This window comes from Elaeis guineensis, chromosome 11, assembly GCF_000442705.2.
Source record: "Elaeis guineensis isolate ETL-2024a chromosome 11, EG11, whole genome shotgun sequence".
In the NCBI taxonomy this organism is placed as follows: domain Eukaryota; kingdom Viridiplantae; phylum Streptophyta; class Magnoliopsida; order Arecales; family Arecaceae; genus Elaeis; species Elaeis guineensis.
In genome coordinates, this window is record NC_026003.2 from 83,625,502 (window position 1) to 83,696,848 (window position 71,347).

At 38.5% G+C, this 71,347-nt stretch overlaps 1 protein-coding gene across 1 annotated transcript; it reads left to right on the forward strand.

The window, feature by feature from the left end:
• The first annotated feature begins 31,278 nt into the window (after positions 1-31,278).
• LOC105035415 (beta-amylase 2, chloroplastic) lies at positions 31,279-52,991 on the forward strand. Its single transcript, XM_073245792.1, has 11 exons — positions 31,279-31,517; positions 31,617-32,175; positions 32,645-32,890; positions 34,360-34,443; positions 34,642-34,845; positions 35,485-35,679; positions 36,736-36,900; positions 37,517-37,777; positions 38,409-38,627; positions 39,278-39,497; positions 52,669-52,991. Exons 2-11 carry the CDS (start codon positions 31,699-31,701, stop codon positions 52,695-52,697), a joined length of 2,100 nt encoding a protein of 699 aa, XP_073101893.1. The 5' UTR covers positions 31,279-31,517; positions 31,617-31,698; the 3' UTR covers positions 52,698-52,991.
• The last annotated feature ends 18,356 nt before the right edge of the window (positions 52,992-71,347 follow it).

Consider the following 71,347-nt stretch of genomic DNA (forward strand, 5'->3'; position numbering starts at 1 on the left):
TCTTCCTCCCCATTTCTCTTCTCTCTTAGGCGTTCTACATGCCCCTTCTCTTAGGATGCGCATCCCAAGGTGTTCCACGCCCAAGATTGTTGGGTGCATCTTCCTTGCTAGTTTTTAGTATCTTATAGCAACACATAGCAAGAAGAAACTCTAGAGAAGAAGAGAAGAAGAAGATCAAGAAAAGAGATCAAGTGTTGATTGCAATCCAGACTTTGTTTAGATTCAGCAGACTGAATTTTTGAAGAAAAAAATTCGGATTAAAAAGGGCTATTCCAGACTGATCCTGAGTGGATACTCATAGAGATCGAATACTTGTGTGGCTAAGAGAGAACCTTTTCTCTTCTAGCTTCAGATTTGAAGAAAAAGATTGCGAAACAGATATGTGATTTGATGACAATCTGAATTTCAGCATATATCAATTTCAGTATATGAGATAGATCCATATGATTTCATATTTTTATGCATGCATAATTCATATTAAAATATTTTAATCTTGTTCTCCGCTGGGGTGTTTAAAAAATAAAATTTTTGAAATACATATGCATGCACCAAACCTCGAATTCCAATAATGAAATCCAATCTAATTAGGTTCATAAATCTTGAATCAAATCTTAATCAAATTAAGAATTGATTGAACTAAAGTTCTAATCAAATCAAAGATAATTTTTTCTTAGTGATTAAGTCATCTTATAACCTAATCAGGTCAAATCTAATTGAATCTAATTCAATTAGATTTTATTTAATCCTCTTTGCTCAATCAAATTAAGCTAATCAGTAATCTAATTGCTAATTAATCTTTCATTAATTCACTAACACTTACTGAATAAATTTATTACAATTTTTGCATAAAGTTAACTATCAATCGAATTGACGATTAAGCCCTTGAACGATTTTCAATCATTGATCAGCCACATGATCAGTTAGAAACTTCTTTTGAGTGTGACCCCATATGTTTGAACGTAAATCGGTAGTACAAAAATAACTTTCTAAATCAATCAATATAACCATCTAGCAATGGTGACCCAACATCCGGATATGTCGAATGAAGGCAAAGCAACATTCAAAAATCTATTGGTGTATAGTTACCGTATAATTCATCTCTTTGATCCTAATATTCGAGGACGACCTAGGATTTAACTATTAATCCTAGATAAATTATCCACATTGTATTTCAATCTTTTTCAAATCTATCACATAGATTATCCAGGCCTAGATTTTGCTAAATTAAAATACATTGATACATTAACTCCTACTAATTCGAAGAGATCAATCCCCTCTTGACTTATGCACCAACTTGACAAGTACTTGACTGCACCCAAAAATCTTCCATCACTGAATTAAAAACTCAGTTAGTCTGACTCTAAAGTACAGTGAGTTGCTTGCAAGTCATCATGGTGATCTCAGATCAGAGGGACACTTACACCCATACCCTTCACGAGCTATCCTTGACAGCAGAGTGCTCCACAGTTGGTCATATTCAGTGACAATGTACTCCTACATCTCACCTGCATGCCATACCTATATCTTCACACCATTTGGTTACAAGAACAACCAACGCATATAGCACACAACGACCTACACTTGATATCACTATCGTCCTAATAATAACGTATTGTTTGGTCGCGAATCAATTTAAGGACTATTCGATAATTTCTTCTTTATCGATCAAAGTAGTCCTAAAGACTTCATCACAATATAGGAGTTCATTAGAAGATATAATCTTATGATAAAAAAAATTAAATAATTTTTATTATTGATTAATTCATATATATTTATAATTAGCACAATCATCAAACTATTAACTTTAGGACATATTTCTCAATAACTCCCACTTAGACTAAAGCCAATCAGTATAGTATCATATACCCATCTTCGATTTATCATCTCAGAACTCTTAGATATTGAGGCTTTAGTAAATAGGTTAGTCAAGTTCTCCTTTCCATCAATCTTCTAAAGATTGATGTCATCTTAACAGATTTTACGAATAAGATGATAGCGATGCAAAATGCCTAGTAAGCTAATGAGACTTCGGCTCTTTGGTATAAGCTATGGTTTCGGTGCTGTACAATACAGTAGGACCATCATCGAAGGATGCCACTCCTAGCTTGCCAATGAACCTGTACAATCACATAGCTTCCTTGTAAGCTTCGAATGCTATAATACATTCTGCCTCGTAATTTGAATTTGGCTATAATACATTCTTTCCAGTAGATTACTCTATTATTTAGGGTAAATATGTATTCCGACATGTTCTTGCTATTATTATATCCAACTAAAAATTGAAGTCATACTCTATAAGTTTTTAAGTTAGATTCTTCATAATTGAGTCATCGATCCTTAGTATTTCTCAAATACTTAAAGATGACCTTCCAGTGATTCTCATCCGAATCTTACAGGTATCCACTCACTATCCTAGTGAGTATACTATATCTGATCTTATACATGGTGTACATGATAGAATAAATTCTACTCATAAACATCCTATGTATGTTGGACTGAAAAAACTCAAGCAGTCTCTTAGATCTATCTCTATAGATCTTCATCCCTAAAATGAAAGATGCTTTTCTAAAGTCCTTTATGGAGAACTATGATAATAGCAAAACCTTTATTCTGTGTAATATAAGAAATTCATTCCTGACTAAGAGAATTTCATTCTCATACAAAACAAGAAATACACTCAGAGAACTATTAACCCATTTGTATTTGCAGGGTTCTTCTTCATTCTCAATGAAGTCATGTATTTTGATCATTTATCAAAATACATATTTCAACTCTAAAATATTTAGCATTGCCACAGGAGAAAATGTCTTGTTATGGTCAATACCAAAATATTGACAATATCCTTAGGCAACCAGACGAGCTTTGTAGGTCTGCACCTTCTCGTCTGTGCACTCTGATCCCATTGGAGATCCACTTATACCTTATGGGTTTTATCCCTTCGAATGGATCAATAAGTATCCATACACCGTTGACTTTCATGGACTCAATTTCAGACATTATAGCTCCAAGCCACTAATTGTTGGAAATTATGTCCTAAAATCAATCGTGTGACGATTGAGTTCATTCTTGTATATAAATTATTGATTATTAAATAATAGTTATTCTGATATTTTTTATCACAAAGTGACATCTTTCTTAAACTCTTGTACTGTGATGAAGTCCCTAGAACTATGCTAGTGTACGATAAAGGTTACATATAAAAGTAGGTTCCTACAGTCTTAGCATGAATGGACTATCTATCAGTGCCAAAAAGTATATAGTCATCTAACTTCAGCTTACAGGTCCAGCAATATTTTGCATAAGTAAGACCTATATGAGGTATCACATACTCAAAATTTTAAAGCTAAAACACTCAATGATTAACTAGTTTGTATCATAAACAAACCATTAGCAGATGTAACTTTTGCATCCTGCTACTGCTTCACACTTGCAAGACAACTCTTACAATTTATTTCTAATGCTCATCATTGCTGTAATGATAATAGACACCCATAGTGAAGACAATCTTCACCTTTCTTCTCTTAGAAGATACTAAAGAAGGAATCCAGGAGAGTTAGTAGGATCAAATCCTAGATTAACTCACCATCCATGATAAAGACTTAATCACATGATTAAGTTAATTAGGATAAACTTGATAGTCATACTATCATCCCCGCCATATCGCATATGTGGCTTTTCCTTCTTTATAGTATCAACTCTGAACAAATCAGAATCAGGAGAATAGGAGACTATCTCCTATATGAGAACTATTCTCAGGTTCATCAACCATTTTATAAAATTTGGTCAATTTAAAAAATATCAAAAATATCATGTAGTGATAGTGAAGATGTAGATATATAAGAATATAAAAGGACTACTCATGATGACATACACAATTTAGATGAGATTTTTATCTAAATATGTCTCCCATTATTTTAGCAAATTTCATGCCCTCAAGTATGAAAAAAATGATGAACCTCTCATTAAGTTCCTTGGTGGGGTTGAGATCTCAATTTCTCATAAAAAATCTTGTAGATAGTATAACAAACTCCTATGAGTTCAAGGGTAGGTAACTCTTTACCAATTGCATCTCATGCAACTCTCAACAAAATTTTTATCTCTAAAATACTTATAGCCTTGTGGATAGCACAACAAACTATAATATTTTAGTTAAGTCGTATCCTTCAATCTTATATGGTCATATTTGACTAATACTATCCTTGTGGATAGCACAATAAGGCAGCATTATCAAAATATGCCATAAACATCACTAAGTCAATATCATATCAATCTCTATAGCAAGTCTTGTGGATAGCACAATAAGCTCACTACATTTTTGACATACTTTATTGACTTAGTATGAGCTAAGTACCATTAGCTTCATTATACACCAAGACAGTATCAAATCAGTCACCACAGCAAGTCTTGTGGATAGCACAACAAGTCTACTATGGTTCTTGACATAATACTGACTTAGCATGAAGAAAAGCATGGGTAGTGTTCTTAATACTTCGCCATTATGACTTAATATAATTTAAACAAGGAACTTAGGTCTCATGCACATCCAAAACATATATATATAAATGTATCATATACAATTTTAATTCTAATAATAACTACAAGCATGTAAGAGTATATAAAAAAAATCTAATGGTTATGGACTTTTAAAAATCATCTGAGCCACAGGATGATTTATGGGTCGAACCCTAGGTGCATCACAGATCAAACCATCTCATGATTAATCTAAATATGCCTCTGCTCTTCAAATATTTGGTAGTCCAGTCTTCATCTCCATAAAGACTTTCATGAATGCTCAATCTTTATCTGATAATAGAAAGAAATAATTTCTATCTATTCTCAAATAATTTTTTTTATAATTTTATATTAATATATAAAAATCTCATTCAATATTTGAGAACATAGAAAAAAAAATTCAGCTGATAATACAATGCATCAGGGGCACTCAGCTCCTGTTGGAACTCTTGCATATGCATTTATATAATCAGCTCACATAGAAGCATTCATGCATACGTCTATCACATAGATGTACCATAGTCCATAACCACTCAACATGCATTTTATAACAATTATAAAACATGATAATTAACATCTCTTGTTATCTTAATTATGATATCATTCATGTCAATGGAGATGTTTAAATATTCGGGCATAAGGCCCATCTAGGGTCTTTGATTCAGGTTCAATACTTGATCCAATTTATAATTTTAAGTCAATCATTTGTCATCCTATTTGAGTTGAGTTGATCAATTTTTAAGTTAACCTAAATTAATTAGGTTAGCATAGATTCGATCAATCATGATTCAAACCCAAATCAAATTAGGTCAATAACAATTTAATCAACCTAAATTAAACAAAACTTCTAATCAAATTAGAACAATGAATTTGATTTAATCTATAATCATTAATTTTAATCATATTAAATTAATAAATTATAGTTAAACAAATCTATCGATAAAAATTCTAATCCATGTCTGATGCATCCTTTTAATTATCAAATTTTTTCGGCTCTACACATACCTAGAACAACAACCAAGATAGAAGACCCATAATGGTGAGTGCCCAATAACATGGTGGTCGGCCCTTGGATCTTAGGTAAATGCATCAAATGCACGAATCCTAAGTCTTGGTAACATACATCCAATGTATCATTCCAAGGTTACACGCATCACATGCACTAGATTTATAATTCCATCGATAATTAGATCATAGAATCTAACTTAAACTTATCTCACAAGTCTATAGATCATAGAATTTTATATCTAAGGTTTGATCATGGATTGATAATATTTTATCATTAATAAAAATACATCAAGAACATCAACTAAATATCTATCAAAAAATTGATTTTGACATAATATGAACTGGATCTAATCCGTATCATAATAATAACATGATATTTGATTGAATCAATCAAGGATAGCTCTAATACCACTATTAGATTCTGATAATACAGCAAAATATAAATTTTAAAAATTTTTACATGTATTCAACAATTGAAAATAAGTTTAACAATTAAACATAACTACCGAAACACAAAATCCTAGAAACTCTTTGATGATTACAACCAAATAACATAAGCATGTATAACAAGAAGAGATCAAAAGCCATATACCAATATGAAGATGATGATCTGGTAATCATGAGATCTCCATAAGACTTCAAAGTAGAAGCCCTCCAATGGTGATCCACACAGGAATAATCAGGGCCCTTCCCATTTCGACGTAGTGCTACAGCCTTCTTCGTAAGTACGCTGCTGATCGTCCTTCGCAAGAATGGATTACACCATCACTTGTATGCCTTCAAGATCTCTATTAGGATCACTCTAAAAATTATTTCTGAAAATGATCTCACCATGTAAAAATCAAATTTGATATTCAATACTTGAACAATCTGATTTTAGGACAAGCATCACATGCTTTTCTTTTTTCTTTCTCCCTTCCTTTTTATTTTTCTTTCTCCCTTTTTCTTATTTTTTTAGACTTTTCCTCTCTTTTTCCTCTCATTCTCACACCTATTCTCAACCCAAATTGGGATGTGAAACCTGGGTTAGCGCCTCCTAATTTATAGGATAAGAAGAGGCACTATCTTACTTCCAATGGATGCCAACCTTTGGCATCCCAAATACCTCATGCGGTGATCAATAAATTACCACAAATAATGAGTGTGTGGGGAAGTTAAGGAGCAGAAGGACTCTTCCTTCTCCTGATCCCATAATCCTAGGTGTGTAAGAATTAAGAGGTTGGGAGAAAAAATAATGTTTGGCACAAAAAACATCCTACGCAATGTCCCATAATTTTCTCCAAAGAATTAATTCTTCATATGAAAGTTATTGGGTGTAGAAGAGCCTTCAAGCAGAAGGACTCCTCTACTTCCATGCCAACACATCCCCAAGAGCCATCAGATGGTGCATGGAGTAAAGAAAATGCATGAAAAAATAAAAAGGAGTTAAGAGTTTTCGTTAAGGACTCTTCCTTCTTAATGCTAAAAATGTGGTGCCATTTATTTCTTTGGCGTGGTGAATGGCATGGAGGAGGTTGATCTCATATGAAATTCTTTCATAAAAATAGATAAGCCACCTATTTAATTATAGGTTCAAATTCAATCACATTAGGTCAAGACAACAAGTCAAGGGTTAGTACAAACACTTTTGCACTGAACCTAATTGTGAACTTGGGTTAATTCATGTGCTAGCAATTCAATTAACCCATTGGATTTATAATAAATCTAAATAGATTAGATCAAGATCAAATTCTTATTGTGTGTAACCTATTAGGTTCCAAATCTAGCCAGTAGTGGATCCAAACTCTCGACGTAATCCTAATCCGATTAGATTAGATCAGCTTAAGAATCCCAATCAACTAGGACTCTTCCTAATTGCTTCTCGAATTAAATTCTTTTAATTTGATGAGTCCACAAGTCAAGATTGATATCTAGCAATATGTCATGACTATTCAAAAGATTTAAAATTTGATGAAAATACTAAAATTATCCTTCAATGGTGAGTTACCGTGCAATTCAATCCTTCGATCAACAATATCCCAAACAGTCATGAGCATGGAATCATATCAAGTCCAAATACCTATCCATATGTATCTCAATCTGATGATGATGACTCGATTGATGAGCCAGTAAAAATATTTTTTACTATTCATCCCTGCTCTGATCAGAAACTCTCAGAGTTATCATCCTATGAGATCACATAGGATGTTCTCTCCTCCTACAAAGAGTGATGATTCCTTATTGACTACTCACAACCTCCATGCACACTTCACCATGCCCAGAATATCCCATATACATCTCAAAGTGGCATGCTAGGGAATAAACCAAAGTAAAGATCCATATACATAAGGTACCATGGTGATCTTAGGTCAAAGGATCACGTGCACCACTCCCACTAGAGAACCATCTGTCGATATGCTGTAAAACTCTATCAGATGTTCTTCCTGCAGGTTAGTTCAGTGAACTCATTCTCTAATGAGCACTTACATCTTTATATTAGTATCACCACATAAGTGATTGTGAGATCAATCATCCTCTCTATCGAGCGTACATAGGATGTACCATTTTACTGGTATCATCGATCCCCGACTCGATGATCCAATGACTGAGAATATTTTAGATTGGAGCTATCAAGATTTTAGATCTCACTGCATGATCTCATCATGATCCTAAAATCATTGGCCTAATCTATGGGGTTTATCATAGACATAAAAATATGATGTAGTAAATGATAAAACACAATACCTCATGAATAAAATAACTAATGTCATCCAAATAAGTAGAAGAAAATATAGAAAAATCTCTTCGTATTACCCATGCGATTGACTTGCAGAGTACTATTCTTTCAAATTTGAGTTAATTATCTACTAATAACCTAAATGAATTAGATTCATTAAGCTCTAATTGTTGGGTGCCTAAGATTTTAGACCATAAGCATTAAGGGTTCAAACCCTTAATCAAATTTCTTGATTGTTTGCATTGGGGTGCCACTTGATTTAATCAAGTTGGGCATGCCCACATGATAGAGGGCATGTGGGACCAGTATGGGGCATCTCCTAAGACCTATGTGGCATATGAAAAAGTAGATGAAAAGGATCCAATAGTTGGCGCCTCATAGATCTCCTAAAGGGGGTCAAATATCTAATGCTACAAGGATTCCTAATGCAAGTTGGACATGTATTAAGGGGCTATTTGGTTTTGAATATGATTCAAACCTTTTATGTATTTAAAAGGACCTTCTCTAAGGCTCTAATCATTAGATTTCTAGCAACCCCATACCTCCCACAAAGTCCCCACCCCTCTCCCTCTCTTCTCCCTTCTAGTCCCAATGCCCAAGGTGTTAGGCATCCTCCATCTCCATGCCTAAAAAGAGTTTGGGCATCCTCCTTACTTGCTGATTTTCAGACCTTGATTGCTTCATAATCAAGAGAAGGAGAGCAAGAAAAAGAAAAGAAAAAAAGATCAATAAAAAGATCAAAAAATTGATCATAATCAAGGCTTCATTCAGATTCACAGGATGATTATTCTTAAAGAAGAAAGATCAATATCAAAGAGGATTGTTCTAGACTGATCCTGAGTGGATACCTATATAGGTCGACTACTTACACAGTTAAGAAAGAACATACTCTCTTTCAGATCTGGATATGAAGAAAAAAATTATAAAACAGGTATGTAATTAGATCACATATTTAATTTCAGCATAAAATTTAGTATGTATTTAATTTTAGCATATGAAGTAGATCCTTGTGTTCTATATTTTATGCATGCATGATTTAGATTAAAAAATATTTTAATCTTCTATTCTACTATATTATTTAGAAAAAAAAATTTAAAACACACATGCATGCCCCTATACAAAATTCCAACAGTGGTATTAGAGCCACGTATTTCATATGCATGAAATTGACATACATATTTTTAAAAAAAAAATTCAAAATCTAATTTTTTTTGATATATGAGATGTATAGATAATTACTTTAAATTTAAAATTTATTTTAAATTTAATTTTTAATTCATATATTCAATATGAGAAAGCATGCATAGATCTGAAATTTATTCTAGATAGGATTCTAGTTTATGTATATGTGATATATAGATGCATGCATAAATCTAAAAATTATTTTAACCTAATTTATGATTCATATATAAGATGTATGATTACATATTTAGTCTAAAAATTAGTTTAATATGATTCATGATTTGTATATGAGATATATGAAATTATATTTTGACCTAAATTTTTATTTAGATCTGAATTTTATATACATATATAAGATATATGCTTGTATGTTAAATCTAAAAATTAGTTTCATGATTTAAAACTTATCTTTCATGCAAAGATTTAGATTTAAAATTTAGTTTAAAAATCTAAAATTTATATTTATGCATAAGAATTTTGATCATGGGTAAATCAAAATTAATTCATGTAATTAGATTGCATCTAAGATTTTTGATTTGAACATAATGGATCTAATTCGATTAAGTAATTGATCAAACTGAGTCAAGTATTGATTAAAATTAGATTAATTAAGTTTAAAATCATATAATTATTGTTGATCAAATCGATTAAATCTCATATATAGAATCGATTAACTTAAGGACCTAATTCGGCTCGATGGCTTGAGCCTGATTTGCTTAAGCTACCTATTTGGACCGATTAACCTATTGGTGTCTAAGGTAAGTAATTGAGAGATGGTTATTTAATTGGTTCTATTTGCTTACCTGACCAATTTATTGATGTTTAAGAAAAGCAACGGAGAGACTATTGAAGTTTCATGATTTCATGCATGTAAAATTTTTCAAAACAAGTATGCAGCGGAATTTAAAATTTTTCAGATTAAATATAATTTAATCTAAGCATGCATAAGATCATATCTTCAAATCATAAATAGGATCATCATATATGAGATAAGATTTAAATATAAAAATTAAATAAAAATAAATAAATAAAAATATACCTGACATGGATCAATCTTCAACATGAACTGATGATCATGGATGTCTTCCAAAGGTCCTTTGTAGCTGCACAAGCGTCTGACCTCTATGGGTATCCACACGAGATTCTGATCTGATCAAAAGCCTTTTGATCTCATCGGGGTGCTAGCTCTCTTGCAGAGATCGCATCTTGACGGTTGAAAATCTTCTTTTCTCTCAAGACACTCTTAGAGAAGAAGATGATAGAAGGATCTTGATCTCTATGCTAGAAATCATGAGAAGAATACTTTCTTCTCTTTTCTTCCTAAAATCCATGCACCAAATCTCTATAATAGAAATGTAAAATTTTTTTCAACTTTTGGATAAAGAGAAGAAAAGACATCCATGTCTAAACAAGGACAAAACGGAGAGAGGAGATTATCCTAACAACCAACTATTGGTTGTGTAAGAAAAAAGAGATCAAGCAACCATACCTCACGCCCTCCATCTTCACACCGTCCCTATCTTTCTCCCTTGATTTTTTATGCACAAAGCTCTCCTTTAGGCATCCAAAACTTATCCACATCTTGTCTTACACATCCCATATGATGGTGTTTAAATAGGGAAGAGAGAGAGTTCGAGATTGGATAGGAAACAAGAGTCCAATTCAAGTAGGACTCTCACTTATTTTGTGCCACCCATACCAATCCTTTTTCATCCAAATTTCTCATGGTGAATAAGAAGTTTAAGAAGGTTTATTATATGCTAAAGAAAGGAGATGAGATGTGGGAAAAATTGGCATGCAATCTGGTTTAAATTTGGCGCATGAAAAAGAGGTCTTTCAATCTCATGGGACTCTTAGATTAGGTGGTTGTTTTAAATCAAATAAAACTCTAATCAATCCTAACCATATTAGAACCAGATTAGATCTAAATAGATGGAGAACTAAATCTGATTTGGAGTCCAAACTATTTAGATTAGATGTCACCTAATTGGAGGAGTCCTAGTCCTTTTGGACTCTTGCTTGGTACTTAAGTCCAACTCAATTTAATCATAATCCAATTAGGATTTGATGCACCTATAAAAATGAGAATTTTTAGTCTAAATAGAAACTCATACATCCTAGTCTAATTAGAAATTGAGACAAATCCAAATCTTAATTCAAATAGGAATCAATCTTTCATGCAATTTAGGTTATCTTATAACCCAATCAGGTTTGATCAAATCAAACTCATATCAAGTCAAATTAAATTCATTTTAATTAGACTTGATGCAAGTCTCATAGCTCAATCAAATTGAGCCACTTAGCAATCTAATTGCTAATTAATCCTCTTTTAACTCACTAACTCTTTAGCGAGTTACAAATGCAACTTTTGCATTCGATCAATCATCAATCAAATTGATAATTAAATCCTATTACGATTCATAATCATAATTCAACTATCTGATCAGTCAAAAGCCACTTTTATGTATGACCCTATAGTTCTATTCTGTCTAGTAGTAAGATATATTGTGATCTCTATCACAATATCATTGAAACTCTTTTCAATAGATTGGAATAATTTCAACTCTACCCATCAGGGATCATCAATCATTGAGATGATGCTCGTGGATCTCACAATCCATCAGTGACACCTAGCAGTATATAGTGGCAACCCAATAGAATAAAAGATGATAAATCTCTGGATGCAGTTAACGTTTGATACAGTCCCTCTATCGTGAGTCCCGACTGGATGGCAGGTCATGGATAAATCGTCAAACTTCATCATCGTCATATGATAAATTCATTAAGTTTGAGTCCATATGTGATTCTACGAAAACTCTTTTCTATCAATCACACTACTATGGCCATAGACTTAAGGACTCAATATCTTAAATCTTATAGGACTACTCTTTTTTGCTAGGATCGATAGATCCCATCTTGATGCACATCCTACTCTACAATGGACCAACTGTCACCAACATCCACTACAAGGACTCATTGAGACCCATGTTGATGTGTCAGTCAAACTTCAATAGCCTCACTATGAGTAGTAGTACCATCTCAGATCAAAAGATCAGTCATACAACTGCAGCATCGAGAAAATCACTAACAAGTGAGCAGATATCCATGTGACTTCTCGTGTTGGTCACACTCTCGCTCCAATGTCACTACACTGCAGACTCGAGATCCATCTATCTGAAAAAGTGATCTGTGCACTGGTTTATCTAGATCAATCACCATCTCTATGATGATTCTATGATCAGAAGCAATTTAGGAATCAACCATCAATGACCCATATCTCAAATTCTCAACTTTTTAAGAATATATGTCATCATCTTGCTAATCCCTTAGATGATTCATGGATATATAAATATAAATGATAACATAAATGCCCAATAAGTACAAAACTATATCCCAGAGATATAATATGTGTCAGTCAAGATTAGCTTCTAGGACATACATCCAATAATCTCTTACTTGCACTAAAACCAATCTGCCATATACCAAGCTCTATCTTCACAAGACAGGCTTTAGTCTTAGGCTAGCTAAGTGACTTATTAGTAGGTCATCCATATCACATGTGAAGTTTGCTCTCTGTACCTCTGTATATTTTTACTTGAGGTAGTCGCGTGTTCTGCTGTTCTATGTGCTTGGATATCTGGTGAGACCTAGACTCCTTAGCAAAGGCTACAGTGCTATTGTCTTTGCAGTATAGTGTCATGACATCTGATGGTATGACAATTAATTCTATAATTAATATTAGAACCAGAATGTATCCTACACATCTACAATGTACTCAACTTCCATCGATCGATTATTTGAAATTTTTTCAAAATATCGACACAGGAACACACCTTATGATGTAGACATTCTACCATCAATATCAGATATAAAATTTAAATTGGTGTATTCTCCCACTTCTAGCTTTGATTTTTCTCCAAATTAATAACATGTCCTTAATTCTTTTTAAGAGCTTAAGGATGTTTTCATGGCAATCCAGCGCTCTCAGTCTGAAAATAACTGATATCTACTCGTGACATTCATAGTATTATCTATATCAGTTCAAGTACATTATATAGTATATATCTATGCCTGAGAGGATAGTAGGTCCCTCTCCAAGATTTTTATGCTAAACCCTTTCAGTATCTATACTCTATACTTTATCTGTGAAAATACAAGTATCCAATTGCATCTATCTCTATAGATCTTTAGGACGCTAGCTTTATGTCTTTTATGAAAAAATTTATATTCATCCATATTTTAACCGATGTCAGTATAGGACACTCCCACTGATTCTTTTGAAAACACATAATTTCTCCTTTCCTAATCAAACAATTTGATAATATCATCGAGATAATTGTTCCAACTCCAAGATTATTATAGACTTTGTGATCTCCTATCACGAGAAGTAAAATCCATAGGCTATTCTATATAGAAATCTTCAAAAGATCTCTACTCAGGAAAGCTATTTCACATTCCTTTCTTGAAGTCGATGTCTTATATCGTCTCGTTGTAGGTCTGAGGTCATCTCTATGCTCTCCATCTTTCATGAAAAATAACTTTCTCTACATCCTCTGTTAAGCATGCCCAAGTATCTTTCGAGAAGATTGAAGATTCTACTATATGTATGAGGTGAAAGAGGAATATATGTCTACTGGCTCATGATGAATAGGTTCTTAAGGTCCCAAAGCTCGCTGCTCTTCTGAGACACTCTCTTCGAGCTTAACTTTCCTCCTACTACTTTATTTTGGTTAAATAATTTTTCAAAAAAGTAGCATGTCGGGTCACAATCATATTGTAATTCTTTCAGAAGAAAAGTAGTATCCCAAACTCTTTTAGGATGAGCTTTACAGACCTATCTTCTGACATCTTTGAATCTCAAAATAATTAAGATTCAGTTCTCATCATGTCGTAACTCATATGGTGTGGTAGGAATAGGTTTAAAGTGAACCCAATTCTATAGAATTAAAGCATATCCCTAAAGAAACATAAATAAAAAATCAATGATGTTTATTATAGATCAGACCATATCTCATATAGTCCCTTGACTCTTCTTATCTCATTGAGCTTAAATGTACTAAGAGTCGTCCAATATGAAATTATGCTATTTTATGAGATAATCAAGAAATTTCTTTTATTGATATTGCATCCTTGATCCAATTGAAATACTTTTAGAAATTTATCGATTTGCTTCTCTACTTTATATCTGAATTCTTTGAAACCTTCAATAATTTTAGATTTATATCTCATACACTTACCCATACCATGACGATCATCGGTAAAGATAACAAAGTAGAGATAACTCCTTGGTTAGCACATCATATGGACTACACACATTGAATGTGTATAAGGATAAGTATTACAGTGATCTTTTTTCTCTTATCCCATAAAGTAGCTGATCATATTTTCTTAAAGAGATGATGCACAAACTAGATATGACTCAACAGTTAATGAGCTTAAAGACCCATATTTCTTCAGTTTGTTAATTATTTCTTCTCCAATATGAGTTAGCCATAGGTTCCACATATACTTTAAATTTTATCTCAATTCTGGATCTCTCAGATTCAATAGCATTCACTACTTACTCAATTAAGTTCACAGATGCATCATTATGCAAATGATAGAGACTGTCTCTAAGAACTAAATCCAAATAATAATCACAAAAGACAGATATCCAAGGCCATAGCAACAACTGTTGCCCTATAGTTAATTTAAAGGTTACTTCCTCAGCCCTCCACCTTTCTATCGACTCTACACTAGAGTTCATAGCTTAACTGAGAGAAGAGAAATCGTAAGGATTGTATTAAATAATTTTGACATACCTATTCTAGGTGTGTCTTTATTTCTTTGAGCTCTCCAGATATATTTACCTCTAAACTCTTTCAAGATTTTTTTGTTAGTAATATTTTGACCAATTCAGTTAAGGTGCCAAGATGATCTTTCATATGGTAGTTTACCATAAACTATCTATATAAACTAATCAGGGATCGCAGGATCAAATTCATAAGTAATTTCTTGTGCATGATCATGTCGAGCCTTTTAAGCTCCTTAATGTCTTTGATCATTATCAAATAACGATCATAGACTGACTGCCCATCATGCATCAGATACTCTGTGTACTCTGATCATCTCACAATATTTGTAGATGAATCAATGTGTCGTTGGTAGTGAACATGTACTCATGCATGTGTTGGAGTTCACCTAATATGGACTTCAACATTTAGCACATATCTTTATTGACATTGTCTATCTACTCATCAAGTATAGCTCATTGACTATGGATTGGACGGATTGTTAATATTAAAATAATCTGATAGAGAATATTGTTTAATTTTTTAAAATTAAGAATAATTCTTTAGTTTGTGGGCCAGTCTATGTAATCAATTTCAGTTAATCGATTGATATCTAAGATTTGAGCTAGAGGATTGAAAGTTGACATAATGAACAGCAGAGAGCAAAGATTCTAATTGAATATTTGTACTTATTTTATAATTTATTCTAAAAAATTTTAGATGCAAAATGAGACTCCCATTATTTTATCAAATCTCCCACACTCTTTGGATGGAGAAACAAAAATCCTAACGTGATAATTGGAGTTCTAGTAGGTGCTGCGGTCCCACCGATGCTATGCACCTCACCTAACAGTTATTGGTAATATGAATAAAAACACTGATGCATGGATAACTCTTTGCCTAGATGCTTCTCTAAGCATATTGCAGCCACTTGATCTCTAAGTCATGTGGGCTCACCTAACAGTTATTGTCCGCACTCTTTAGTTAAGTCAGACCCACCGTTCACAAACAGATGCAAAGCCATCATTGGATCCCTCACCTAACAATTATTGGGTCTAACCCCATCTTTATCCCAGAGCAACTCTTTACTAATGGAGTGGTTGCGTATTTTCGATGCAACTGAACCACTGTGACCAACCGAGAACAATCAATGCTGGTAGCACGCCCGCATATCTATAATGGTGAAAAATCTTGGACTTAATATTTTATGAAAAGATTTGGATTTAGGTGTCATCTAATCAGTCATCACATGACTGATGTAATTGACATGGGCTAAATCAAACCACCAAGCAATCATATTTGAGGCTCAATCTTCCAAATCGGCCAGATAACTGGAGATTGGTAGGGATCCCCCCATTATTTTTCTTAGACACCAATAAATTGATCAGGTAAGTGAACAAAGCTAATTTAATAACCATCTTTCAATTACTTGCCTTAGACACCAATTGGATAATTGATCCAAATAGGTTAACATAAGTGAATCAGATTCGGTCCATAAAGTCGAATTAGGTCCTTAGGTTAATCGATTCTACATATGGATATCAATCGATTTGATCAACAATAATTGTATAATTTTAAGCTCTATTGACCTTATCCTAATTAATACTTCATTCGATTTGATCAACAACTAAATCGATTTAGACCCAATATGATCAAATCAAAAATTCTTTGATGTAATCCAATTACGTAACCTAATTTGATCTACCCATGACCAATCCCTCATGTACAAACACTAATTTCAGATCTTAAATCAAAATTTTTAGATCTAAATTTTTTATATAAAATAAATTTTGATCTCAAAATAATTTTAAATCACACATATAAATATATATCATATACATAAACAAGTTCAGATCATAGAAACAAATTTCAGCCCTAAACATACTTTCATTTATTATATATATGAATCAAAATAGATCTCAAAACTCTTTTCAGATCTAAATAATAAAACATATATCACACATATGATAAAAAAATTAGATCTAAAATTCTAATTTAATTAAAAATTTTAATATTATTCTAGGATAACCATACAGCATAATAAGTTATGCTAGGACAACCTTATGTCAGAATGATATCAAAACCTTTCAGATTTAAAATTTTTCTCTATAGATTTTAGATCTAAATCCTAATCTCATGCATATGACGTGGCTCTGATACCACTGTTAAAATTTTATGATTTTATGCATGTAAAATTTTTCAAAACAAGTATATAGTAAAATTTAAAATTTTTCAGATTAAATCTAATTTAATCTAAGCATACACAAGATCATATCTTCAAACCATAAACAGAATCATCATATGTGAGATAAGATTTAGATATAAAAATTAAATAAAAATAAATAAATAAAAATATACCTTAGCATAGATCAATCTTCAATGCGAACTGATGATTATGGATATCTTCCAAAGATCTCTTGTAGCCGCACAAGCGTCTGGCCTCTACGAGTATCTACACGAGACTCTGATCTGATAAGAAGTTTTTTGATCTCATCGGAATACTAGCTCCCTTACAGAGATTGCATCTTGATGGTTGAAAATTTTTTTTTCTCTCAAGACACTCTTAGAGAAGAAGAAGATGATAGAAGCATCTTGATATCTATACTAGAGATCATGAGAAAAATCTTTTCTTCTCTTTTCTTCCTAAAATCCATACACCAAATCTCTATAATAGAGATGTAAGAATTTTGTCCAACTTTTGAACAAAGAGAAGAAGAGATATCCATATCCAAACATGGACAAAAGGGAGAGAGGAGATTGTCCTAACAACCAACTATTGATTGTGTAAGAAAGAAGAGATCAAGCAACTATACCTCACACCCGCCATCTTCATGCCGTCCCTATCTTTCTCCTTTGATTTTTCATGCACAAAGCTCTCCTTTAGACATCCAAAACTTATCCACATCTTATCTTACACATCCCATATGGTGGTGTTTAAATAGGGAAGAGATAGAGTTCGAGATTGGATAGGAAACAAGAGTCCAATTCAAGTAGGACTCTCACTTATTTTGTGCCGCCCATACCAATCCTTTTCCGCCCAGATTTCTCATGGTGAATAAAAAGTTTAAGATGGTTTATTATATGCTAAAGAAAGAAGATGGGATGTGGGAAAAATTGGCATGCAATCTAGTTTAAATTTGGTGCATGAAAAGGAGGTCTTTCAATCTCATGGGACTCTTAGATTAGGGGGCTGTTTTAAATCAAATAAAATTTTAATCAATCCTAATTATATTAGGATTAGATTAGATCCAAATAGATGGAGAACTAATCTAATTTGGAGCCTAAATTATTTAGATTAGATGTCACCTAATTGGAGAAGGAGTCCTAGTCCTTTTGGACTCTTGTTTGGTGCTTGAGTCAAACTCAATTTAATCCTAATCCAATTAAGATTTGATGCACCCATGAAAATAAGAATTTCTAATCCAAATAGAAACTCATACATCCTAATCTAATTAGGAATTGAGATAAACCCAAATCTTAATTCAAATAGGAATCAATCTCCCATAAAATTTAGGTTATCTTATAACCCAATCAGGTTTGATCAAATCAAATCCATATCAATCAAATTAAATCCAATTTAATTAGACTTTATGTAAGTTCCATAGCTCAATCAAATTGAGCTACTTAGCAATTTAATTGCTAATTAATCTTCTTTTAACTCACTAACTCTTTAGCAAGTTACTTAATGCAACTTTTGCATTAGATCAATCATCAATCAAAGTGATAATCAAATCCTGTTACAATTCATAATCGTAATTCAACCATTTGATCAGTCAAAAATTTTTTTTGTGTGTGATCTTATAGGTTCTATTCTGTCTGATAGTAAGATATATTGTGATCTCTATCATAATACATTAAAACTCTTTACAGTGGATTGAAACAGTTCCAACTCTGCCCATCAAAGATCATCGATCATCAAGATGATGCTCGTGAGTCTCACAATCCACCAGTAACATCTAGCAGTATGTAGTGACAATCTAGCAGAATAAAAGATGATGAACCTCTAGGTGCAGTTAACGTATGATACAGTCCCTCTATCGTGAGTCCCGATCGGATGGCAGGTCATGGATGAATTGTCAAACCTCATCATTGGTCATATGATAGATTTAATCAGCTTGAGTCCATATATGATTCTATGAAAATTCTTTTTCATCAATCACATTGCTATGGCCATAGACTTAAGGACTCAATCTCTTAAATCCTATAGGACTACTTGAAGCGAAAATTTAGTGCAGGGGCAAAATGGTAATTTTAAAATTTTTTCAAAATTACTATTTTACAGTGGAATTATTAATTAATATTATTAATTAATACTAATTAACCCTACACTAGGATCTAAATATGATACAACAACATGCATTTAAATTTGAAATTCAAAATTTGAATCAGTAAACGTTTTACAGTACTGTGTTCAGAACACATCACCTTTTGCAGGTAGTCGATCACCGTAATCTGATCACCATCGGGGGACTCTGATCATCACGTCACAGCCACACAAATATCTGACCTCTGCAGATCGTCCACACGAAGCTCCCGTCTGATCAGCTCCTCACGAATGCTAGTTCGTGATTTCACTTTTTTGATGGCAAATGTTGATCGAACTCCTTCGATCGATGTGTGCCGACTTCTCGGATACTCTGGATCATCTGCATAGTTGCTTGAGAGGCTGATGGATCTCTTCCTGAAATTTGGTGGACTCACGACACTCGTGGCACACCAATCTCACTTCCCGAACCCTAGGTAGAAACCCTAGGGTACACACCAAAAACCCTGCGCCCAATTTTCTCTCTTTCTTTTCTTTTTCTCTCGAAAGGTTTTGGACCTTCACCTTGCGCAGAAGCCTTTCTCACGCCCCAAAGTTTCTCTCCTAAAATTTTTATGCACGTCCCACCTTTCTCCTCTTTTTAAAACAACGTCGAACGTGTCTTATCCGCATGAGAGGATAAAGACAAGAGGTTACACATTTGAATTCAAATCAAATTTGAATTCAAACAAAAACCAACTTATCCCTATCCTTTTGGGCGTGAGAAGAGAAGGGGCGTGGCTCTTTGTGCATAGAAAATATTTTACGAGAAACCTTTTCTCGTGTAAGTAATGTGGCGCACAAAATGGATAAGGATGAAAGGGCAAGTGATAAGTTATCCATTCAAATTCAAACATGCTTTGAATTTGAATGGCTAACTAATTATTTTATCCATCCATATGGTGCACAAATGAGGGTGTGGGGAAGGATTTTGCATGAGAAAAATTTCATGAGAAGTTTCTTCTTGTGAATACAAATGGGTGCAAGGAAGTTGGGTGTCGCAGGGAATTTAAAACAAGGTGGTTTGATTCAAATTGAGCCAACCTAGTTTAAAATAGGTTAAGCACAATTAGACCAGATTAAACCCAATATAATTAGGCTTAATTAGGCTCAATAAAAACTTAATCAAATCAGGAATTAACTAAACCTAACCCCTGATCAAATCAGGGACTAAACCACCTTAGCGATTAGGTCAACATTTAACCTAATCGGATCAATCCAAACTGAATCCAATTCAATTTGGACTTGATCCAAAAATAATTACTCAATCAAATTGAGTTAATTAATGATTAAATCACTAATAAACCTCTCATAAATATTGAGTCCAAATTCGATGGGCAATCAGGCATCAGAGACCATCGATATGAAACTCTGATCAAAGAGTTCAAATTTCAAATTCAAAATTTGAAATTCAAAATTTTGACCCCGGTACTCAAAATGTGTGGAACTCATGATTAGAGAATCCTAATTCTCAATCATAGAGTCTCAGATAGATAAGACTCATAATCAGCCATCAGATCAAAAAGGAACCTCTAATGTGTGTGACCCCGCAGGTTCGAACCTAAACTGGTAGCACAGGAACCAATTCCTGTACTAATCGAAGTGACCATCTAGCAATGGTACCCGACGATCGGATAGATCGAATAATCGCAATCGCAACATTCAGAACCTACGTGAATATGGTTACCGTATAATTCATCCCTTTTGACCCCTGTGTTTAGGATGACTCAGGGTTAAACTGTCAATCCTGATGATATCATCCGAATCGTGCTCAACTCAATTAGTCCTGTGACTCCTCACTAAGACTACCCTGGCCAAGATTTTGCTAAATTGAAACACGACTGTACACAGCTCCTAAACTGGAGTGGTCAATCCCATCTTGACACATGCACCGACAAGTCAAGTACTTGACTACACCCAGCAACCTTCCGTCACTGAATTAAAATTCAGGTAGTCCAGTACCTAAGTGCAGTGAGTTGCTTGCAAGTCACCATGGCGGTCTCAGGTCGGAGGGACATTTATACCCATATCCCATCGGAGCAAATCTTGACAGCAGAAATAGCTCCGGAGTTGGTCACGTTCAGTGCAGATGTACCATACATCTCACCTGTATGCCATACCAGTGTCTCCACACTCTTTGGTTATGAGGACAACCAACCCATATGGCACACAATGACCTATGCTCGATAAACGTTGTCGTCTTTGGTAACAACGTATCATTTGGTCGCGAACATGTTTAAGGACTAAGCGACAAATCCTCCTTTGTCGAGTCTAAATAGTCCTAAGGACTTCACCACAACACAGGAGTTCATTAGAAGATGAAACATTTGTGATGAAAAAATATCAAAATAACTTTTATTTATTTATAATTCATGTACTAATACAAAAAAGAGCACAACCATCAACAGGCTGACGATTGGCTTTGGGACACTATTCCCAACACTACTTTCTTTTGCTAGGATCGATAGATCCCATCTTGATACACCTTACTCCTATAGTGGACCAACTGTCGTCAACATCTACTACAAAAGCTCATTAAGTTTCATGTTGATGTGTCAGTCAAACTCCAGTAATCTCACTATGAGTAGTAGTGCCATCTCAGATCAAAGGATCAGTCATACAACTACAGCATTAAGAAAGTCACTAACGAGTGAGCAGATATCCATATGACTTCTCGTATTAGTCACGCTCAGTGCTAGTTATTCTCTAACAACCACCTATACTCTCGCTCCAGTGTCACTACACTGCAGACTCGAGACCTATCTGTCTGAAGAAAGTGATCCGTACACTGATCTATCTGGATCAATCACCATATCCATAATGATCCTATGATCAAGAGCAATTTAAGAATCAACCATCAATGACACATATCTCAAATTTTCAATTTTTTGAGAATATGTATTATCATTTTATTAATCCCTTGAATGATTCATAGACACATAAACATGAATGGTAACATAAATACCCAATAAGTATAAAACTATATCCCAGAGATATGATATGCATCAGCCAAAATTGGCTTCTAGGACATACATCCAACAGGGATCTCCATTGAACTTCACTTGGTCAATTTGAAAGATTGAGTCTTGAATAAGATTATCTGGTGGTTTGGTTTAGCCCATGTCAATTACATCGATCATATGATGACTAATTAGATGAGACCTAAACCTAAATCTTTCCATAAATATTAAGTCTTCTACCATTGTAGGTGTACGGATGTGGTACTGGTGTTGATTATTCTTGGCTGGTCACAGTGATTTAATTACATCAAGAACACACAACCACTCTATTAGCAAAGAGTTGCTCCAAGATAAGAATGGGGTTGGGCCCAATAACTGTTAGGTGAGGGACTCAATGATGACTTTGTACTTGCTTATGAATGGTGGGTCGAATTTAACTAAGAAGTATGGTCAATAACTGTTAGGTGAGCGCACATAACTTAGAGACCAAATCACTACAATATGCTTAGAAAAGTATCTGGGCAAAGAGTTATCCACGTATCGGTGTGCATGTTACCAATAACTGTTAGGTAAGGTACATGGCATCGGTGGAACTATAATACCCTTTAGAAACTTAGTTGTCGTTTTAGGATTTTCGCTTCCCACCCAAAGAGTGGAGGGATCTGAAAAAATAGTAGGTGTCATTGTTTGCTTCTTAAAGCTCCTAGAGCATATATAAATTTAAGATATAAAAGTCTAACTTAAATCTCTACTCTCACAGTTAAACAATGTCAGCTTCAAATCCTTTAGCCTACATCTTTGAATCCAACCGTTTGATTGAAATTAATTTTAAAGACTGACTTAGAAACCTCAGAATTATCCTAACTTCTAAAAAATTAGACCATGTACTTGATAGGAACCCCTAGTGTTATCAAACCATCCTACTACTGAGCAAAGAATAGCATATGAAAGATGGATGGATGAAGATAGTCAGATTAAGTGCTATGTGCTGGCTTTCATGTCAAACGAGTTATAGAGCCAGTATGAGCATATGTCCACTGCTAGGGCTATGATCACTCATCTACAAGAGTTATATGATAAGCAGAGCTGTACAGCATACTTTAAAGTATCCAGGAGACTCTTCCATCTGACGATGCATGAAGAGCAGAAAGTCTATGAGCACTATATGACAGTGATCAAGAATATTGAGGAGCTTGAGAAGCTTAGGCTTGATATGCAAAAGAAACTGCTGATGGATTTGATCATTCAATCCTTACGAGTTCATATAGTCATTTATTATAAATTCTCATATGAACAAACTAGGTTGCATTATATCCAAACTGGTCAACATGTTGGTCACTGTTGAGAAAACTTTGAAGAGTTTAAGGGGCATTGTTCTTACTGTGGAGTGGACTTCTTTATCCAAGAGAAAGTCTAATTGAAAGAAAAAGAATAAATCCGTAAAGAAGCAGAAGAAATAGAGCAAACCAAAGAAGGATGTTTCAAAGAAGGCTAAAACAAAAAGAAAGTGTTTCCACTATGATGCCGAAGGCTATTGGAGAAGAAATTATCCACTCTATCTGGAGAGCCTAAAGATCAAAAAGGATGATAAATCTTCAGAAGATATGCTCGTAATTGAATCTAACCTTACATTTTTTTTACTTCTAATTAGATATTGGACTCTAGTTCGAGTGCTCATATATGTACTTCAATATATGGTCTAAGAGAAAGTAGAAGATTGAGAAAATGTGACATGATCTTTTAGATCGATAATAGAATAAAAATTACTACAAAAGTCATTGGCACTTATCCTCTTCGATTACCTTCAGAATTTAGATTAGATTTTAAAGACTGTTATTTTATTCCTGTAGCTAGTCAGAATTTGATTTTCATATCTGTGCTAACATAGGATGGTTTTGATTTTAATTTCAATAAAGATTTTTATTTTATTTATTTATAAAATAAATTGATTATATGTGGTCTTTTAATTGACAGTTTTTATCACTTACATATTGATACGAATGTGAATTTAAATGAGCAAGTAGTGAGTACCGTAGGTTAAAAGAGATCTAAAAATAAAATTAACCAAAAGTACTTGTGATATCATAGACTAGGCCTATTGGAGAGGACAGGATAAACAAACCAAAAAAAGATGGGATCCTTGGCTCTTTTGATTCAGAGTCATATCCGACTTGTGAATCTTACTTTCAAAGAAAAATAATCAAGTTATCCTTTGTAGGATATAGAAAAAGAGCCATCGAGTTATTTGCTCTAGTACATACTGATGTGTGTGGGCATTTGATATGCAGACTAGAGATGGTTATAGCTACTTCATCACCTTTATCGATGATTTGTCATGATACAGATATGTGTATCTAATGAAACATAAGTCTGAAGTTTTTAAAAAATTCAAAAAATTTAAGAATAAAGAAGAAAAATAAAAAAAAAATCTATTAAGGTTTTTCAATCTGATCGAGGAGGTAAATATCTTAGTTAAAAATTTTTGAGATATCTTAAGGACAATGGTATAGTCTCTTAATAGACTCCTGCTGGAACACCTCAGCTTTATGGGATATTTGAAAGAAAAAATAAGATCCTATTAGATATGGTCAGATCTATGATGAGCTTCACTGATTTATTCTTATATCTTTGGAGATATATCTTATAAACTATAATTTATTTATTGAATAGAGTTCCATCAAAATTCATTCCTATCACATCATATGAGATATGGCACAGTAAGAAATCGAGTCTAGGTTATCTTAAGACTTGAAGATGTTCGGCCTATATCAAGAGACAGGTGGCTGATAAATTAGAGGATAGATCTATAATAGCTTTTTTATTAGATATCCAAAAGAATCAATGGGATACTACTACTTTCATAAGATCATAATGTGATTGTGAGTTTGAATGCTATATTCTTAGAAAAATAGTTTATCTAGAATGGTGGCAGTGGGAGGTAAGTTGAGCTTGAAGAGAAGATCTCTATAAAGTAAAAAGCTATGGATCCTCAAGAACCCATTATTCATGATCTAGTAGTTGATGTTCCTCCACCATCTCGTCGATCTAGTAGAGTCTCCCATCCTCCTAAAAGATACATGGGTTTGCTTACGAAGGAAGTAAAAAAAATATTTCTTATGGGAGATAAAGGTCATGGTGAAGATCCTAATACCTTTGATGAGGTGATGTCTAACATCGATTCTAAGAAATGATTAGATGTAATGAAGTCAGAAATTAACTCAATACACTTGACCAAGTATGGATCTTAATGGATCCTCCCGAGGGTATATAAACCCATTGAGTGAAATAGATCTACAAAAAAAAAATAGATGCAGATGGTAAGGTGGAGACCTATAAAATTAGACTCGTGACAAAAGGTTATAGTTAACGTAAAGGCATTAATTATCAGAAAATCTTTTCGTCCATAGTCATATTGAAATCCATCCATACTCTGCTTAATGTTGCAGCTTATTATGATTATGAAATCTGATAGATGGATGTGAAAATTGCCTTCCTGCATAGATATCTTGAGGAAGATATCTATATAGAGGAGCATTTAGGTTTCACATCCAGTGATAATGATCATCGAGTCTCCAAGCTATAAAGGTCCATATGCGGATTAAAGAAAGCTTCTTGGAGTTGAAATCTTTATTTTGATAATGCGATCAAATCATTTGGTTTCATTAAGAATAAAGAGAATCTTATATATACAAAAGGATCAGTAGGAGTGTAATAACATTCTTTATATTGTATGTGGATGATATTCTTCTCATAGGGAATGATATTTCCATACTGACCTCAGTTAAAAGATGGTTGTCCAAAGAATTCTTCATGAAAGATCTAGAGGAAGCATCCTACATTCTTGAAATTAAGATTTATAGAGATAGATCCAAATGGATGCTTGTCTTTTCACAAAAAAATACAAAGAGAAGATACTGAAAGACAGAAAATCCTGAAAGGAAACCTCTATCTTTTGGGCATAGGAGGATGCCATGCTATGTACTCAATCTGATATAGCCATTGTTGTGAATGTCATGAGCAGATATCAGTCAAATCCGTGCTGGGAGTGCTGGATTGCGGTAAAAATATTCTTAAGTATTTGAGAAGAACTAAGGAGTTATTCCTGATCTTTGGAGAAAAGTCATAGCTAAGAGTGAGAGGTTACACAGATGCTGATGATAGATATCTACATCAGAGTGTATTCTTATGCAATGCTGGTTCGGTTTATTGAAAAGATGCCAAACAATCGATCAATCGAAGTTGAGTACGCTATAGATGTGTAGGATAAAATATAGTTTTAATGTTAGTTGCATAACTAGATGTCATACCATGAGATATTATGACAATATACTATAAAGATAACAGCACCATAGTCCTTACTAAGAAGCCAAGATCTCATCAGAAATTCAAGCACATAGAGCAGCGGTAAATGAGACTACTTCGAAAAAAATATGTTGAGGTATGAAAAATAGACTCTGCGGACAACATGACAGACCCGCTGACAAAATGATTAAGCCAACCAAAGATGGAAGTCCACCTTGAGAAGATGAGACTTAGATTAGTAGCCAATTGACTTTAGTCCAAGTGGGGATTGTTAGATATATGTCGTAGAAGTTAATACGGTTGACACATTATAATAAATCTAGAACATAATTTTATACTTAAAATGTTGATTTAATCAATGAAAGAATAAGTTTAATTTTCATTCAAGAGTGATGTGTCCTTGAATCGTCCACAGAATTAATATTTTGATGCATATTCTTAAAATATTGAGAAGTAGAGGCATGTATATAATTTCTAAATGCTCTCGATCATAGTATCATCATGAGGATGGTGATCGATTCGAATAGACCGACACATAGATTATTTCTTTCAGGATAGATGAGTCTCTGATCTACAGTATAGAGATACTGAGTGATGAGTGTGGGTAGTTGTTAGAGAACAACTAGTACTGAGCGTGACCATATGAGAAATCACTTGAATTTTTACTCGATCATCAGTGATCATCTCGATGCTGTAGTTGTGTAAATAATTCTTTAATCTGTGATGGTATAATTACTCATAATGTGGCTATTGGAGTTTGACTGATACATAAACATGATCTCGATGAGTCTTTGTAGTAAATATTGGTGACAGTTGGTTTACTGTAGGAGTAGGTTATACATCTAGATGGAATCTATCGACCTTGATAGAGAGGAATAGTCCTATGAAATTTGAGAGGCTTAGTCCGAGAGTCTATGACCATAGCAGTGTGATTGATGAAATTTTTTTTTTTATGAGGATCACAATTGGATTTGAGCTAATCGAATCTATCATATGACTGATGATGAGGTTTGATGATTTATCCACGACCTACCATCTAGTCGGGACTAACGATAGAGGAACTGAATCACATGTGAACTATAATTTGAGATTTTTTTAGTTCTACTAGGTTGCTGTTATATATTGATAGATATCACTTATGGATTGTGAGAGCTCACTAGGATTACTTATGATCGACAATTCTTGATGAGTTAGAGTAGAATCATTTCGATCTATTAAAAAAAGTTTCAATGATACTATGATAGAGATTATTGTATATCTCACTATCAAATAGAATTGAACCTATGGGATCAAATAATAAAGGGATAAGATCTGGAATAAGTAATTGGACTTATGAAGTCTCAATTAGGTTTAGAAAAATCCTATTAGATTAGGATAACCTTGTTAGCATATGGTTGAACCCAATTTTCTCTTTATACTTGAATTACTTATTTAATAAAATTAATTTGAGTTAATTATCTATCAATAATCTAAATGAATTAGATTCATTGGGCTTCAATTGTTAGGTGTCTAGGATTTTGGATCATAAGCATTAAAGGTTCAAACCCTTAATCAAATTCTTTAATTGTTTGCATTGGGGCGTCACTTGATTTGATTAAGTTGGATGTGCCCACATGATAAAGGACGTGTGGGACCAACATGGGGAGGCCCTTAAGCCGCATGTGGCATGTGAAAAAGTGGATGAAAAGGCTCCAATAGTTAGCACCTCATGGATCTTCTAAAGGGGGTCAAATATCTAAAGCTATAAGGATTTCTAATGCAAATAGGACATATATTAAGGGGTTATTTGATTTTGAATATGATTTAAACCTTTTGCCTATTTAAAGGGGCCTTCTCCAAGGCTCTAATTATCAAATTTTCAGTAGCCCCATGCTTCTCACAAAGTCCCCATGCCTCTCCCTCTCTTCTCCCTTCTAGTTCCAATGCCCTAGGTGTTGGGCGTCGTCCATCTCCATGCCCAAAAGGAGTTTGGGCATCCTCCTTGCTCGTTGGTTACCAGACCTTAGTTGCTTCATAATAAGAAAAAAGAGAGTAAGAAAAGAAAATAAGAAAAAAATCAAAGAAAGGATCAAAGAGTTGATCGTGATCCAGGTTTCGTTCAGATTCGCAGGGTGATTGTTCTTGGAGAAGAAAGATCAACACCAAAAAGGGCTATTCCAGGCTGATCTTGAGTGGATACCCATAGAGACCGGATATTTGTATAGTTAAAAAAGAATCTACTCTCTTTCAGATCTAGATTCGAAGAAATAAATTATGAAACAGATATATGATTCGATCAGCATGTATTCAATTTCAGCATAAAATTCGTCATGTATTCAATTTCAACATATGAAGTAGATCTTTGTATTCTATATTTTATGTATGTATGATTTAGATTAAAAAATATTTTAATCTTTTATTCTATTATATTATTTAGAAAAAAAAATTTAAAACACACATACATGCCCCTAAATGAAATTCCAATAGGATAGCCTGCAAGGAACACTTTGGAACTTCTCACAACCTACCACATGGCAAATTGCGATGGGCCCAAGGGCATTCCCCTAGGATTAACTCCCTCAGGAGCGACACAAAGTGACACAAGGCATTTAATTATCTCTGAGTAATTGAATGGCAACCGTTAACTCTTAGCCTTTTAAGGCTAAAATAATAATCTACCTCGAGTCACCCATCCTTCATAAATGCTTCAGGATTCGCAAAGCGCCAAATCTCTTCGAAGTAATTAAAGCATGATGCACGAAGCAACCTGTCAAATCAGGAGCAAGTTCCATGAAATGACATGATGATTTGTTTAGAGGCCTAACACTATCGATTCACTAACTCAGACGAGCTCTGAGACTGCTTTCTTCATTCGAAGTGATCACTACGAACTTGAAAGTAGGAGGCAAGTGTTATGAGTCATACCATCTAAAGATATCCTCGTGACTTATCTACAGAAATCCCAAATTGGCATAAATACCAAGGTGACCCATGACAACGTGCACCATCAAAGCTGTCGTGGACCACCATGATGAAGTGACCTCATCGACTTCCGTCTGACCGCCAGATCGGGTACCACTGACCTTCGGATCGACATCTCATAGATGACAAGAATGAAATCCACCGACCAGTGCTAATTTGGACTCCCACCAACCTATGGGTCAAAATTTTGCCAACTATAGGGAACAAGGTCCCATGATCTGCCTTGAGGTAGATACGATTGGGACGGCACTTCGACTATGGGCCGACCTCAGCCAACCGATCTGTTGGGCCATATAAGCAAGCAGTTGGATCTCCCAACAAACTCTCTGAATATGGCCACATCGGCAGTCTATGACTAACAACCTAGTTAGTAGATGGATCTCCTATCCTAATAACCTACGGATCTAGACGTAACAAACTCTGGTATCTCCTCTATATAAAGATAATAAGGAGAGCCGAACAAAGTAACAAAATCTAAATGCCTCACTAAATTGGCATTTTTTCTTTTTCAAGTGTGCTCAAAGCTCTAACTGACTTAAATATCAGAAGATCTTTTATCGGAACACTCTCTTCCGATGTAAATGGACTTCTTTTACAGATCTCTCACACGATCTCGATTTACGCACCTCCACCGCCACATCAACTCATCCCAAAGCCATAACGCAACAATGCTAATTATAATATTTAATAAGATATATACACAAAAAATCTTTAATTTTATGTAATTTTGTGATCCTCAGCTTTACAACAAAAAAATTTAAACTTTTAACTCCAATCTCCCGACCGTCTGATGCACACCAAGCTTAAGTTTTTATATGATCAAACTATATACTGAATCAAAAATAGATAATTATAATAATACGTAAAATCTGAGGATCGATCTACTACTATTTTAATAATATATATATATATATATATATATATTATATATATATATATATATATATATATATATAAAACAATACTCTGTGAAGGAGTATTGGAGTGTTGCCAATCAACTTCTCAAATAAATTTTGTTATACCATCTGAAAAAAATATCTCTTCACATTAAATTATGTTATTAATGTATGATATTATTATATTTTTATAATTAAAATCTACTTATATAAATAATTAAAAATATATAATGATCATAAAAATTTAAATAAATATTATTTTATTATTTATATATAATTTTTTTAATCCGATCATATATAAAAAAAAATTATTTTTGTATTTTCTTACATCCAATTCTATGCATCGTGGATCTTTGACTAATAAAATACTAAAATCATAATCTCGATAAATATTAGATTTTTATAAAGACATTTTTTATGATATATTAAATAAATAAATTTATTAACCCCTGTGCGAGCCACGCCTTCCACCCCTACCGTGGTTAGTGCGGAGGCCGAAAGGCATGAACTCGAATCACGGAAGCGTGACCCACCCTCACGAAAGCCCATGACTCCCCCACGCGATCGATCCATGCCGTCCGCACGTGCTGAACGTGTCCCAGGCCGGGCCGTCCGATCCCCACCCTCCCTCCCTCGCCCCAGGCGTGCTAAACATAAACGCCAACACGCGGCCGCACACGAGCGAAACCCTAGCGCATCCCAAACCCCACACACGACCCGGCCGGACCGCTGCCGGAGGAACCCACCGGCGCCACCTCCGGCCAGCAGTTACTCAGATCCGGCCTCCCTCTCGCCGGCCGCCCGGATCGCCGGAGGAGACCGGAGCGCCGCCTCGAATCGCCGCCGGAGGTACCAATTCCGTTGGAGAGGAGGTGCCTTTCGAGGAAAGGAGCGAGATCTCAACTAGTACCCTTTGTTCTCTATTTAAAATTTTAATTTTTAGTCTTCGGCATCGATCTAGGCAAAGGGAATTGAAGCTTTTTGATCTGAATTGTATCTGGAAAGGCCAGACGCACCTAGAAATGGAAAAGGCGTGGGAGCAAGAGTTGGGCTTGTAGCACCGGAGAAAAGAGGTCACGCGAGGGGTATGGCTCAGGAAATGGAGAAGCTTGGAGGGACCAGCGAGGAGGAGGACGATGAGGAGATGGAAATGGAGGTGAAGGAGGAGGAGGACGAGGAGGAGGAGGAGGAGGAGAGGGGGAGCGGCAGCCGCGAAGCGGCGGTGATGGGGATGGTGGCGCAGCCGGCGGGGGAGGACATGGGAGGCCGGTACTTCCAGCAACCAGGGAGGATCGATGGCGGAGGGGGGGAGGGGCTGATGCAGGGGGTGGTGATGAGGCGGCCACGGGCAAAGGAGGAGAAGGAGCGGACGAAGATGAGGGAGCGGCACCGGCGGGCGATCACGGCGAGGATCCTGTCAGGACTCCGGCGGCACGGGAACTACAACCTCCGGGCGCGGGCAGACATCAACGAGGTCATCTCCGCCCTCGCCAGGGAGGCCGGTTGGGCGGTGCTCCCTGACGGCACTACCTTCCCCTCCCGCTCCGCCTCCTCTTCTCCCCAGGTTTCCCTCCCTCCCCTCGGTTCTCCCTCCATTCCTTCGGTCGTGTCGGTTTTCTCTCGGTATTTTATTTTTGTTTCATTAATTTTTCTGGGCCAATGCAAAAAATTGGTGAGTGGAAGGTAACAGAAAACACGTATCAAGGACCTCTTCCCGTTGGAGTCGCTTAGAAACTCTTCCGAAATTATTGTCTCGATTCCCGTTCCGTTCCGTTCCGTTCCGTTCCGTTCCGTTGACCCCTTCCTAGACGTCCAATAGGTAGAACGGGAAACTAATTACTTAACGTGTATTTTAGCTACTCCTGTAGCCTGTAGGTCCTCATTTCGCGATTTCCTGATAACGACTCTCTCCGATTTTTTTTATTTTTTTTGTCATTGGGCGCGACCAAATTCTCTGTTGTCTCTGTGACTTGAGCTAGCTGGGCTAACGAGAGGCCCAAATGGGCTTCTTCGTCTCCACGCGTGTTTTCCAGGGCCCACCGGCGACATCCTCCGTGGCGCCAGCTCAGATCCAGCCGCTTCGTGGGGTCTCCCCCGGAGGGCTCCGCTCCGCGGAGTTCCGCCCCCTGAAGGGAGTATTCACGCCCACCGCCGCTTCCGCTTCCGCTTCCTACGATGGCCGGTGCCGGACGTCAGTCATGATGGGAGGCCACAGGGAGAGGATGGTCGACAGCTTGCCCCTTGCTGCCAGCTGCACCGATGGAGTTCACGGCAAGCAGGTGTATAAACTCTCACACCCATTTCTACTCGATTTGAGCCATCTGATCATGCCTATCCATCTTTATTCAATAGATTTTGGTGTTTTTGTGGCTTGCAATATTCAATGTCATATTGGATCAAGGTCTGCTTATAGCGATGGTAAAATGCGATACCATAGTACTTAATCTAATGCTAGAAATTTACAAATTATTATTGTTGCCTTGCCTGTTTTAGCTGATTTAATAACTTTTCATGGCAGCAAAATTACAAGCGTTATTTTCTCTTTTTAGTATTTTTAACATACATATAATTGCTCGAATGTGACTGATACTTATATTTAGAAATCACAGATACTAGTAAGGATGTTGACACAAGATGCTGATTACTTAATACTTCTGTCAATGGTCATAATTGATTAATAGTGGTAGACGCCTGTAACACTGATATGCATGACAATGTCAAACTAAAGTCTGATGCTAAATAGTTTGAATTTATTCCTTTTGACCTTCTAGAGTTGGTGCCGTATCATTACCCCATTATTTTTACTCATAACTGTTGATATTGTACATTTAGTGCATTTCAGTTTTCTTAACAATGTCTGGGTTTAATTCCATGACCTCCAAATCAGAAGTAGTTATGTCAAAAGAATCATTAAGTTGTAGGTCTGAAAGGAACAGATGTAATGACTTGTGGCATTGGGTCACTTTTTGTCTTTTATTAGTGCTGATTTGAATTTTGATACTGTTACAGTGTGGCCTTTTATTACATATTATTAACAGTACTACAATTACTATCAGTAAACAAATATCTTTAATAACATTGTCTATACTATTCTTTCATGCTGCTGCAAAATATTCTTAACTCTTCCATTGGTAACTTAATTTCCACAGCTTATACAAATGCTACATCATACATGAGTTCTACTTCTAGCATAGAAATAGAAAAAGAAAAAATGCATTTACTATTCTATACTGTAATTCCAAGTAATGAAAATGCCTGCTGCCCTGCATGGATAGGTTGGGATTTTGGTCTAATCGATAACCATTAACCAATACCTAGATGGATCACACTAAAGTCTTGAGTTTACACACTTTCTGGCAAAGTTAGGAAACACAGTAATTCTATGGGAAAAAAAGGATTGGGCATATGTATCTAGAGCCTATGGTTCTGCATGGGCCTTCAAGAAACTAGGTGCTGCTTGGTTTCTTGGCATCAAACCTACACTTCGACTATGATCATGGCAAACATGCAGTATACAATATCAGGCCTTTCAATTTCATATATCGTGGTCTTCCTCCTGCATTGGGATTATGGTGCTGAGCATAATACCGTTTTCATTTTATGAGGTTTTGCTATTTTTCTTATGATAACTGCTTCAGTTACCTGAACAGTTCTTTACCTCAACAGTCTGTTGCTTTGTATTTTTGGCTTCAGTTTTGCTGCAGCTGACATCATTGGTTGATTACATTGTTTGGTACTTGGATTTCAGGTGGCTGATATACTTCCAACTCATAGAATGCCAGAGCATGATTTTGCTGGCACCCCCTATGTTCCAGTATATGTGATGCTCCCTGTGAGTTGTTTTAATAAAGCTTTTATAGAGTGACTTTTACGATTTTATGTTGCAGATTCCATCATTCTTTTTTGCTACCTTCTGACATCAGGATTAAGATTCTACTTATTAATCTTTTATTGTCAGGATTAGATTTAAATATTGGAAAATAAATATTTATTCATAAAATATTTGCACTCTGATTTTTTGTGATGGTAGCTTGGTGTCATCAACATGAAGTGTGAGTTGGCTGACCCAGAGAGTCTAATAAAGCAGTTGAGAATATTAAGATCTGTCAATGTTGATGGTGTCATGGTTGATTGCTGGTGGGGAATAGTGGAAGCACATGCACCACAAGAATACAATTGGAATGGTTACAAGAGGCTTTTTCAGATTGTACGAGAACTGAAGCTCAAACTGCAGGTGAGAGTCCTACACATGCACTGCAATGCCGGGTCTAATGATCTTTCATGCAGGAACATGTGAATCCCTTTGCTGAGTACTTATTGTCAGTGTGTTGCGGAGGTGCCAGATATATTATCTAGGGCTTCTTATCTCCTTTGCCTGCATATTGGTTGGTTGTACCTCATCTTTGACAACTAAATTAACATCTACCCCAAAAGCTAAGCGGTGCTAAAACTCTAATATCGATCCTAATGCAGAATATTGTAGTTATAATCATGTTTCAGTGCATGCAATACTTCTGTGGGAGTCTCTATTAACCAAATAGTTACTATATATGCTACTGGGCAGTGGGCAAATTGCATCCTCAATCGGGTCGATAGGATCGACAGTGAACTAGTATATGCATGGCTTAGATTAGACAAAATTTGAAGCCTTTGGTTCTTGTGATTTCCCCCATTTCCTGAAGGAAAGAGAAGTAGTCTTTTGGAGTTACATGTAAAGCACAATCTCTAAGAACCATTAATTTTTATTTTCCCTTTTTTTGCTAGTAGCAATGCAAATTGCTTTCTGTTTTCTGGTTGGATTCTTATTTCAGTTATACCTATGTATCTGGAAGTTCTGATAAATTGCTGGTGTATCCATGCTTGCAATTGTAAGGTGGTCATGTCATTTCATGAATGTGGAGGCAATATTGGTGATGATGTATGTATTCCTTTGCCACATTGGGTAGCAGAAATTGGTAGAAGCAATCCGGAGATATTTTTCACAGATAGAGAGGGAAGACGAAATCCTGAATGCCTTTCATGGGGGATCGACAAGGAAAGAGTATTAAGAGGCCGAACAGCACTTGAGGTATAGCTGCTTGTTTTTTCTTGATTCATGAAAGAACAAGTGTCGGGTAACCTTATTCTGGTGATTGAAATTTATGTATGTAATGACAATTTATAAAGCCTGTTATTCGGATATACTTGGTATGCTATACCTGTTCTCGGAATGCCTTATTGAGAAGAAGTTTTTTTTTTTTTTTGGTTTGGTGATTGAAATTTATGTATGTAATGACAATTTATAAAGCCTGTTATTCAGATATACTTGGTATGCTATACCTGTTCTTCGAATGCCTTACTGAGATGGAGTTCTTTTTTTGTTTGTTTTAGTGTGGATGCCAGTCAAAAATCTACCAGCTACTATAAATTGAAAATCCAGTGTAACAAAGGCATATGCATGACAACATAGTGTAAGGAAGAAAAGTTTTTCTCATGGATTTATAATAATGTTATTGAAGAAATTCTAATCTTAGTTTGTCTTAGTGGATTTGAAGGCCTTAAATACAGTGCTCTTTCCAAAAAAGTCCAATGAAAATATTTTAAGATCTGATTTGTTTTTCATGAAACTTGTTCGGAAAGCAGCTCCAACTGATGAACTTTCTGATTGCCTGTACAGCTGATTTTGTCTTCTACTAGCAAACCAGGGTCATGAAATTCATGTTAAGAATAATTGGATGTGCAAATTAAGTAACAAAATAGAATTTAAAACTTATGCTATATTGCTTTGTTCCATTCTCTCTTGATATGTTTTGGCTTTGTTTCAGTTGGCCTCATTATGGATTCCTTTTATGCTTGTGGTTTTGGTGAAACATTTTTTTTTTCATGGTTTGTAATCCAAGCTATACTGGAAACAAATACTCACAGAACATACTTGTATATGTATTTCTCTTATGGCTGAAAGGAGGGTATCCTGGGAAGGAAAACTGAGAAGGAATTGTTTTGAAATATTTAGAGATAGTGATAATTGAGTTGTGGGAAGCTTTTCTGCATGCGTAATTTCTCATTTTTATATGAAAAATGTATTTTTAAGTTGTTTTAGGTAAATTTATTACCCTTGCCTTATGTTTACACGGATTTATTATAGGTCTACTTTGACTACATGAGAAGCTTTCGAGTAGAGTTTGATGAATTTTTTGAAGATGGTATTATCTCTGAGATTGAAGTTGGATTAGGTCCGTGTGGGGAGCTACGTTATCCATCATACCCAGTAAAGCATGGTTGGAGATATCCTGGCATCGGAGAATTCCAGGTAATCAGGTTTTCACCTGTCTCTTACATATCTCACAAATGATTGCAATTCTAGAAAGTTGAGTATTCTGTGATGCAGCTATGCAAAACACTAGTACTTTCAATATAGAAGGCATGTGATTCATTTGATGTACTTGAATTGTCTTCTTTATGGTCGCATAACATTGATGCATTGGTTTATAGCTGGGATGAGTTGATTGCAGTCAAAATCCAGACCAATCCCTTAGTAAGCATTATAAGCAGTTGATTGGAAGGACTATGGTGGTTGCTATCATTGTGCCATTATAGGCAAAATATATACCTTCCTGTCTTCTTCGAGCAGAAGATGAAAATGACAGGTCACTCGTGTGATATTCTGGACCCAAGTAACTGTTGTATGATAGAATTTGTATATATCCTAATGTGCCAGGGTAGAATATGCATCCACAATTGAAGTTCAGATTCTATTGTCAGACTGATATCTGTGCTTTGCAACAGCGATTTTGTAGGCAAAATCTAATTCGACATTGTTTGCCTCCTTAGCACATAGGCATTTTTTCGTGTATTTACTAGTCACTTATTTTATCTTCTGTTATATATTTTTCAACATGGCCACTGATAGAATTATAAATTTGTAGTGTTATGATCAGTATCTCATGAAGAGTCTGAGAAAGGCAGCAGAAGCAAGGGGGCACTCTTTTTGGGCAAGGGGGCCGGATAATGCAGGCTTTTATAATTCACAACCACATGAAACTGGATTCTTTTGTGATGGAGGAGATTATGATAGCTATTATGGTCGATTCTTCCTTAATTGGTATTCTCAGGTCTTGGTTGATCATGCTGATCGTGTGCTATCCCTGGCCAAATTAGCTTTTGAGGGCACATGCATTGCTGCCAAGGTAAGGGTGAATTCTGTTTTCTTTCTTCCATATATTGATTATGTTTTTCCTAATATTTCGTTAAGATTAACAGTTTTATTCAAGAGCCCTCACTTTCTCCTGAATGGAATTCAACACATTATTGACATCTGACATTGACATAATATTTAAAACTTGAAATAATATACAATTTTACTGCTGAGTTGCAGAGGCTTCCTGCTTTCAATTTTATAATTTTCAGTTTGGACTCTAAATAATTTTGTTGTACTTAGATGCATTTGGTATATTTTGAATTTTAAGTTTTTATGCTAGATCAGTCCATTGCTTGGGTACATTTCTTCTTTTGGATAGTCATCTCATGTTTCTCACCTCCTAACTAACAAATACCTCTGATATTCAAATTGTATGTGATCTCTGCAGAATTTTGTTAACCTCTCACTCCTCACAATGCTTTGGAGTTACTAATTCTATAAAATTTCTAAATGTTTTAGTTTGATCTTTGGCTGAATTTTGAGCTTTTCTACTCATCATATGAATCAAATTTTGCAATATTGCTGTTGTTTAGCATTACTTTTGCAGCTTTTAAGATGAAACCAGGAAGATGTTGTATAATCCCAATCCCTTAGCATCTGCTATATTCTTGTTGGAACAGATATCAGGTGTCCATTGGTGGTACAAAACAGCCAGCCATGCGGCTGAACTGACTGCCGGGTTTTACAACCCTTGCAATCGTGATGGCTATGCTTCAATTGCATCGATGTTGAAGAGGCATGGTGCTGCTTTAAACTTTACATGTGCTGAGTTGCGGACTTTGGATCAACATAAGGAATTCCCAGAGGCATTAGCAGATCCAGAGGGTTTGGTCTGGCAGGTATCTGTAGTAAAAACTAACTTGGAGGATTATTCTTGTCATGCTAATGGGTTATGTAAGCTTTGGTTGGACAAAAACTTGAAAAGAAGCAAATCCAGTATAGAAGACTTATGATTCTGAATCTTTAGTTCGAATATTGAAATTTTTGGTTTCTTTTGAAGTAACCCTAATATTTGAGAGTTATTTTATATTTAACTGATTCAACATGAACATCTACATTTATCTCTTCAGTTAGTAAACACAGTTCTGTATGACTCAGGAATGATTGTTCCTGCTATGGGTTATTTCTATGTGCATGTGATTGTCATGGAGTACAGCTAGAATAATGATGCTAAAAAAAAATTACTGTTGCGTGATATCATGTAATTCTTTATAAATAATAATTTGTTCCCAATATTGGAGAACCTTTGCTGTTTTAAGGGTGTCACTCTTCTTTCTCTGAATATCTTTGTGGTGGAAAAGAAGGGAAAGAGGGGCCTTCAACAGGGTGTTAAATTGTTGATTGTGCAAAGATTATGTGTTGTTTTGTTTATTGCTAGAGCAAAAGCAAGATTCTTTAGTAATCATCCGTGTTATAGATGTGGTGCCTGCTGTATAAAAATAAATGGTTGCAAACTAGTGATTGAAGCATAATCTGTTCCCATCATCAGGTGTTGAATGCTGCTTGGGATGTTTGTATACCAGTGGCTAGCGAAAATGCTCTTCCCTGCCATGATAGAGCCGGATACAACAAAATTCTGGAGAATTCCAAGCCAATGAATGATCCAGATGGAAGACACTTATCCGCATTTACTTACCTCAGGCTAAGTCCAGATCTCATGGAGAGTCACAACTTCCTAGAATTTGAGCGCTTTGTCAAAAGAATGCATGGTAAATATTGAGCCCTTATATACTTGTGTTACTTGTTGAAGAATTATATGTCTGCTTTAGTTACCTTCAATTATTAATTCTATTAATAACTAAGAGCTATATAATAGTAGTTACGGAACTGTATTTATGCAATTCTATTTGTATATCCATGGGTTGTTTTCTTTAAAAATTCAAAAAAAAAAACTGAATCTATTGTTTTAGTTTCAGAAAATGCTCCTATTATTTAGGAAGTTTATTGCTTTCTGGTCCATCAACAATTTCTTTTGTTGCATGAGGACATTGGCTTTAGAAAGCTGAATGATCTTCCCATACATTAGCTTCCCAGTTAGATGATATTCATAGTTGAGATGGTGGGCCTTATATACTTGTCAAATGCTCGAAAATTTATGCTAGAGAAAATTTTATTCTTTCCTGATAATATTGACTGTTGTGGATTTGGATGCTGCACTCGAAACTGATTTTGTAGGATCGTCTTAGTGATATTAAATCATGAAACAAGGTATTTAGCCATGTGATTCTCAGTTATGTCAATGTGTTTTGGTGATGTCATTGGGACTGTAATGATAAAAATGCAGTAATAAATAAATGCAAGAAAATAAGGTGTTGGAGCCATTTAACAGTGGTGCCTGTATCTCTAGCACATATTCATCATGGCAATTCTGAGAACTATGATTCTATGAACCTTCTGTAAGTTAATGTGAATAGAATGAAAGAGAATTCTTGTTAACAAAGAAAAATCTCGATCTGTATTTGCATCTTTCTTTGTAGTAAGAAGCAACTACCATCTAGATCTCTTTGGTTTCTCCATGCTCTCACTGCTAATTTTGGGCAAATGGCCTAGATGCAGAATAGTTGAGCATATTTAGACAGTTTCAAGAAAGGAGAACATTGAGATGGATGTGTTAGAAAATCGCTACAGTTTCGTACGTGTAGTTTAAAAATTTTTCTAGATATTAAGCAGTGAAAATAAATAAATTAAAATATTTTTAATTAAATTATGTACCAGATCAGATCTGAAAACCGTAGTTAAGATCTTGATACGAATATTTAACCACGATCTGAAATCTGAAAAAGAAAACAAACAGTTAGAAAAATAAATCGGAGATTAGATCTCCATACCTGGGATCCTGCGGATGTTCCGGGTTCTGATCGTAGCCGCGCATGCATCCAGTCTCTGCTGGTATCCACACGGAGATGCCTGATCGGAGTACCGAGATCACTGGTGTGCTAGCACCTTGCAGATCTCGCTCCTCATCCTTGGATCCATATTACTTCTTCTAGATCTCGAAGAAGGAGATCGCTGTGCGAACTCTTTCGCGCAGATCCGACGGGATCTGAACCAAATCACCATGAAGAGAAGAAGGATCCTTCTTCTTCTCTTCTTCTCTCTCTTTTCTCTTCTTAAATCTGATCTCTATCAGATCTGAGCGTTGGGATGTAAGGAAGAAAGGAGAGGGAGGCGTTGGGAGAGAAAATTGTGATATAAGAAAGAAGACACTTCTTCATATCTCACGCACACATTGAGTTTTGTCGCACAAAACCAATTCCTCTTCTCCCAACCACTTCCTCACGCCATAAAAGATCTTTTCTCCTTGAATCATAGCCGTTTAAATCACAAGAAAAGATTAGATGGGCGTTGAGATAAGGGAAGAAGGAAACATATCTCACGCCAACCATTAGCGCACACCCTCCTTTCTCCAATTTTTTTGTCGCACAAAAAAAATTCTTCCACACCCCAATCAAATGGATTTCTATCCTATGTTGAATCAAATTCAAATAGAAAAAATTTTGGAGGAAAAAGAATACCCTCCCCTTTCACTCTTGCAAGAAAAGGACGAAAAAAACAACGCCCCTCTTTCCTTCTTGGCGTGATTTTTGGAGAGAGAGTCTTAGGGGATCTGGGCTCTCCGAGTCTTGATTTTTTTAGTTCAAGTTGGGCCTTAATCGGGTTCAAATCGAGTCCAAAACAAGCCGAATTCGAAAAGGCTGTCAAGCCTGATCCAATCAAGCTTGAAATCCAAATCTGATTTGGATAATTGAATCCAATTAACATTAAATTAAATTATCTAATTAAATTAAATCTGATTTAAATTAATTAGGACTTAATTCATAATTTAATCAGCCTAAAAAAATTGCAACATTTACAATTAAATCTCTGCGCTAACAATTAGCAGCTGTCAAAACTGTAACGCTTACAAATTAGTAGTTTTTAAAATTCAAATTATCAATCCAATTGATAATTCGAATATGATCCAAGCCATTGATCAGGTCATACTCCTTTTGTGTGTGATCCTTCAGGTTCTATTTTGTCTGGTAGTGAGACATACCGTGATCTCCATCACAGTATCATCGAAATTTTATTCGATGGACTAGAATAATTCCAACTCACTTCAACAAAGATCGTTGATTCAAAAATGATCTTAGTGAGTTCTCACGATCCACCAGTAACGTCTAGTAATATGTAGTGGCAACCCAGTAGAACAGAAAAAATGAACTCTTAGGTGTAGTTACCGTGTGATACAATCCCTCTATCGTGAGTCCCGACTTGACGGAGGTCATGAAGAACTCGTCAAACCCCATCATCAGTCATATGCTAAATTGGCTCGACTCGAGTTCATCTGTGAATCTCGTGGAAACTCTTTTTCAGTATTCACACTTACTCTGGTCGGAGATTTTCTGAACTCAATCTTACGAATCGCATAGGACTTCTCCTTTTCTATCAAGGACGATGGATTTCATTTATGTGCATCTTACTTCAAACAGCGAATCTGAACCTACAATAGTCAACATACACAGCAAGGATCCGAATGGCTAGGTACCAAGAGAACGTGTAGTTAAACTAAGTAGCTTCTCTGGGAATAGTCAACATATCGCAGGTCAAAGGATCTGTCACACTACTGCAGCATTGAAAAAATCACTGACGAGTGAGTAGACATCCAAGTAGTTTCTCGTGTTGGTCACGCTTAGTGCAAGTTATTCTCTAACAACCACCTGCACTCTCACCCCAGTGTCTCTACACCGCAGACTCGAGACTCATCTGTCCTAAAGGGAGGTGATCCGTGCACCGATCTTGATTGATCACTGTCCTCCGTGACGATCCTTTGATCAAGAGCATTTAGAAATTAATCACTAATGATGTATGTCTTAAATTCTCAATACCTTGAGAATAAACAAAATCATCTTTGTTAATTTTCAAGAAAAATCATGGACACATAAGACATGATTGGTTATAAAGACTGCCCATCAAGTATAAAACATGCCTTAGAGAAAGGTATGTGTCCGCCAAGATTGGCTTCTAGAGCACACATTTAACAAACTCCCACTTGCACTAAAGCCAATCTGCCATATACCTGAGCTCCATCTTCTAAAGACAGGCTTCGATGTTTAGCTGGCTAAGTGACTCGGGCCTACCACATTCTATGTGGAGTTTACTCTCTGTACCTCGATATATTTCTACTTGAGGTAATCATGTATATCCTTGTTCTATGTGCATGGATTTTTGGTGAGACTTTGGCTCCTTAGCGAAGGGCTATGGACTATTATCTTTGCAGTACAATGTCAAAGCATCCAATGACATGACATCCAGTTCTGCAACTATCATAAGAATCAGAATGCATCCTGCACATCTATAGCATATTCAGCTTCCATTAGTCGACTGTCTGGAATACTTCCAACATATCGAACCAACATTACTCAAAAAAAACATGCTGATGTAGACATTCTACCATCAGGATTAGTGTATCCTTCCACTCTTAGCTCTAATCCTTCTTCAAAGACAAGGAATAATTCCTTAGTGCTTCTCAAGTACTTAGAAATATTTTTACAGCAATTCAATACTCCTAGTCTGGATTCGACTAATATTTGCTCGTGACTCTCACAGCAAGATATACGAAGTCGAGTACATAGAATGGCATACACCTATGCCCAAGAGGATGATGGAGCCCTTTTGGAGGTTTCAATGCTGAACCCTTTCAGCACCTTTTCTATGTACTTATCTGTGAAAAACATTCTTTCAGGATTTATCACTATAGACCTTTTATTTCCAGAATGTTTGATTTAGGTCTTTGATAAAAAATTCTATATGTAACCACATCATAACCGATATCAGTATGGGATCCTCTCACTAATCTTCATGTAACTACATGATTCCTCATTTTATGTTGTTGTAGGTATTGGGATCATCCCTATGTTCCTAATCTCCCTCGAGAAATACTTTCTCTGAATCTTTTGTAAGAGTACCAAGTATCTTTCCAAAGGATGGGAGATCCTACGAGATCTACGAGGTGGAGAAAGTACTACATATATTGGCTCATCTTAAATAGATTATACAGGTTCTGTGACTCGTTCTTTAGAGATTTTCTTTTTGAGTTCATCCTTCCACTGTTTTCAAGAAAACAGTATGATTGCTCACAATCACATTGTGAACCATTGGGAAGAGAGTGATATCCCAAACCCTTTTGGGATACCCCATAAATAAGCTCTCAAAGATCTATCCTCTAACTTATCCACCATATCATATCTCATATGATGTGGTGAAATCAACTTTACGGAGAACCTAATTTAAATTTCAAAAATTAAATTTTATTCCTAAAGAAATAAAAATTAAATTAGTGATATTCATAATGGATCGGATCATATCTTATATAGCACCATTGCTCTTCACAGATACACCATTGAGTTGAGGTGTATAAGGAGAATTCCATCATGAAATCATGCCATTCTCTTTAGATAATCGATAAATTTTTTATTTGGTATTGCATCTTCGATCTGATCGAAGTACTTTTAAGATTTTTTCGATTTATCTTTTTTACTTCACATTTGAATTCTTTGAACCTTTCAAAGTCTTTCAGATTTGTATCTCTCATACATATCTGTACCATAATAGTTCATTGATAAAGATGAAGCAGTGATAATCTCCTAGTATGGCTCATCAAATGGGCTATACACATCGTATGTGTACTAGGGTAAGTATCTCAGTGGTCCTATCCCTTTGTCCCATGAAGGACAGCTTGGTCATTAATCTTCAAAGAGATGATTCACAGACTAGATATGACTTAACAGTCAATGAGTCTAAAGGCCCATTTTCTCCAGTCGATAAATCATTTCTTCTCATACATGACTTAGTCAAAAGAATCATCTATATACTTCAAGTTATTTGGTTCTGGATCTCTCAAATCCAATGGCATTCACTATTTGCTCAAATAATTTTCACAAATGCATCACCATGCAAATGATAATGAGCTAAATCCAAATGGTAATCACCGAGCTTAGGTGCTCACGGCCTCAATACAATGTTTGCACCATTGCCGACTCAAAAGAGTCACTTCACTTCTCTCAGTCCTCTTCCTTAGACCTTATATTAAAGTGCATAATATGCACCAGAGTCTAATGAAAAGAAAAAACTGTAAGATCAATTTTGAGCAATTCGACATACCTTCTAAAGACACGTAAATATTTCTTTAAATTCTCCAGGTATGTACCTCTGAACTTTTCAAGATCCCTTAGTTACCAGCATATTGATCAATTTAGTTAAAGTGCTATAATATTTATTCATATAATAGTTTCATAAACTATCTGTATGAATTAGAAATTACAGGGTCAAATCCATTAGCAATTTCTTATACATAATCATATTGAGCTTTTCAAGCTTTTCAATATCCTTGATCATCGATCATGGACAAACTGCCCATCACGCATCTTATGCACTGTGCGACTCTGATCATCTCACAACTATTGTAGATGAATCAGCATGTTATAGGCAGTCTACATGTCTTTATGCATATATTGGATTTCATCAACTATGAAGTTTAATTTATAGCATCTAACCTAATTGTCAATGTCCAACCATTTGTCAACTATAGCTCGTTGACTATAGATTGGACAAGATGATGAATTGGGTTAACTTGATCAAGAATATGATTTAATTTCTAAAAACTAAGAACTATTCTTAGATTTTTGAGCCAGAATATGTAATTGATTTCGATTAAGTGGTTGATATCTAGGATTCGAGTTAGAGTGTTGGAAGCTAAAGAATTGATCATAGAGAGTAAAAGTTTAATTAGATGATTGTACTTGTAATAGTTTGTTCTAGGGACTAAAAATAAATAAAGACTCTCACTAATTTTTTGAGTCTCTCATACTCGGGTGGAGAAATGGAAATCTTAACGTGATAATTGGTTCTAGTGGGTGCTACGATCCCATCGATGTATGGTACCTCACATAACAATTATTGATGACACGTATGCCAATGCGTGGATAATTCTTTGTTCAGATGTTTCTCCAGATTTGTTGCAGCGATTTGGTCTCTACGTCCTGTGGTCTCACCTAACAGTTATTGACACATTTTTTAGTTAAGTCTGACCCACCGTTCACCAGCGAGTGCAAAGTCGTCATTAGATTTCTCACCTAACAGTTATTGGGCCCAACCCCATTTTTATCCTAGGACATCTAATGCTAATAGAGTGGTTGTGCCTTTCCGATGTAATTGAACCACTGTAACCAACCGAGAACGATCAATGCCAAAAAAAGCACCCGCATCTCTACAATGGTGGAAGACCAGTAGACTTAATATTTAGTGAGGAGATTTGGGTTCAGGTATCTTCTAATTAGTCACATACATCTAATGTAATGACTAATCTGATTTGGGTCAGCATATTTCATGTCTGACCAATCTAGTCGGCATGGGTGAACTCGGATCAACAAATAACCTCATACAAAACATAATCTCTCAAGATGGCCAAGTGAAGATGAGTGGGGGTCTCCCTGTTGCTTTTCTTAGACACCGATGAATTGGTCAGGTTAGACAACGAAATCAATTAAATAACCACCATCTAATACTTGTTTTAGACACTAAATTGGTTAATTAGAATCAATTAGGTTAACCTATAGACCCAAAGTCGAACTGTTGAATCAAATTCGATCTTGATTTAATCAATTCACATCATATGTGAATCAATTTGACCAACTACAACTAAATTCAATTTTAAGCCTCTTTAATCTAATCCCAACTAATTCTTGATTAGGTTTGATCAACTGCTCAAAATTAAAAAAAGGTTCTAACCTGATCTAATCAATGACCCTAGTTGTAGTTTAATCTTTAAACCTAATTTGTTCAATTCATACTTGAAGCCCATGTTTTATGCATTGAAATTTAGATCTTAAATTCGTAATTTTAAATTTTATAATTTCAAATCTTAATTCTCAATTAAGTGCATTATGTACATGGATTTAAGTTTAGATCTCGAAACAATTTCTAATCTAAACAATTTATATTATATTCATACAATATCGCTATTTGCAGAATCGAGTCGACTTCACTCTGGTACACGAATCGACTTGTCATAGTGAGTCAGCACACACTGAGACAAATAGAAATCTGTAGACCTAGCCTGCATAATTGAGTCGGCTCATCAGCAAATGAGCTGACCTACCAGGATCTTGAGTCGACTCCAACAAAAATGAGTCAACTCACCAAGCACTCGAGTTGGACCCAATTGAAAATCGAGTCGACTTCACAGACATACCAGTCACAGTTTCATATTTTTATGCAAACAAAGCCTAAGGTTTTGGATTTAGGGTTTTACAAAAATTAAGTTTTAGATCATGTGTCAAAACAATATATCATATATAATATTTTAGCGATCTAAAACACATAAAAATACATGCATAATCTGATTTAAATCTAAAATATGTATCATATACAATTTTCTGGTCGCTGTTCATCTTCATGGAAAATATCACAGTCGGCACCCCGACACGTCATAAGAGAGAATCCATCAAATGGGCAAGAGAGGGACTTTAATCCCATCTTATGACCGGACGGCCATGGTGACTATCCCAATTCGATTACTAAGCTACTAAAAATTTAATCTAACATATCACATATGTAATCAATTAAAAATCAGATCTAATTATTTTTCACATGTCAAATATATGAACAATAATATTGAATTTGTGCATGTAAGAAAAATTTCAGCAATCATACTAAATCCAAATTAAATTTTAATTAATATTTTCAGATCTAAAATTAATTTCAGATATGAATAATTCATGATTTATTTCAAATCTAAAACGATTTCAGATCCAAAATAATCCTGTAATCATATTACAGCACGTAGAAAATTCAAATCTAACCTTAATCGATGTTCTACATCGTTCTAGGACAATCGTTCAACATAACAGGGTTATGCTAGGACAACCTTATTTCAGAATGAGTAGATCATTAAACTAGCCTTCAGATCTGATTTCTACAAATCAGATTTCAGATCTGAGGGATTTTCATGTTCGTATCAAAATCTATGCTCTGATACCATTGTTAGAAAATTGCTACGGTTTCGTACGTGTAGTTTAAAAATTTTTCTAGATACTAAGCAGTGAAAATAAATTAATTAAAATATTTTTAATTAAATCACGTATCAGATCAGATTTGAAAACCGTAGTTAGAATCTTGATACGAACATTCAATCTTGATTTGAAATTTGAAAAAGAAAACAAACAGTTAGAAAAATAAATCGAAGATCAGATCTCTATACCTCGGATCCTACAGATGTCTCAGATTCTGATCGTAGCTGCACACACGCCCAGCCTCTGCTGGTATCCACATGGAGACGTCTGATTGGAGCACCGAGATCATCGGTGTGCTTGCACCTTGCAGATCTCGAAGAAGGAGATCGCTGTGCCGATCTGACGGGATCTGAACTAGATCATCATGAAGAGAAGAAGGATCCTTCTTCTTCTTTCTCTTTTCTCTTCTTAGATTTGATCTCTATCAGATCTGGACGTTGGGATGTAAGGAAGAAAGGAGAGGGAGGCGTTGGGAGAGGAAGTTGTGATGTAAGAAAGAAGACACTTCTTTATGTCTCACGCATGCCTACTCTTCATGTTGAGTTTTGTTGCACAAAACCAATTCCTCTTCTCCCAACCACTTTTTCATGCCATAAAAGATCTTCTCTCCTTGAATCATAGCTGTTCTAATCACAAAAAAAGATTAGATGGGCGTTGAGACAAGGGAAGAAGGAAATATATCTCATGCCAACAATTAGCGCATGCCCTCCTTTCTCCAATTTTTTTGTTGCACAAAAAAAATTCTTCTACACCCCAGATGGATTTCTATCATATGTTGAATCAAATTCAAATAGAAAAAAATATAGAGGAAAAAAAATACCAGATAAGGTGGGGCACCAATAGTCGCCAACTATTGGCGCCCCCTCCCCTTTCACGTGCACAAGAAAAGAAGGACGAGAAAAACAACGCCCCTCTTCCCTTCTTGGCATGATTTCTGGAGAGAGTCCTAGGAGACCTAGGCTCTTCGAGTCATGGTTCTTTTGGTTCAAGTTAGGCCTTAATCGGGTTTAAATCGAGTCCGAAACGAGCCGAATTCGAAAAGGCTGTCAAGCATGATCCAATCAAGCTTGAAATCCAAATCTGATTTAGATAATTAAACTCAATTAATATTAAATTAAATTAAGTCTAATTAAATTAAATTTGATTTAAATTAATTAAGATTTAATCCATAATTTAATCAGCTCAAAAAAAATTACAACATTTACAATTAAGTCCTTGTGCTAACAATTAGCAGTTGCCAAAACTGTAATGCTTACAAATTAGCAGTTTTTAAAATTCAAACTATCAATCCGATCGATAATTCAAATATGATCCAAGTCATTGATCAGGTCATACTCCTTTTATGTGTGATCCCTTAGGTTCTATTCTGTCTGGTAGTGAGACATACCGTGATCTCCATCACAGTATCATTGAAACTCTTTTCGATGGGATAGAACGATTCTAACTCACCTCAATAAAGATCGTTGATCCGAAAATGATCTTAGTGAGTTCTCACGATCCACCAATGACGTCTAGCAACATATAGTGGCAACCCAATAGAACAGAAAAAATAAACTCCTTGATGCAGTTATCGTGTGATATAATCACTCTATCGTGAGTCTCGACTTGACGGAGGTCATGGAGAACTCGTCAAATCCCATCGTCAGTCATATGCTACATTGGCTCGACTCGAGTTTATCTGTGAATCTCGTGGAAATTTTTTTTCAGTATTCACACTTACTCTAGTCAGAGATTTTTTGAACTCAGTCTTACGAATTACATAGGACTTCTCTTTTTCTACCAAGGACGATAGATTCCATCTAGATGCATCTTATTCCAAACAGCGAACTTGAACCTACAATAGTCAACATACACAGTAAGGATCCGAATAGCTAGGGACCAAGAGAACGTACTGTCAAACTAAGTAGCCTCGCTGCGAATAGCTAACATACCGCAGGTCAAAGGACCAGTCACACCACTGCAGCATCGAGAAAATCACTGACGAGTAAGTAGATATCCAAGTGGTTTCTCGTGTTGGTCACGCTCAGTGCAAGTTGTTCTCTAACAACTACCTGCACTCTTATCCCAGTGTCTACATTGCAGACTCGAGACTCATCTGTCCTAAAGGGAGGTGATCCGTGCACCGATCTTGAATGGATTGATCACTGTCTTTCGTGACGATCTTTCGATCGGAAGCATTTAAAAATTAACCACTAATGATGTATGTCTCAAATTCTCAATATCTTGAGAATATATAAAATTATCTTTGTTAATTTTCAGGACAAATCATGAACATATAAGACATGATTGGTTATAAAGACTGTCCCATCAAATATAAAATATATCTAGAGAAAGGTATGTGTTAGCCAAGATTGACTTTTAGAGCATACATCTAACAGGATGAATGATGAAAATTACAAAGCAAAAATTAAGAAATGAGTTAGATGACAAATTAAGGACAATGTCATCGAGAATTAACTTGTGTGAGCATGCATAACAAATATTTTAGGGCTCAAGTAAGAGGTGTGATTTAGTTCATGCTGAAAGATTCAGAGGGGAAGATCTAAGACAACATGGATGTAGGTTGCGCAAAAGAAATGGAATAAATAGAAATGACATTTCTGTATTTTTTGCCGACTTAATTGGGTTGCTTGAATAGATAAGGTTCAATAAAGCTGATTTCAAATAGATGGAACAAGGCTGAATGGTTATGTTATGATAATCTGGAGTTCCATATACATTCACTAGTGATCATATAAAGAGAAGAATCTGCTTTCATGCTGATTATTGAACGAGGACCATTAAGGGTCCATCTGGTGTAAGTGAGCACCATCAAACACACTGCTGATGCTAAGGCTGTCACGCCCCAAATCCGGGACATAACACGGGCATGCTACCGAGGGATGGACCCACGATAACACGAAGCCAAAATTCTTCTTAAATATAATAACAGGTGTATCTCAAATAAATGTAATAATAAAGTTCAATTCAATTATTTAATTAAACCAAAACTGGTTCAGAGCATCTAAATCCAGAGATAAAATAATCCAAGTCTTAAAATTTATAATGACTATAATCCATAAACATAAACTGAATTCCTAGAGCAAAATTTCTAAACTTGCTTTGCTGATCTTCAAGTCTGGATTCTCTTTCCTTCGATCCTAGCCTTATTTCTCTGTACATGAAAGAGAAAACAAAAAGAATATGAGCTACACTAGCTCAGTAAGTAGACTTCCGCTTCTTTACCGGATCAAGCATAAGTTTTCTATGATAATGCATCATTTAGCAAATATCAATTATTGCGAAAATAAATATTTCATAAAGCATATAATAAAACAAGTTATAAACTCATCATGCATGCATAAATCATGTATATTTCACAATTATGAATCGTAAATCATTTTCATCATGTATTCATGTCATGTTTCAAAATATTGCTCACAGATATTCGTGCTAAGGTCACTATTATACCCGTGACAGGACCATGTTTCTTAATCGACAGAGTTCTTAATTCATGTGCCAACTTTATACCCGCTGGCAGGGTCATGTTTCGTGTGGATGCTAGCTCCGGATGTCGACCTTCTCGAAGGAATTCATTCATAGCTATCTGAGAGCCTTTGAAATCATTTTATTTTTTTCTTAAAACATACATATACATAAATAGAAAAACAATAAAATTCATGCTTCATAATTATATATTTTTTTTATATGACATATTCATGAAATCAATGCACATAATAAAACATGCTTTTTCATATCACATATGCTGATCCTTATTTTATAAAAAAAATTATGATTTCATCAATAGCAATTCTTTGCATAAAAACATGATTATTTAAAAAATAAATAAGGAGCATAAGATCTACTTAACTCGATCGTCCGGGACCTTTTAATCTTCCTTAAAAGAATCAGGCAGTCCTATTTAAAATATTAAATCATTAATAAATTTCATATTTTTAATAAAATTACATAATATAAAGAAATGACCGATTTGATGATCAGTCCAATAAATCTCTCCCTTCGGCTCTAACCCGATTTAAGGTCATAGGTCCTTAGAAGTGAAGAAGATAGCCTAATAAGAGATTCATAGGATTTCTTGGAGAGAGAATTTTTTTTTTTCCTTCCCGTGGCCTTCTTTGGCCGGAACAGGAGACCTAAAGGTCTCCGTTCCCCACGTCGGCCGTTCACGGCCACCCCTTGCCCGGCGGTGGCCAGCGGCAAGGGAGGCCTTCCCCCGAGTTCGGAGGGCCTGCACCGGCTGTCGGGGATGACCGTCGGTGCCGGAAAATCGGAGTAAAGAGGAGACGAAAACAGGGATTTTCTTTTCCAGCAAAATCCGGTGACCCCATCGCCGGCAATCCTGCCCATAGGTACGGGAAAGAAGGGAGAGAAGAGAGGGAGAGGAGGGAGACCTTACCACAACCTCCGGTGACCCCCACCGGCGTGAAATCGCGGCGAGCACAGGTCGAGGGGCCGCGGCTTCAAACGAGAAAATCGAAGAAAAATCTCCGGCAATCGTCGGTGACTGAAGGGTTTACCCATAGAGGAGAGGGGGGTTCTTATAGAGTTCGTCCTAGGGTCTTTTAATGGCCCTAGGACTCCGATTTTTGATCGGAGTCTTCCTGCTCTTTTTTTTTTTTTTTTTTTACAGGGCTTAGTGGGCCGGGCTTTCACAAAGGCTGTCATTGCAGGGAAGCAATTAGCAGTTACTATAGTTGACATCATGCAAACCTGTCATAAATTAATTACTAAGCATTTTTCAAACCTCTTTTTTTTTTTAACACTTTTGTCCTTGCATGATCAGTACTTTATCGGCATAAAGTTGCATGACAAGTCTACCGCCTTGCAGGTGAAGCAGTTCTTGATCTCCAGGCATAGGAGCTCATTCATGATTCTAGTATTGTCTCAAGTATTGAATCCCTCTTCGCCTAAATGGACAGCGGCGTCTTTGCAGGTGTAGGAGAACTGTTCTCTACTGAGAGCTAAAAGCCTAACCCTTCTGTATAGGAACTCCACAAAGAAATAGCAATTCTGACCTTTCTAATCTTTCCCCTTCATTGATCAAATAGATCAAGATGTATGCTGCATGCAGCAAAATAGTCTAGTCTGATTCTTGGTAAAATATTGTAAAGTTCTTGCAGTAGCTCCTTTCAGAGTAACCTTATCCCGACATCCTTCCCCTGCTTTGCCCTTGCAGAGTTTTGTTCTGCGAGCTAATGGCTGCCTGCATGGTATGTCATAGATGCGCATTCTACCGGTTATTATTATGGTTTTGCAGAACAGCTGATTTTTTATTACCAAGTGAGCAAGAGCAGCTCTGCCTATTTACAGATGCTTGCATTTCTCTTCCACTTTTCTGAGTGGAAAGCTAATCGATTGTTGGGGAGAAGTCGTTTTAAGCAGATTTAATTGCACCTGATATGCATATGCAACTGAGGTTATATAGCAATTCGACATGGGCGGTAGAGATCTGTAATTTGCTGTAGAAATCAAAATGTTTCTTGAGACCATGTAAAAGCTATGCCCATCCATCTGACCACGTGTTTCTGGGCCTGCTTGTCGCTTGTGCGGATAAAAGTGCCGTGAGTTATAATCTTGGTTGAAGTTGGGATTCTAATAGATGCAGGAGTCTCGCCCCTTCACGTGCGCTTGTGATGATGTTATGGTTGACAAACTGATTCAAACTGGAGCATTGGATTTTTTTTCTCTTCCCTTGGAATCCTCATGAATCATGATGTCAATCATAATATTTTGAGTAACCTGCCCCCAAAAAGGATGTGGAAGATGTTGATCCTATCCCGATGCAGCATCAATATCCCTCAGCCTACAGTTTAAGTTGGTAGATCTTGGTAATTTGATGTTTTATTTGGGTTTGGTCGTTGTATCTTTACGTGAATTGGTTTAATATGATAACATGGTTCGATGTGATTTTATCTTTGAAATGGCTTGTTACTATGATCCTGTTTGGCATGGTCGTTGTTTCTGGCTTTTATTTAAAAAAAAAAAACAAAGAAATAGTGATTGGTAATCTATTCCGTATTTTTGATTTTCGGCAATTAGTTTAAAAAATTATATGGAAGCTGAAAAATCTTGTTCCAAAGTTTTTGAGAATCAAAAACTATCATGATTTGTCGCCGCGCCAACTGCTAGCTGTCAGCTACTATTGGTCACATACGTCTATTGTTGTCACTACCATTTTTATCACCACCACCGTCCGCAGTTAACACCAAACACATAACAAACTAATCAACAGCTTCCACATATTAATTTCAAAAAATAAAAAGATAATTTTAGTTTTCAAAAATTGAACATTTAAAACAAAAAACTATACCAACTGCTATCTATATCTGACTTATACTCATAAGATGTTAAACATTTGTTTAATTTATAATCACGTGAAAAGGGAAATTGGGTGGGAGAGCGAGGACGAGGGGGTAAAGACCTAGCTCTACCGACTCGATGTACCAAGATCTGGTGCCTGAGCACGTCTGTTTATGATTTAAATAACCAATGCCAAGATCTAAGCAGTTAGAACGAACCTAAAGAAAGCTGGATACACATGATCTTCAAACAAATCCAAGCTAAAAAGTTTGAACCCCTAATCACAAAATTGGGTTCCAATTCCACGAGAAAGGGTTTAAGCCCAGGTTCATATAAATGCCGAACCTAGCAGAGAGATTCAAACCTAGAAGCATGTCAAGGGATTCTAACCTGATCCAAGTGGTTTAACCTAACTAAGCATGAATGTCTGGAGGCAGTAGACATAATAATCAGGGTCAAACCTTGAGCTTATTAAGTTAAATTTGGGTTCAAAAAACAACTCAAATTCTTTATTAAATTAAATCAAATGAAGTGGCTCCAATGGTCTATAAAGAATTTAGACTATTTGAAGTGGACAATTGTGATCCATACTGTTGGATATAAAATACCCCCCAGCCGAAGTTCGTGACAGGAGTGACCCTTCAGGGATTCTACCGACTTCCGACTTTCGGCGACATCTTTCCGAACCTCTCCGACGGCCGAGCCTCCGCAACATTCCCAAGTTCTGCCGATGGATAAACCCCCACTAGCGTCGATCGGATTCTTCACGACGGACAGACTCCACCCAAGTTTCTACCTGCTAGACTTCATTCGGATTCCTACGGGAGCCGGACTTCGTCCCCGACTCCGACTGCAGGAAGACTTCATCCGGACTCCTACGGGAGCCGGACTTCGTCCCCGACTCCAGCTGCAGGAAGACTTCATTCGGACTCCTACGGGAGCCGGACTTCGTCTCTGACTCCGACTGCAGGAAGACTTCATCCGGACTCCTACGGGAGCCGGACTTCGTCCCCGACTCCGGCTGCAGGAAGACTTCATCCGGACTCCTACGGGAGCCGGACTTCGTCCCCGACTCCGGTGCAGGAAGACTTCATCCGGACTCCTATGGGAGCCGGACTTCATCCCCGACTGGACTCCTACGGGAGCCGGACTTTGTCTCCGACTCTGGCTGCAGGAAGACTTCATCCGGACTCCTACGGGAGCTGGACTTCGTCCCCGACTCTGACTGCAGGAAGACTTCATCCGGCCTCCTACGAGAGCCGGACTTCGTCCCCGACTCCGGCTGCAGGAAGACTTCATCTAGACTCCTACGGGAGCCGGACTTCGTCCCCAACTCCGGCTGCAGGAAGACTTCATCCAGACTCCTACGGGAGCCGGACTTTGTCCCCGACTCCGACTGCAGGAAGACTTCATCCGGACTCCTACAGGAGCCAGACTTCGTCCCCGACTCCAACTGCAGACAGCCTTCATCCGGACTCCTACGGGAGCAGGACCTCTTCCCCGAACTCCAACTGCAGGCAGCTTTCGTCCGGACTCCTACGGAAGTCGGACCTCTTCCTCGAACTCCAACTATAGGTAGCCTTCATCCGGGCTCCTACGAGAGCCGGACCTCTTCCTTGAACTTCGACTGCAGGTAGATTTTGTCTGGACTCCTACGGGAGCCGGACTCCTTCCCCGAATAGGTAGACTTCGTCCGAGCTCCTACGGGAGCCGGACTTTTGCCCTGAACTCCTGTTGCAGGTAGACCTCACCCCGAACCCCTACAAGGGCCGGACTCCGAGCTTCTACTGCAAGCGACCCACTCCGAACTTCTGCTACAAACGATCTACTTCAAATTTCTACCACGAGCGGTCCATGCCGGATTCCCACTATAAGCCTTCACCCGAGCTTCCATTGTGGATGAATTTTTTTCGGATTTCTATTGCAGACAGGCCTCGGTCGAGATTCCTCGATAAATGATCCCCATCCGGGCTTCTACGGAGATCGGACTCCGACCGAACTTCTATAGCAGACAAACGTCGGGTTCACAGAATCCAATAGCTGGACCCCTCCAGCAGATGAACCTCTCTAGCACCATCTGACATCCACCGCCGGTCGACCCTCTGTCGAACTTTGCGCAAAACCAGATTGCGTCTGTGGAAAGCCTCTGACCGAGCTCCTACGGCAAGTGGTCTTCGCCTGTAGCCTTAACGCCCAAGGCACCCAACAGGATTTGCGACATCCGAGCTCCTCTCAGACGGATAGCTACTTCTCTCCGCCAGGCACCTCAACCGAACTTCGACCGACAGACCTGGACCCCTGGCAGGCCACAGTAACGGCCACGACTCTGCTCCACTTCTTGTGACGGATTTCGTGCGGCTCCATCACTCCCTGGCAGGCCATAGTAATGGCCATGACTCTGCTCCACTTCCTGCGACGGATACCGCGCGACTCCACTCTCTGGCAAGTCACAACAATGGACGCCGCTCCACTCCCCGCAACAGACTCCACGTGGCAGGTCACGGTGATGGGCATGATTCCACTCCACTACTCTTCATAACAAGCTCCTCCTGACCTCGAATGGTCCACTACCAGACGGTTACAAACGTCGCTATCAGTCTATTGCACCTTCCGCCTATAAAAAAGGGATCTCAGATACGTTATTCTCTAAGCTCTAATTTCTATCTCAAAATTCTACTGAAATTTTCGTTCGAGCACTCCATTCTTGTTGAGGCAGAGAACTGACTTGAGCGTCGGAGGGTCTTGCCGGAGCACCTCCAACTCCAGTTTAGACTTCCTTTGCAGGTCCCGACGGTGACCGCGACTCCCTCGACTCCAGCTTCTCCGACGTCGGTGGATTTTTGCACCAACAGGATTGACGCTAGAGGAAGGGCTGTGTCTTCGCAGTACCCTTATTCTTAAAGGAGCGCTCAACGGGACCGCCTCCGGTCATCTTTTCCGACATCATCTCCTCCTTCCCCCACTAGATCTTCGCTCGATGCCTCCCCGTAAAGCATCCACACGGCGATCCACGGCCTCCGCGGCCAGATCTCAGGCTCCGGCCTCACCTCCAGTTTTCCAGCCTCCTCCTCCGGCAATGGTGGTTGGCGCGGAACAATTTGACCTACTGGCCCAGCAGGTCAGAGGCCTCGCTGAAGTGGTGCAGGCCATGCAGCAGCAGCAACGGCCGCAGGCGTCAGTGCGACTGGAGAGAACGTCGTCGGAACTCCAAAATCTGACGGTAGGATGGGCCACTTGGGCCAGCCGCCCCGTCTTTCCCGGAAAGACGAATCCGAGGGTGGAGAGCCCTCAGTCAGATCATGATTCCACCCCTGAAAGATCTCTACCTCCATTCTGCCAGAAGACCCTCGAGATCCGTAGTCGAGAGGATTTCCTGGACCGGAGGCTCCAGGAGATGAACCGGCGGATCGAAGAACTCTGCCACGCTCCCCCCGCTTATGGTGAGGATATTTGTACTGACCCTCTCTTTTCTCAAATGATCATGCAGGAACCGATCCCACCAAACTTCATGCTCCCTCAATCTGAAAGCTATGACGGGACTTCAGACCCAGTTGACCACCTGGAGGCCTTCCGGACAATGATGCTGCTTCATGGCATGCCCGACGCCATCCTATGCTGAGCTTTTCCATCCACCTTGAAGGGAGCGGCGAGAAACTGGTACTCGATGCTGAAGCCAGGTACCATCTTTTTCTTTGATTAGATGAGCCACCAGTTTGTGGCTCATTTTGTTAGCAGCCGGTGTCCCCGGAAAGGTTCGGAGTTCCTCATCAACATCAAGAAGAGGGAGGGGGAGTCCATTCGGACTTACGTCAACTGTTTCAATATCGCCGCGTTGGAGGTCCGGAACTTGGACCAATCGGTCGCGATGGCTGCTCTGAAAGGCGGCCTTCAAAAGAACGACCTTCTATTCTCCCTAAAAAAAAAGTACCCGAAGAATTTTGCTGATTTGTTGGCTCGGGCAGAGGGGTACGTCCGAGCAGAAGAGGCCTTCAAGATGAAGGACGAGGAGACCGCGAGAGAGCAGCAGGCGGAAGACACGAGTAAGCTTGCAGTCGAAGGGGCGAGAGAAGCTCGGCCACGTTCTCGAACTCCCCCCGAGCACAAGCGCGCCCAGACTCCTCTCCGAGCGCGCAGATAGAGAAGCCCGGAGCGCCGGATCCACCGGGGGTCTCCCCCAGGAAGATTCCACAGCTATGCCCCCCTCAACGCATCGAAAACCCAGATGCTGATGGAAGTCAGAGAGCAGCTCCCAAGGCCAGAGAGGATGCGCACACATCTCGAAAAGTGCAATCCTAACAAGTTCTGCCTCTACCATCGTGACCACGACCATGACACAGAGGAATGCATTCAACTCCGGGATGAGATCGAGGAGCTCATCAGACGAGGTCAGCTTGACAGGTTCATTCGGCACCGACCTGAGGGTAGAGAAGATCGGTCAAGGGCCCTGCCGCAACCTGAGCCACCAAGGAGGGAAGAGCAGCCCAGAGATTAGCCTCCAATTGGGATCATCAACTCCGTCTCTGGAGGACCTTGATGGGGAGCCGACCTCCTACAGCCCTGAGATTTGAAAAACCTATAGATGTATTGCGAACGACTTCGCTTTAAATCAAGATTCCTTTTAGATTTGCACATCTTCCCCTTTTGGCATGGACTTATAATGGCAGGGGATAACCCCTTCAGACAATGAAAACAACACCTAATATGGGTGAAATCGAAGGCCCGGTTATTTTTAGACCGGATGGGGGGAGAGGCCCTACAGCACCCATACGCACCCCCACAGCCATGTTAGGGACAGGAGGAGAACCTCGCCCTAACATGAGCAAGGTCGAAGGCCCAATTATTTTTAGACTGGATGGGAGGAGAGGCCCTACAGCGCCCATACGCGCCCCCACAGCCATGTTAGGGACAGGAGGAGAACCTCGCCCTAACATGAGCAAGATCGAAGGTCCGATTATTTTTAGACCGGATGGGGGGAGAGGCCCTACAGCGCCCATACGCACCCCCACAGTCATGTTAGGGACAGGAGGAGAATCTCGCCCTAATATGAGCAAAGTCGAAAGTCCGGTTACTCTGAGATCGGATGGGGGGAGAGGCCTTGCAATGCCCATACGTGCCCCCACAGCCCTATTAGGAGCGGGGGAAGAACCTCGACCTAATCTGAGCTGAGATTGATTACATCAGAAGTAAGGGAAGAACATCGTCCTGGCACCGACTAAGGTCCGGTCATTCAAGACCAGATCAGAAAAAGAGAACCTTCTCAGCGGCCCCTTCATGCTCCCGCGACCCCACTAAGAGCAGAGGGAAAACCCTCACTCGAAAAAAGAAAAAGGAAAAAGGGGAGGGGAGTTAAAAAGGAAAGCGACAAACTGCATCAGCAATGAATGGAAAATAAATTACATCAAAGATGCAGGGAACCTCGTCTCGGCGAGGATTGGGGTTCTTATCAAAATCTTCGATCTTCAAGAAAGCTCTCAACACAAGCCAGGGATAAGATGGCTTCCTCAGGGTGATGAGAAGCTCGGACCTCCGAGCTCGAACTCTGAAAGGAGGCTTCAAACCCGAGTGGCCCCGGACAAATCTGCGGCCATGAACAAAAGGATGGGTCAATGCGACGGCAATCGGGTACCTCCGAACGGTATCGATATCGAGCAAGGCAAAAGCCGAAAGGAGCTTGGCAAATGACAATTCAACATGCGAGTAAAAGAGGTAACGAAAAATTCTCTTCTCATGTCATTAATTAAGTATACATTACAGAGCCCTTGAGGCTGAAGAAGAAAGATGACAAAAAAAGCAATCCGACGTGGCAACGACCAAGAACCTCCAGACGACATTGGTATCAAAAAAAAAAAATAACAACAAACAAACAAGCGGCAAAAGAAGACACATAGAAGGACGAAAGGCAAAAAGAGCCCTAAGGGGGCCCGACTTCCTCCGACTTTGAACTTTCGGCTTCGACCCTCATCAGGGAGTGCCTTAAGCTCTCAACTTCCTCTTCCAATTCCTTCTCCCTCATTAGCATCTCCATATATCTCCGATGAAGCCGCTGGCTTTCATTCTCCACCTCTCGGTGCCTCTTTCTCAGGACCTTGGATTCCACCTCTGCGTCCTTGACTGCCTGCTGCTCGTATACCAGTTGGATCTTCAATTGCTGCAGCTCGGCCTTCCCCTCTCCAAGGGCGATGGATAGCTCTTCTACGGTTCTTCTCAGGGATTGAAGTTCATCGGGATCCCGAACAGGAGCAAACAGAGCCCCTTCAGATAACTGCCTTCGAAGGCGGGCAATCTCGTCGGTCGCCATCCTGAGCTTCCCCCTATAATCGTCCACCTGCTTGCACCAGCTGGCTCGGCACGCGTTATAGCTCGCCTCGGCATCCTGGAGCTATTGCTGAAGGTCGGAGAACTTTCTTGACCATTCTCGATCGCAGTCGACCCGAGTCGAAAGTCAGGACAAGCTTCCTTCCAACTGGCTGATCCTCTCCTGTGCAGCCGACAGCTCTACCCTGAGAGAGCTGATCTTGGCAGCTTGAGCTCAAGACCGATCGCTGGCGCGCTTCTTGTGTTCCTCTAGCTCCTTCTCGAAGTTCGCCTTCCTCCGACTGTACTCCATGATCCCCTTCACGTGGAGGTTTCAGAAGTAGGTGGCCTCCGCAGTGGCCTCAGAGTGGCTCTCCCTCAACCCGCGAAGTTCGTTCTCCATCTCCTTCGACCTTTTTGTTAAATGACGAACTTTCTTCCTCAGATGTTGGATCGTGGACTTCAGCAGAACTCCCTGTGGCAAGGAAAGTGCTTCGGTAGGACACTGCCAGCGGGAGACAAAAGCGTCAAGGCACGTCTCATTGCAGAAAGAAAAGAAAAAGGAGTGGAGAAGCCCTCCATAAGGAGAAACCCAATTTTATTGATCGAATATTTCTTAAAGACCAAAGGGGAGAGAAAAATTGTAATAAAAGAAAAATACAAAGTCAGAGGTCTCAGACCTCTGAAATAGGAGTTGGGGAGCTCAGTGTTCTTGGAAGGGGAGCTGTGGTGGCAGCGGCAGTGGGAGAGAGCCCGGCTTCATCTTCAGATGCCTCATCCAAGAAGCTGAGGTCGAGCTCGAAAAATTTTTTGACCACCTTTTCTTGACAGAGCTCGAACCCTTTGATGAATGCTTCTAGGGCGAATTTGACGTTCAGGTCCCTCATCTCCATGGAGGCCTTGAACTCCACCGCTAGAACCCTGGCCTCCGAGATCAGAACCGAAATCTGCTCCATCAAATTTGCGACCTCGGCGTCCGCCTTCCTCACCATCTCCTCCGAGGTTTGCTTTTCTTTCTCAAGGGCCTCTTGGAGGTTGGCTACCTCGGCAGCCTTTTCTTTGAGGTGAGCGACTTCGATCCGACGACTCTCCTCTGCCTGGATGGCGTCCCTCCTCACCCGGTTCGTCGCCTCGATATTGGCAAGGAGCTGGTGCCCGATTTGCAAGGATGGCCAGGAGGTTAGAATGAAAGTTGAAGAATTAATTAAACGAAGGAACGAGGAGGAAAGTGAACCTGTTTACCTCGAGAAAGGATCCTAGAGAGTCCCAAACCCACTGTTCGGGATCGGTGCGAACAATCTTCTGGACGACTTCGGACAGGATGCAGCCGTCGACCAGTCGCTTTATCTGGTCCCTGTCATTAAAGGGATTCTCCCCCGACTCTTCTTCGAAACCGTGGGACTCTTCGATGGCGGCTCGATGGCTACTCACCCTGTGGGCCACTGACTTCCTTCTCCTCCCCCTCTCAACCCCTGGCACCTCCTCGAAGCGGGCCCCTGAAGCGGGAACCTCAGCGGGAGAACTCCTTGAAGAGGCCCGGGGAGCCAGGGGCTCAGCGTCTGAAGGAACGTCGACCGCGAGGGCCGCCTGGGCAGGCGTGGCCGAGCTCGTCTCCTCCGTTCTGGCCTTCTTTGCCAATCCGGAGGCCGCGGCGCCTTTTCTTTTGTGAGCCTTGAGGCCCCTGACGAGCATCCGTGCTGCTTTGGCATCCATTCCTAAAAAAAAAAAAAGAAGAAGAAAGAGGAAAAAAAAGAAGAGAGAAAAAGAGATCAGTAATGGAGTGAAAAAGGAAGAGGTGACGCACAAAAAAAAAAAAGAAGAAAAAAGAGAAAAAGAGGGAGAAAAAGAGAAGGGGACAAGAAAAGGAGAAAAGAAGAAGAAGGAAAAGATGGAGTACTCGCAGGATCCAGGGGGCTCAAGCCGATGTTGAACAAAAACTGCTTCTTCAGAAGATTGGGAAGGGAAAGAGTTGGATAACTAAGGAGCTTTCGGACGGCCTGAAGATCGTCCTCCCCCAGGCTGGGGGCCTGACGGACAGAGTCCCTCAGGGAGCCCCAAGGGGGCAGTCCCAGCGTTAAGGTCGGACATTGGATGTAAAGGTACTTTCCCTTCCAGTTATGGATTGAAGAGGGAGCACCTTTCAGCAATCCCTTCTTGCCGAACTGAGGAGAGAAGTACCACCAGTCCTTTGTCGAGGGGTGGCACTTTAAGGTGTAAAAATACCTAAACAAAGAAAGAGATGGCTGAACTTCGACTACATGGCAAAGGGAGAGGAACCTTATCAGAAACCTAAAGGAATTCGATGCGACTGAAGCTAAAGAAATATCTAAAAAATGAAAAAGAGTGATGACGAAGGGCGGAAGTGGAAGCCGGAGCCCAGCATGGAAGGCCTCCTGGTACAGGCAGAAATGGCCAGGCGAGGGGGTGCTAGCCCGGTCGGCGGGATCAGGAAGCTCCAGACCGTACTCCGGAGGAACTCCATACTGAACCTTTATCAGTAAAAGTTTGTCCGGAGTCAGAGAACAGGGAATGGTGCTCGACGTGAAAATCAGGTGAGGCTCAGCCCTAGATGTGGGTTCGTCTGCAGTATGAGGGTTATGGGGGGCTGAGGTGGATGAACTCCTGGAACCACTAGAGGCGGAAGTGTCGGAAGACATTTCAAACGAGGACCCTAAAAATCTCAGAGAAATCAGGCGAAATAAGAGGCGAAAGGTTCGCGGGGGACCAAACCAGGGGAATGCGGCGGAAGAAAAATGGAGGAGAAAGGGCACCTAGATGGCAAGAAGAGAAATGAAAGTTTCGGGACTAACCTAAGTCGCTCCGAAGGATGCAGAGGTGTGAGGACAGGGATGACTCGAAGAATGCTTAGGGCCAAGGTGGATGCCAAAGAGGGTCAGAGCTCTCGGAGATAAGGCAGACACCGACAGAACTTTCAGGCGGAATGAGACTCCTGAAGGCGAAAAGGCGGGTTTAAATAGACCCTGGGATCCGGTGCTATAATGATCGCGGATCTCCCCAGGCCGACCCACGCTAGCCACGTGTCCCACTCACCACGGCAGGCGGCTAAAAGTGGCTGACAGCTGACAAAGCCATTACTGCGCCGTACTTGGGACAACGCTCCAGCGGAAATTTTGAAAGGACTCTTCGGATCGCCCCGATTTGAAAAGACTCCAGCACGCGCGCATTAAATACCAGAATATCTGAGGGCGATCGTGCGCAGGATTCAAGGGGATAACTTCGACTGTGAAAATTTCTCTGTACTTCCTTCATTTGAAACTCGAACTCGAAAGTAGGAGGACTGGTGTTGGGTATAAAATACCCCCCCAGCCGAAGTTCGTGACAGGAGTGACCCTCCAGGGATTCTACCGACTTCCAACCTTCAGCGACATCTTTCTGAACCTCTCCGACGGTCGAGCCTCCGCAACATTCTCAAGTTCTGCCGACGGATAAACCCCCACCAGCGTCGTGAAAGGTTTTAATACAATGGCGAAAGCACGGATTTCAAAGCAATTATTACGAAATCATAAAAATAAAACCTAACTCCAAGATCACCTTATCAGAAATTAAACCATATAATATGCATTAATATCAAATAAAAGATATAGAAACATACCTCTTATCGCTAAACCCTGATTTGTGCTTAGTTGCCGGCAGCAATCTGTCTGGGTTTCCACCAGGTGCCCACATGTTCACCCTCCAACGTTGATCCACACGGGGACTCGACCAACCCACTAGCACTTATTTAAAAATACTCTGCAATTAAATTCTGATTTATCAGAATTTAAATGCAATTTGGGCAGAACCTCCTTTCTTGGTTTTGCTGTCACACTGTTGGACCTTTTCTTGCCTTTCTTTCTTGCTCCTTGTCTCCTTAATTTTTATTTCAATTCTCTAAGCCTTTTGGAAGATTTCTTATCCTTTATCAGGATCTTATCTAGGCTAGAGAGAAAGAATAAAAAAAATTGGACAAGTAGAGCCTCTTGTAAGAAAGAAAGAAGATTTCTGAATCACTCAGACTCCTCGGCGTGCACCCCTATTTATATTGCACGTAAAGGTGCAATCCAAAACATCTCACACCCTCTGACAATTTATCTCATGCCTCTTGTCTATTTCTCATGCCCCATAAATTAAGAAATGCCATGTGTACATCAAAGTTGGGTTGAAGAGACGCCATATTTCAGAAAGACTCTTCGATCTTAACTTATGGTGTTCATATGAGAAGTCACAAAGCTTCTCTTATTGGCGCCATCAACCCATGCCTTTGGATCTGGAAGGAAGCCCATCCAATGGCCAAGATAGATGGTGCCAACTTGAAGAATGGTGCAAGAGATTAAGGGGCGTGGATAAGTTAAAACTTATCTCCCCATTTGAAATTTCAAAGGGGCACTTCCAAGAGGTGGCGCATGGATTTAATCCTTATCTCTTCTCTTAATTCTTCTACGATGAGTTTAATACTTAGAAGGACTCTTAGACACCTCCTAAGACATCTAAAAAAACATTCATAGAATAAAAGTTACGGAGAAAAATAGGATAGACCAAGTTAAGGGGCGTCATCTCCCATCCATGCGCCATGTGACACATGCGCATGGATTTAAATTCTTACCACTTCTCCTAATTTTTCTACGAGGAGTTTAATACTTAGAAGGACTCTCAGGCACCTCCCAAGTCATCTGAAAATCATTCGTAGAATAAAAGTTACGAAGAAAAAATAGGAAAGACCTTATCTAAAGGTGGCGCCAACTCCATCCATGCGCCATGTGGCTCATGCGCATGGATTCAAATCCACACGCCAAGAGAGAGACTCTTAGGCATGTGGTTCTCTGGTTTTTGGCACCCAACAGCAAGCCCAATTAAAACACTTCAAACCCACTTCAAGACCAAATCCAATTTGGCTCAAATTGGTTCTAAATTAGCCCAAATCAGAACCCGATTCGAATTCGATTCGAATCTAAATGCTAGGGTTTGCAACATGTGCTAGCATGTTCAACTTGCAAACATGGTTTAATCAAATTAAACCCATGATCAATTCCCTTTGTGTGTGACCCATTGGGTTCCACATCTAGCTAGCAGTGAGTCTAGATACAATTTAGTCTAATTTGGTTAGAACACAACCCAGCCGATTTAGGTCAAATCAAGCTGAACTGTTTTGATCAATTAGAATAGCTTTTAATTAATGATCAAATTAAACTCTTTAATTTGATCAAACTCACAAGACATGATTGACGTCTAGCAACGTATCATGTCTACCTGAAAGATATAGAATTTTGATGGAAATACCAAAAATACCCTTCAGTGGAAAATTACTGTGCATCTTGATCTTACGATCATCCTGCATCCCGAATATAAGTTTGGGTATGGAAAAATGTCAAACCCAATTTTTGAAGCGAAAATTTAGTGCAGGGGCAAAATGATAATTTTAAAACTTTTTCAAAATTACTATTTTACAGCAGAATTATTAATTAATCTCATTAATTAATACTAATTAACCCTACACTAGGATCTAAATATGATACAACAGCATGCATTTAAATTTGAAATTCAAATTTGAATCAGTAAACCTTTTACAGTACTGTGTTCAGAACACATCACCTTTTGCGGGTAGTCGATCACCGCAATCTGATCACCGTCGGAGGGCTCTGATCGTCACGTCACAGCCACACAAATGTCTGGCCTCTGCGGATCATCCACACGAAGCTTCCATCTGATCAGCTCCTCACGAATGCTAGTTCGTGATTTCACCCTTTTGATGGTAGATGTTGATCGAACTCCTTCGATCGATGTGCGCCGACTTCTCGGATGCTCCGAATCATTTGCACAGTTGCTTGAGAGGTTGATGGATCTCTCCCTAAAATTTGGTGGACTCACGACACTCGTGGCACACCAATCTCACTTCCCGAACCCTAGGTAGAAACCCTAGGGTACACACCAAAAACCCTGTGCCCAATTTTCTCTCTTTTCTTTCTTTTTCTCTCGGAAGGTTTTGGACCTTCACCTTGTGTAGAAGCCTTCCTCACACCCCAAAGTTTCTCTCCTAAAATTTCTACGCACGTCCCACATTTCTCCTCTTTTTAAAACAACGTCGAACGTGTCTTATCCGCGTGAGAGGATAAAGACAAGAGGTTACATATTTGAATTCAAATCAAATTTGAATTCAAACAAAAACCAACTTATCCCTATCCTTTTGGGCATGAGAAGAGAAGGGGCGTGGCTCTTTGTGCGTGGAAAATATTTCATGAGAAACCTTTTCTCGTGTAAGTAATGTGGCGCACAAAATGGATAAGGATGAAAGGGCAAGTGATAAGTTATCCATTCAAATTCAAACATGCTTTGAATTTGAATGGCTAACTAATTATTTTATCCATCCATATGGTGCACAAATGAGGGTGTGGGGAAGGGTTTTGTGTGAGAAAAATTTCATGAGAAGTTTCTTCTCGTGAATTCAAATGGGTGCAAGGAAGTTGGGTGTCGCAGGGAATTTAAAACAAGGTGGTTTGATTCAAATTGAGCCAACCTAGTTTAAAATAGGTAAAGCACAATTAGACCAGATTAAACCCAATATAATTAGGCTTAATTAGGCTCAATAAAATCTTAATCAAATCAAAAATTAACTAAACCTAACCCCTGATCAAATCAGGGACTAAACCACCTTAGCGATTAGGTCAACATTTAACCTAATCGGGTCAATCCAAACTGAATCCAATTCAATTTAAACTTGATCCAAAAATAATTACTCAATCAAATTGAGTTAATTAGTGATTAAATCACTAATTAAACCTCTCATAAATATTGAGTCCAAATCCGATGGGCAATCAGGCATCAGAGACCATCGATATGAAACCCTGATCAAAGAGTTCAAATTTCAAATTCAAAATTTGAAATTCAAAATTTTGACCTTGGTACCCAAAATGTGTGAAACTCATGATTAGAGAATCCTAATTCTCAATCATAGAGTCCCAGATAGATAAGACTCATAATCAGCCATCAGATCAGAAAGGAACCTCTAATGTGTGTGACCCTGCAGGTTCGAACCTAAACCGGTAGCACAGGAACCAATTCCTGTACTAATCGAAGTGACCATCTAGCAATGGTACCTGACGATCGGATAGGTCGAATAATCACAATCATAATATTCAGAACCTACGTGAATATGGTTACTGTATAATTCATCCCTTTTGACCCTTGTGTTTAGGACGACTCAGGGTTAAACTGTCAACCCTGATGATATCATCCGAATCGTGCTCAACTCAATTAGTCCTGTGACTCCTCACTAGGACTACCCTGGCCAAGGTTTTGCTAAATTGAAACACGACTGTACACAGCTCCTAAACTGGAGTGGTCAATCCCATCTTGACACACGCACCGACAAGTCAAGTACTTGACTACACCCAGCAACCTTCCGTCACTGAATTAGAAATTCAGGTAGTCCAGTGCCTAAGTGTAGTGAGTTGCTTGCAAGTCACCGTGGTGGTCTCAGGTCGGAGGGACATTTATACCCATATCCCATCAGAGCAAATCTTGACAGCAGAAATAGCTTCGGAGTTGGTCACGTTCAGTGCAGATGTACCATTACATCTCACCTGTATGCCATACCAGTGTCTCCACACTCTTTGATTATGAGGATAACCAACCCATATGGCACACAACGACCTATGCTCGATAAACGTTGTCATCCTTGGTAACAACGTATCATTTGGTCGCGAACATGTTTAAGGACTAAGCGACAAATCCTCCTTTGTCGAGTCTAAATAGTCCTAAGGACTTCACCACAACACAGGAGTTCATTAGAAGATGAAACATTTGTGATGAAAAAATACCAAAATAATTTTTATTTATTTATAATTCATGTACTAATACAAAAGGAGCACAACCGTCAACAGGCTGATGATTGACTTTGGGACACTATTCCCAACAATCTCCCACTTGGCCTAAAGCCTATCGGTGCAGTATCTAATACCCATCTTCGACTTGTAGTCGTTGAACTCCTTCACCGCAATGGCTTTAGTGAATGGGTCAGCCAGGTTTTCCTTTCCGTCGATCTTCTGAAGGTCGATGTCACCTCGATCCACGATCTCCCGGATGAGATGGTAGCGGTGCAGAATATGCTTCGTCCGCTGGTGTGCCTTTGGTTCCTTCACCTGAGCAATGGCTCCAGAGCTATCGCAGTAGAGCAGAACTGGACCAACAAGGGAGGGTGCTACTCCGAGCTCGGTGATGAATTTCCTCAGCCACACCGCTTCTTTGGCAGCATCTGATGCAGCAATATACTCCGCCTCGCATACTGAATCAGCCACAGTGTGCTGCTTGGAACTCTTCCAGCAGACAGCCCCACCATTAAGGGAAAAAATAAATCCTGACACACTCTTGCTATCATCGCGATCAGACTGGAAACTAGAGTCTGTAAACCCTATAAGTCTCAAGTCCGATTCACCATATATAAGCCACTGGTCCTTAGTATTTCTTAAATACTTCAGGATGGTTTTAACAACCTTCCAGTGATTCTCTCCTGGATCAGATTGGTATCTACTCACTACCCCTAGTGAGTATGCCACATCTGGTCGTGTACATGTCATGGCGTACATGATAGATCCCACTGCCGAAGCATATAGAATCCTACCCATACGTTCTCTCTCTTGAGGTGTTGTCGGACAATCCCTCTTCGAGAGAGAAATTCCATGGCCTATCGGTAGATAGCCTTTCTTGGAATTTTCCATGCTGAACCTTTTCAGCATAGTATCAATGTACGTGGACTGGGATAAGCCAAGCAACTTTTTGGATCTATCCCTATAGATCCTCATCCCTAGGATGTAGGAAGCTTCTCCCAGATCCTTCATGGAGAACTGTGACGATAGCCAAATCTTTATTCCCTGTAATGCAGGGACATCATTCCCGATTAAGAGAATGTCATCCACATACAATACAAGAAATACTACTACTGGACCATTAGCCCACTTATAAATGCAGGGCTCTTCTCCGTTCTTAACGAAGCCATACGTTTTGATCGTCCTATCAAAACGTATGTTTCAACTCCGAGATGCCTGCTTAAGTCCATAAATGGACCTCTGTAGCTTGCACACCTTAGACTCATCTGTGGATGTGAACCCTTCAGGTTGTATCATATACACCTCTTCGTCCAGCTCTCCGTTTAGGAAAGCTGTCTTCACATCCATCTGCTAAATTTCATAGTCTAGATGGGCAGCTATCGCAAGCATAATCCGAATGGATTTGAGCATTGCCACAGGAGAAAACGTCTCGTCATAGTCTATACCATAACGTTGACGATATCCCTTGGCAACCAGACGGGCTTTATAGGTCTCCATCTTTTCGTTTGCGCCCCTCTTCCTTTTGAAGACCCACTTACACCCTATGGGTTTTACTCCTTCGGGTGGGTCAACCAATGTCCACACATCGTTGACCTTCATGGACTCCATTTCGGATTTCATGGCCTCTAGCCATTTCTCAGAGTCAGGTCTCTGCATTGCATCCATGTAGGTGATCGGATCCTCATCGTTTTCATCAAGTTCGACAGGATCACCATCCCGGATCAAGAAACCATAGTATCTGTCCGGTTGATGTGGTACTCTACCAGACCGCCTTAAGGGTGCATAATCAATGGGCTCCGGATCTGATCTAATCAAATTCGGTTCAGGTTCAGTAACATGTGTCGGTTTTTCCACCTGTCGAACTTCGTCAAGTTCGACTTTAGAGGCAACAGTTCCTTCACTAAGGAACTCCTTTTCTAAAAGATTACCTTAAGGCTGACAAACACCTTTTGCTCATCAGCAAGGTAGAAATAATACCCTTTGGTCTCTTTTGGGTACCCTATAAAATTACACTTGTCAGACCTAGGTCCAAGCTTGTCTGTAATTAAACGTTTAACATAAGCCGGACACCCCCAAACCCTAAGATGCGAGAGTACTGGCTTACGTCCTATCCATATCTCATATGGCGTTTTGGCTACAGACTTACTCGGAACTCTATTTAGAAGGTAACAAGTCGATTCGAGCGCATATCCCCAGAGGGAGATCGACAGACCAGCAAACCCCATCATGGATCGAACCATGTCTAACAGGGTCCGATTCCTCCTTTCAAACACACCATTATGCTGTGGTGTTCCAGGAGGAGTCCACTGAGAGAGAATCCCATTCTCCCCTAGATACGTCAGAAACTCATTGGAAAAGTATTCACCTCCTCGATCAGATCGAAGAGTTTTAATATACTTCTCAGTTTGTTTTTCTACCTCATTTCGGAATAGTTTGAACATTTCAAATGATTCCGACTTATGCTTCATTAAATAGACATACCCATACCTAGATAGGTCGTCTGTGAAGGTTATGAAGTAGAAAAAATCCATCTCTTGCACTTGAGCTCATGGGTCCACATATATCAGAATGTACCAGACCTAAGAGTTCACTGGCTCGCTCACCTTTTCCAGTAAAAGGTGACTTGGTCATCTTCCCAAGAAGACAGAACTCACAGGTTGGAAGTGATTCACAATCACTAACTTCAAAAATTCTTTCTTGAGCCAACCTGTTTATCCTGTTCTTATTGATATGACCTAGCCTACAGTGCCAAAGGTAGACTTCTGACACATTATCTATTCTAGAGTGTTTACCGAATTTTTGAACCACATTAACAGGCTGTGATAGTAAGTAAATTTTATTATTTAATTGTCCAACAAATATTGTAACACCATTCAAAATGATATTATAAATATTTTTTTTTATTAAAAAATCATAACCGTACATGGTCAAAAGGCCTACAGAAATAAAATTTAATAAAAAACTTGGACAATAGTGACATTCACTCAGAATTACATTACGAGAATTGATTACAAGACTCATGATTCCTAAAGCTAGAACTGGAACTTTGCTTCCATCTCCAACATTCAGGAACCTCTCGCCTTCATCAAATCT

Excerpts from the sequence above, each read along its gene's own strand:
- LOC105035415 (XM_073245792.1), top strand. The coding sequence starts at position 31,699 with ATGGCTCAGGAAATGGAGAAGCTTGGAGGGACCAGCGAGGAGGAGGAC. Across the intron at positions 32,891-34,359 it reads ATGGAGTTCACGGCAAGCAG|GTGGCTGATATACTTCCAAC; the intron begins GTGTATAAACTC and ends CTTGGATTTCAG. Across the intron at positions 37,778-38,408 it reads GCACATGCATTGCTGCCAAG|ATATCAGGTGTCCATTGGTG; the intron begins GTAAGGGTGAAT and ends TTGTTGGAACAG.